We start from the raw sequence: 72089 nt of genomic DNA on the forward strand, positions 1-72089 counted from the left end.
CTAACGTTTGGTAAAAATATCGCAAATATTTTTGTTGTCTATTTTCCGGATGTACGGACTACATCTAAAATTCCATCACAACCGCAAAATTTGAATTTGAAATTTTGACCTTGAAACGTGTGTCCTTAATGTTACATAAAATTATGAACTATTCAAGTACAGTAACTGCTATTCAATAGTCATTGCTTTACCAAAAAGATATTGTATCGCCATGTAAGCATGATTGTCACAGTATGATATAAAATGGGCTTGGACCTCAGTAATAGCAGCAGAAGGCAAATGCACCCACCAATGAAAATCATTGCTTGTCTCACTTTATTTATGGAAATCATGTATATTAACTGAGATGTATATGGGCATTTTGTACTTTCTCTTTAAAGCCGAATTTTTTATGCAGCTGTTAAATATTTCATCGCTTGTATACTAGGTTCACTGTTGCAATTATATAATTCACTCGATGGAAAACAATACTTACAGTAAGTGTATCCGTAACTGACGTAATTTCCGCATGCGATTTCGGTATTGTCCGGGTTTAACGAAAAGAAATATGAACTTTAGCCGCATATCGCTCGAAGAATGCCGACTTTCCTAACCACATGGACATGTCATCACAAATCCATTACATTAAACGTCAGCTTTACAATGACACTCTTATCATAAGCTAGTGTGTGTGTGGGGGGGGGGGGGGGGGGGGGGGGGGGGGGGGTCGTGTTAGCTTGTGGTTCTGAAGCCAAGAAGGTAGATTTCATCGAATTATCCTTTATACATTCATATTTGGAACAGGACATTATCCTTGTTGTCATATTGTTAGTCAAGTTTAATGAATTAGTTGTTATATCTAACACTTAACAATACTGCCTATGCGGGTAATATACCATTAACATATGCTGCTTTTCATTTCTAATCTAGGCATTTTAGAAGGACGCACAAGAGATATATCAATATGAAAATAAAAGCATTTATTCGAAGTTCTTATTCAAGTAATTAAATGTCATTACAATCGCCAGCTAGCTTAACTTTGCAAAAGATAAAGCTGCCAACTCGATCTACGATCTTGAGATGCAATGAAATTTAAAGAGAACACAAACAATTTGGAATTTTAAAATTGTTGTATATAGACAATTTATGCTATGATAAAGTGTCTAGAATGTTAGACATTTCGTATGTTGATATTTGGAGCATCTGTTCAGTCACAGTGTACAACTTATACAATTGTATTTTGCAAATTATTTGTATAGATATTGAAGTGAATATAGAAAATTTATTTATGCTACGATAATGTGTCTAGAACTTTACACAATTATTGTATATCGACATGGCGGGAGCTTATGTTTAGTCTAAATCTACAGCGTACAAATGTATTTGCATCTTATTTGCTTAGATGTTGAAGTTTGATATTCAGTGAAAGTTTCTGTTAATATAAATTAGCCTTACAAAAGATTCTTGTACATCTTTGCAACTGATATTTTCTTCTTGTTTACAATAGTTTGTCGGCGTTTCACTATAATTGCTTTTCTAATACCAAATGAACAATTTAACATACTGTATCAAGGTCGTATAATGATATCCTAATCATAAAGCTGAATTGTTTATGAGTCGTAGTGGTTTGTGGTCCTGGAACTATTTTGGAGCCGAGATAGCAGATTTATCGAGTTTTTATACATGCATTGATATTTGATTTGGAACAGTACATTCTCCTGTGGCCGTATTGTTGGTCAACATTTAAGGGTACAATATCATGCATCTAATGATCATATGACTAGCTTATGCGGGAAATATTTATAGGTTATTATCTTTGTATCGGGAAATATGCACGAGTGCTTCAGCGGAAATACTGCGCGACTTTAGAAGCGCAATATTCTTCCGCTGAAGAACGAGTGCATATTTTCCGATGCAAAGATAATAACCTTTTTATTACATACGCATCTACATGTATAAATATTATGTAAATATCATGAATATGTTCAATAGCCTGAATAGGATTGACAATACTGAAGTTAATAGAAAAATAGTGCAACAACACACACTGAATTACGTCACGCACCCGATATGACTCATGAATTCAGGCGTCAGTGTATGGAAAAATATTGACGTTTCCGGTGCCAGTGTAACTTAACGGGGAATAGAAACGGGTATGTAATAAACAACTTTTGTATGCTGCGTTTTGAGTATAATCAAGACATTTAGACCTGCTTCAGAAATCAGAAAATGAAAATGAAATACCCGTAGTTTACCATGTAAAGAAATGCAAGACAATCTGTATCTAGTGACGCATCTTATATTGCAGATTCAAGAATCAAACCGCTGATCAATTTTGCGTAGTTTTTGTCAATCCAATTTATCATACGTGTATTTCAAAGACACATATATCTTATTAGTTATTTGTTCGTAATATTTGTAAGTAAGTATTTCTCTGGATGAGCACATTTTATTTTGGAGCATTAAAATTGTGAAATATCTTTACCTTATCAACAGAGATGGTCGTGGCTAAAACTTTACCAGAAGACCTGGTACAAGCAATCGATGTAAAGAAAAATACATTCGTCAGCTAAAACTTGCAAATCAATAGAGGTGTAAAGTGGAATTTTTATCTCAAGACACAACGAAACAGCACACAAACAAATAAGAAAGTTACATATTTTGTATAAAAACAAGCTCCTATATGCTTTGATAATGTATTTAGAATGTTACAAATGTCGTAATACATGTATATTGACAGTGGAGCATATGTACAATCACAGTTTACAGCTTACACATGTATTTTGAAGTTACTTGCTTAGATATTGAAGTTAAATACGCAGCAAAACATCTGGTTTTATATTTGAGCCTTACAAAATACAGTTATAGATCTGTCTAACGGATAATTTTTTATCATAATTATGTGGTTGGTGTTTCAATGTCGATTGTCTTAAACTGATTTCATCTTACCTACTGCTTCTTTAAGTCATTGTGGACTTGTATTGAATTAGGAACACTTTAGACATGCCTTTCGAAAGCATCTCAAGGAATAAACATACCTTTGTTTGGTAATTATCCAAATATCAATCGAAAAAGTAATACCGCGTTTATCACATTTCAACAATTGGTTAAAAATCACATCGCTATATCGTGGTGTTGGTGTCTCTTAAATTAATACTGGTGTCAAGGTCTAGCATTAGCTTTACAATGGTACCCTGGTCATAAATCTGATTTGTTTGTATAAGTCGTAGTAGCTTGTGGTCATGACACTGTTGTTGAGCCCAGGTAGCTGAATTTGTCAGGTGAGCCAACCTACATTGATATTTAATTCTCTATTTGACCATATTGTTAATTAACATTGAATGGTTATGAACTAATTACAATACCTAGCAATTTATGATACTATGACTTTCTTATATATGTAATATACCATTTATAATATGGTGCATTTTGTGTATAATCAAGGCATTTTCGAATAACCGGTTGGTTAATTCCCAGAATATAACTCATTTATTGACGTGTATTGCGCAACAGAGCAATTCACCAGCTTCAGAAACCAGAAAAAATGCATTTATTTACCATGCAATGAAATGCAAAACAATTTAGTGCCGGTGTAATGAAGTATTTCGACTCCCATAGAATAATGACCCCCCGGTCATTATTCTATAGAAAAAGTGACCCCCCGGTCATAGTATTATGACCTCCGGATCATAGTACTATGACTCCCCCACGTGAAGTAAACTGAACCTCACGAAGAAAATTGACTCCCATAAAAAGCGACCCCCGGTCATTTGGTCAAATTTAGTGATAACTCATGTATCTAAGGCCTAATTGCTGCATTTTATGCCCCCACTCGGGGGAGGGGGCATATAGATTTGCAATTGTCCGTCCGTCCGTCCGTCCTTCCGTTTGACCATTAGCCCCAGATACCATCACTTGACACAGAAATCAGAGCATTCCGCAACGGGAAAAGGGATTCTATTTCTAGACGCTGTATCTTGGTGTATACATTTTTTTCAGGAAAATAACAATTCACAACACGTTCACAAAACACACCAGTGTCAATAATCCCTGCAAACTTCGGTATGCAGTAATTCTTCAGAAGAAAACTGCACAAGAAACTGCTAGCATAGAACTTAGTATTAATAGAAGTTGCAATACTTAGCCGTGGCAGTAAAGTACGGTAGCGGCAACAATAGAAAGTAGTAGTAGTAGTAGTAGTAGTAGTAGTAGTAGTAGTGGCAGTGGTAGTGGCAGTTGGTTGCAGAAGCAGCAGCAGCAGCAGCAGCAGCAGATGAATAAGTGACAGCAACAACAGCATCAGGAGAAGAAGAGGTAGATGTACAAGACGTATTAGTGGAAGCAGGTATAGTAGTATCAGTAGTAGCAGTTATAGTAGTAGTAGTAGAAGTAGTAGTAGTAGTAGTAGAAGAAGAAGAAGTACATGTAGTAATAGCAATAGAAGTAGCGGCACCAGTAGTGGTAGTACAATCAAAATGTTAACTATTGACAATGGAGGGTATTAGAGTTGTAGATCTAGTAAAATTGTCCGTTAGGTTTGGTGGGGAGCACTTTTTAATAGATACTGTCGTCGAAAGTCTTTTTAGGAGCCGGTGTTTTACACGGAAAGAGTAACTTTTTTAAATAGAATAATGTCCGGGAATCGATATTGTATGAGAGTTCGAATGCCCCGAGTGAGGCTCGAACCCGCATAGATGAGAAGCAAGTGATTTAAAGTTAGCAACCTTAACCACTCGGCCAAGGAAAATAGTGAAATATATTTACTGTGTGCACAAAGATTGCCGCGGCTTAAACGCTTACCTTAAGGCCTGGTAAAAGCAGTAGATGTAAATAGTAATACATTTGTAAGCTTAAACGTACAACAAATAAATCTGCGAAGTCGATTTGCGATCTCAAGACTAAAAGAAACAGAGCACAAATTAGAATATTACACGTGTTAAATGTAGACAAGGTCCTCTATGTTTCAGTAATGTTTAGAATGTTACACATTGCGTAAATTGACATTATGGAGCATATGTTCAGCCGCAGTGTCAGCTTACGCATGTATATTGCAAGCTACTTGCATAGATATCGAAGTGAAATACGCAGCAAAACTGCTGATTTTATATTTGTGCCTTACCAAAGACTTATGTACACCTGTCTAATGGAATTTTATTATAGTTCGTTGGTTGTTCACAGTCGCTAATCTTAAACTAAATGGAAAATATTAATCTGGTATCAAGGACATAACGTTAGCTTTACAATGACACTCTGGCTATAAAGCTGATTGTGTGTATAAGTCGCAGTGACTTGTGGTCATGATACTGTTGATGAGCCCAGATAGCAAATTTTGTTAGTAAACGTTGAAAGGTAATGAATTAGTTACAATATCTTGCAATTTGTGATACCACTTACTATATGCTGCTTTCTGTGTATTATCCAGGAATTTTAGAACCATTTGTTTGTTTACTTTCCAGAATTTCAATCATGTATTGACGTACGCCGCGCTTCAGATGAATTCAACCGCTTCATGAGATACCCGAAAATGAAAATGAATCAGTTTTCCATGCAATGAAATGCAAGACAAACTGTATTTAGTGTCGCATATTTTATTGCTGATTTCAAAATATCAATCCCCATTTAAATGTGCAAGGGCAAGTTTTCATAGTTTTGGTCAATCCAATTTAACCGTGATTTATTTCAAAGACACATATATCTTATCTCTTTCTTATTATTATAAAAATTGTAAATATTGCTTAGAGATGAGCTGATTTTATATTTGAGCATTAAATTGGTGAAATATATTTACTGTATGCACAGAGATGGTCGTGGCTAAAACATTTACTTGGAGGTCTAGTACTTGCAATCAATGTTAAAAGTAATACATTCGTCAGCTACAACTTGCAAAGTTAAATAGTGTTCTCAGGCCACAATAAATTTGAACAAAAACAAATTAGAATGTTAAACATGTATATAGACAAGCTCTTATATACTAGACTATTACAGATTTCGTGCACTGAGATTGTTGAACATATGTTCTGTCATAGTGTAACTCTTACACATGTACTTTGCAAGTTACTTGCTTAGATATGCAGCAAAATTCTGATTTTATATCAGAGCTTGACAGAAGATTAATGTTCATCTGTCTGATGGATTGTTTTAAACCAAAGTTTGTTACTGTTTCACTGTCGCTTGTTTTAAATTAAATGGAAAATATTAATACTTGTAACAAGGTCGTAACGTAACGTTAGCTTTACAATGACAACCTGATCATAAAGCTGATTTGTGTGTATAAGTAATACTGGCTTGTGGTCATGACACTGTTGATGAGCCCAGGTAGATGATTTTATCGGGTTATCTTACCTACATTGATATTTAATTCTCAATTTGACCATATTGTTAGCAAAATTGAGTGTAATGAACTAATAACGATATCTTTTTATTTCTGATACTATGACTTTTTTGTATGGGTAATATACCACATATGACATGCTGCTTTTGGTGTATTATGCAGACATTTCTATAACCATTGTTCTTTTATTTTCCAGAATTTTACTCATTTATTTACGGATATTGTGCAACAGATCAATTCATATACCTGAAAATGAAAATGAGCCAGGTTTCCATGCAATGAAACGCAGGACAGTACATATTAAATTTAATAGACGCATATCGTATAAATTGCTGATTTTGAAGAATCAATCCCTAACTGAAATTGACAAGTGCTAGTTTTCATATTTTTGGTCAATCAATTTATCGGGATGCATTTCAAAGACACATACATTTTATTAGTTATTTATGACTGTAATATTTGTAATTATTCGTTTGGAGAACATGCATTTTATTTTGGAGCATTTACAATACTGAAATATATTTACTGTACACACTGACTGGTTGTAGCAAAGACATTTACCTGAAGGCCACGTACTAGCAGCCGGTATAAATAGTAATATATTCGTCGGCTAAAATATGAAAATTATTAAGCTGCAAAGTCGATTTGTGATCTCAAGGCACAATGAATTAGATCACAAACAAATTAGGATGTTAAACATGTTGTATATAGACAAGCTCCTATATGCTACAATAATGTGTCTGGAATATTACATATTTCAAATATTAACATTGTTAAGCATATTTTGCTTAGATTTTGAAGTGAAATACGCAGGAAAACTTTTGATTTTCTATTTGAGCTTTGCAAAAGGCTCTTGCACATTTGTCTCACGAATTGTATTATATCATAGTTTGTTGGTATTTCACTGCCTCTTGTCTTAGATTAAATGGAAAACATTAACTCTGGTGTCAAGGTCGTAACGTTAGCTTTACAATGACACCCTCATTATAAAGCTGATTTGTGTGTATAATTCAGTTTCTTGCAGTCATGACATGGATGATGAGCCCAGGTAGCAGATTTTGTCAAGTATAAACATATTGTTAGAAAACATTAATGGTTAATAAAATGATAGACACATACATCTTATTAATTATTTATGATTGTGATATTTGTAAGTATTCATTAGGATGAACACATTTACCTGAATGACCGGCACTAGCAGTTGAAGTAAATAATAATACATTTGTTAACTGAAACTAGCAAACCATCATGCTGCAAGTTCGATTAGTGATCTCAAGACAATAAAATTGAACGCAAACAAATTATAATGTTAAACATGTTGTATATAGTCAAGCTCTTATATGCAACAATAATATGTCAAGAATGATATACATTTTGAATATTGATATTGCTGAGCATAGGTTTAGTCACGGCTAATTGCTTACACATGTATTTTGCAAGTCACTTGCTTAGATATTGAAGTGAAACATGCAGCAAGTCTTCTGATTTTATATTGGAGCATTACAAAAGACTTTTGTGCATCTGTGTTTTAAATCATAGTTTGTTAGTGTTTCACCGTCGGAGGTCCTAAACTAAATAATAAATATCAATGCTGGTGTTAAGAGCGTGAAGTAGGCTTAACAATGGCACCCTGATCATAAAGCTGATTTATGTGTATAAGTCGAAATGGCTTGTGGTCATGACATGATTGATGAGTTCGGGTAGCAGATTTTATCGCGTAATCCTACTTACATTGATACTTGAATATGTAGTTGACAATATTGTTAGTAAATATTGAAGGATAATGAACTTATTACAATATCTTGCAATTTGTGATACTATGACTTTCTTGTATAGGTAATATACAATTTGTAATATGCATTTTTTGTGTATAACCCTGGCTTTTAAAAAACCGTTGGTTTCTTCATTTTTTCAGAATTTCACTTATTTTACAAACGTTTATTGTCTAACAGATCAATTAAACCGCTTTAGCTGAAACGTACAAATAATAAAGCTGCAACGTCGATTTGTGATTTTATCGAGTTATCGTACCTACATTGATATGTGATTCTCTGTTTGACCATATTGTTAGTAAATATTGAAGGATAATGAATTTATTATAATATCTTGCAAATAATGGCACCCTGGTCATAAAGCTGATTTGTTTCTATAAGTCGTACTGGCTTTCCCTCGTGACACTAGCAGATGTTATCGAGGTTGATATCTTATTCCGTATTTGACTATTTTGTTAGTAAACATTGAAGGGAAATGAATTATCTACAATATCTGGCATTTTATGATTCTATGACTTTCTTGTACGGACAATATACTGTTACGCACATATAGTCAGTTTATTGATGACTCAATGTTTTCCTGACCTTGTTTTGAGATATCACGTCAAGTAGTTGTTTGTATTCGATGGTGTTCCAGGATGTTCTATCACAATTCTGATTTAGTTTAGAGACATCTCAATCAGTTGTTTATATTCTATGATGTTTCAAAATGTTCTACACAATACTGACAAACGATGTATTACAATCATCTGATTTTTTTTTTCAGAATATAATTTTTATTTTTGGTGATACTTGAAAGTTCTGGAACCTTCAACGATACTTAAAATAACAAACCGTCAGAGGACAGGGAAGAACATACAATTAAAGATATTGTTTAAAACTACTTTTCAGTATTTTCAAATAACAAGATATTACCAGTTTAGATATTTAATATTGATTTAAAAAGTAATAATTGAAAACAGTATTTATATTATCTCCTTCATTTTCTTCTTTTTCCCCTGTATTTATATCCGTATTGTTGAATTAGAATACATTTTGGATATATATATTATTCTTCATAGTTGGTGGTTTGTTTTTCTGTTAGCTTTAATATTTTATGTTTTAAACAATATCTGCTTTTGTTGCTTCTGCTTTTGTGTATTATCAAGGCATTTGAGAACCATTGGTTTGTTTACTTTCCAGAATTTTACTCATGTATTAACGTATATTGCGCAACAGATCACTTCAGCCGCTTAAGTTACCTGAAAATGAAAACGAATCAGTTTACCATGCAAATGGATGACAATTTGTACTGAGTGAGGAATATTTTATTGCTGACTTCGAAGAATCTAGCCCGAACTAAAATTGGCAAGCGCCATATTTCGTAGTTTTGGTGAATCTGATTTCATTTGAAAGGAATTACCGTTATACACGAAAGATTATAAAATATAAATAATCAAATCGTTAAAAGTATTTGAAACAAGACACGGGTGTGCATATATACCACCAAGAATACAAAACATGTCCGCAGGAGAGGAACCGTGTATGTAATTAAAAAAAAAAATTCGTTGCATTTAAAAACAACACATTTGCTTAACCAACACTGTCAAATATATGTCAATTGTAAAATGAAACAAAGATTAGGTAAGATTCAAAATAAAAACATGTTTACATTACAATTTACACTCTTAAAAACAATTATTAAAATAGGGTAAAGGACTATCAACATTTTGTGTTCAAATCGTTAGATTAGTTCAAATTATATTTACATTTATTTGTTTATGTTTACATTTGTTATACGTTAAAACGTGGGACGTAAATACACACCTTTTAAAGATGGAAAATATATCTGTTACATTTTTACAAAAAGGAAGGAAATAGTAAGGGGGCGAATTGGTGTCGGGGGTGGGGGAGGAATCCGGAGGGGAAAGTTGAACAAGGACAAATATACAAGGGAATGCCATGTTCTTTAAAAACAGTCGCACTACAACGTAAACCACAATAACGCAGACACTCATGTACCAAAGACAAACACACAACCACGATCAACTGAATAACAGAGAAAAACGAACAAGCAACACAAAAGAAAACTGTAGGGCACCGTTATAGACTCACAAGCTTACAAACGCACCCACACAAGTAGGAAAAAACAATCAAGTAACGTCTTGAGATTCGGCTGTCAAAATAAAAAGGAGCCACGAAAACTTACTAAAAGTAAAGGGAATGGCATGCAAAAAGTAGCGTAAATGCAAGGGAAAGGAGAGGGCAAAAGGGGGAGTGGGGCGGAGGAAAAACGCTTACAACAAACAAGAAAACATACGTAACACACAATACAAGACAGACAAAACAACCTGTTGAAAATAGGGGCACCGCCTTGGAACAGTCAGTGACCTAAATAAAGGAAACTGGGGATTTAAACGCGTTTAGGGCATGCCAACCTCGCACTTACCCTATCTTCAACAAGTTGAACAACATAATGTAAATGAAATCCCCGCTGAGAAAGGCTCTAACATTAGTGCAAAAGTAATTGATAAATAAAGCAAAACAAAAAAAAAAATCAAAGTAAATTTAAGGTACAATTACACCAATGTACTCAACAACTTGTCTGAAGTTAGAGCAACAAGAGCCTAACTTTTAAGGGCACGACTAAAAAAACTGTAAGACAAAAATCAACTCCCTCCGCCCGTTGTATGTAGGATTTAAGAGAAAAACATCATGGAGTCTTACACTTTATTAGTCATCGCATCATCAAAAAGGAAAGTGTAGCAATTAACTGTAGAGGGGTCAATCACTAAACATGCACTGTGCTTCACGATTTTCGCATCGTATCCTCTTTTGATAAACTTTTTAATCAATTTTACACAAAAAAAATGATTAAAATAAGGGTTATGTTTAATTTTCCGAATTTTATAAACTACATCTCCATAGTACTCCGGGTGTGTCAGTCCAAGTTATAAAAGTGTTTTAAGGGGCGTATTGTATTTTTCTAATAGTTCAGACGATCTGTAGTAAAATTTACTAAAAAATTTCCGTAGCTTATGATAACGTTCCCCTGTTGTAACAATTTCTTGGTGATATGAAGATTTCTGTCATTAAAATCATCTATCTTTGAGCAAGCTCTTGCAAAACGAATAAGCTGTGAAATATAGACACCGTATGATGTTGCTCAAGGGACATCCGCATCAAGATGGGGAAAGTTGACAATTTCAAAATTAAAATTCTTAAATTTAGATCCAGAATTGACGCTTCTAAATCTGAACTATTAGCCCTGTTAAGCTGTAACTATTTAGGGTAAATATATTTCACCATTTCTGAAAAATATTGGTTGTCCATATTTAAAATATCATCAAGATACCTTGAGGTTCCATTGAAAGCTTCAGTAATTTCAAATTGTGTCTCGGTGGATAAACTAAGCATAAAATCACGTGCTAATACAATTAATTTGGCTCTTTTTGATGATTATGCTTCAGGTTAATTATCAAGACAAGCACCAGTATTCTAGACGCCATTCTAAAGTAGCTATGATCCAAATAAAATGTCTATTTTCAGAAATTTATTATCTTACCTAAATTGTACTTTCAAATACTTATCTAGTTAATCGTAAAAGCTATGTTTTTCAATTGCAACATTATCTCTTGTAGCACTCCCCATAGAACTGACGTCAGAATAGTTAAAGGTGTAAACAAGCTGTTTAAAATAAAACTAGATCAGCCTTTTAAAGAAACCCAATGCCCGTCTTTCACAAATATATTTTTCTTCAGATATTTTCTTTATTGTTTTTTTTTCAGGGGGGTGCATAGGTTCAAGCCCTATTGGGACCAAATGTTTTTCTTTTCTTCTAGTACGTTTTAACTTTTTTCAAGACTTTTTATTGATTTATTGAATAAAAGTGATTTTTTATTTGATATTAAGTGATTTCGTGCCGTTTAAAGCGAATTTACCTCTGAAACAGAAGGTGACAGAGTTAGACATCTTTAAAAACACTGAGTTACGTGCGGTAAAAGTTCTCTACTTTGCCTTTACTCTTTAGATTATATATTGTGGGAGAAATGTAGATAGGTTTAAAATCTGCACCAAGCTAAAGAAATGAGCAAAATTCAAAACAGTCCCAAAGGACAGGACCTTAATTTTTCTATTTTGCCTCATTAAATCCTTGAGGCACCCTAGAAAAAGTGACATTCACAGCTTTTTGTTTTTGTTTTGTTTTGTAATTATTTATCAATAGTTTGGCGTTTCTTTTATCAAAGTTAATGGTATAATGAATTCTCTGCAATCGTTTTGGACAGTGACCATTACTTTAAAATTTGTTTCCACTTGAGTTTGAGGAAATATTATGAATTATACAAAGTTTATAAAAACGACACGGTAAAAGTTGTTTAAATTCTGAATACAAGTCTCTCATTGAATACAATATATTGCTGCAACATTGTTTTGAAGATTTGAATATTCATCTTAGGTGGGTCATACCTTAATTAAATTTTTCTAAACTTATGAATTAATTGTATATGTGTAGCTACATACATAATTTTAAATATGTCATGCAGTAACAGTCGATTGTTAAACAAACGTCCATTTTTACTGGTATTACAGATTTATATCGTATACATATATTTAGCACAATGCTGTCAATACACATACACTGTTAACTCTATGCTTATATAAACTGTATGTAGAAATTGTTTATATTGACGAATATACAATGTGCGTTTAGTATACGTTTAAAAACCAGAACGAGGCTTAATCGGATACCAAACATGAAAGGATGCTCTCAGAACTGCTACTTAAAACTTGTAACAATATGAAATGAAGGGTATTTTCTAACTTTGAAATTTTCACATAAAGCCGTGCATTAACTTATAATTCTGGAGAGTCAAGTTTCTGATTCAGCTCCTCTCCACATAGCATGAAAACTGAAAGGTGACAACTTATTTCTTACTTTAAACTTGATAGTTCTAACTTCATACATTTAACTTCTTACTTCTAAGGACAGACGTGTGTTTATATATAAATTGTCAAATAAACTAGTTCACCTTCTTCTGATAAACAATTCGTCATTGATTAATTTGACTTTGTAATCTGCAAGTGACGTGCTACCCAAAATGTATCGTACATGAAGTGTATAAAGATAAAATAAGTGAATGTTATCTAAACAAACAAATAAACTCACATACACACTATTGCACATTCTTGCACATAATAATAATAATTCAGGATAATAAAATAAAAGAAGAAAAATCGGTATGGGTGCCAAAATCCTATTGTGAAACCGGTCAATGTCTCGAGCTCCAACGTCAGTATTACACGTTTGATATGTCATTGACAAAATCGCTCTTATTCCCGTAAGCAGAGTGCTGTTGCGACATGTTGTCAAATTTATCTTTTTTCATAGCAATTGCCACAACATTTTGATACATCAAGGATTTAACATTTATTTTAGCTAAACGTAGCATGTGGTAAAGTACTAATAATTTAGAAATATATGACAGATAAATAAATAGACATAACACATCTATTATCCATAATTGACACCAGTGAACAACACAACTATTGTTCTAGAAATGATTTGTCCGTAAATAAAATGAAAATATTTACTTCAATTTACTCAGGTTTGATAATTAACGCACGTTCTTCTAAATAATTATCACATTGATATCAGTATGGAAAACATCACGCTAAAAAGGCAATACGTCGCAAAATTAAAATTCTATAATTTTATGCTTATCAAACTTAAGCAAATTTAATCATGTACAAATATTTAGATATGTATTTGTTTATTCATAAAATGATTTTGTTGTTCAAAGTTCACAGCTATCAACGCAAGAAGTGGTGACAAATGTTTAAATATTGCGCAAATTTAATTATGCTTTTATTTTGTTTATAATAATTTACAAATTCTTGTATCGCATTACGTATTAAAACTCTGTTAAAACTGATACACTGACGGGAGAATTTTCTCTTTCGTAAACGATACTGTGTCATGAATGATGATAATAATTTTCAGAGTCAGTTTGTACATCCTTTTGTAACAGCTACAATATTATATTGACGAATTTGCTTTGAAAATGTTTTTTATCTACCGTCATCGATACACAAATATCTTGATTTGTGGCAGTTTTGTGCACATGACACATATCATTGACCTACTTAAAGTACTAACGCATTAAATTTATTTTTATACTTAACGTCACTATATAGATAATGATTTTTTTTAAAGAAACACTTCATAGTCGAAAGTAGCCATCCGTTGTATATGATACAAGCATTTTCTGGAAATATATTGAAGAATTTTGTTTTGTTGAAATGTATAAATATGGAATAAATTGAAACGGGAATATTGTGCTTATGTGAGCATCGAAAGCAAACGAGGAAATACCAAGAGTTTACACGTTTCAGGTAAACATGACGCTATATGCAAGTGTGTCAATACCATCAGCAAGTGTATCAGGTATTATCAATATTTTATATTTTTATTATATAACACTGATGATTTTTCAGAATTTTCATTTTGGTTTATTCGCTTTTTCTTTTCTTCATTTTAATCGAGCACGATTTTCAAACCGAAACTAATTTGCATAGGAACACGACGCATACGCCCACTAAATGATACTCAGGTATCTTTCCGTTACTTTGCATGTGATTGGCCAATTCTCCTAAAATGTTCGACCTACTGTGGTTATAAGATTTTAACATTTTTAACTACGTAATATCAATGCAACTATGAAATGTCACTTCTATAAAATACGAAAAATTATACAAAATGTGGGCTGTACTACGGCATGTCAAACGTTGCTAAAATTATATAATCTGTTTTATTATTATTGTATGTCTGTTATTGTTATTCGATGTTGTGTCATTCATATTCTAAATTCTGCTATTATTATTATATATGTCGTTATTCCTATTGTATGTTCGATATTTTTATGGTACACGTCATTATTGTTGTTCCGTATTTCGTTATTGTTATTGTATCTTTGATATTGTTATTCAGTGTCGTGCCATTCACATTCTAAATCTTACCATTCTATATTATTGAATGTTCAACATTTATATGGTAAAAGTCATTATTGTTATTCTATATTTCGTTATTGCTATTGTTACTCAATGATGTGTGTGATTCATATTCCAGGTCTTGCCATTGTTATTGTATAATTTATTTTATGTAGTTATTCTTATTATATGTTCGATATTCTTATCGTAGTCATGATTATTGTTGTTCAATATCTGATTATTCTATTTACAAAACATGTCATTCATATTCTGTGATATGTGATTGTATTTGTATATCGTCGCTGATTTAATTATTTCCCATATTTTGTAACAAGGCTTTACATTGGCTCGTCATAAACGAAAGTAGACCACGTTTCCGTCGAGAAATGGAGAGAACACATTCTCTTACTTTTACCGTTTAGTTTATACTAAATTGTTCTAGCTCGATTGTGATGAAAGTTTCTAGCTTACTGGAACTACTCTCGAGTCCGCTTCCTGAAACAAAAAACAGTATTGGTGTCATATGAGAAGTCATGGTCGTGAACCCTGGATTGTGCGGCCGACACCTTATCCACTTCACCACCGCTCCCGTTTTACGGTTTGGTCAGTACCACAGTACCACATTGTTAAGATAGTCTGTGCCGAATTGTCTGAAAATAACAGATTGGGACATTTTTTTGCTATATTTTATGAAGTTTTTTTTTTGTTGTTGTTGAAAATTTAAACACCCAGCCTCTCAAAATCCATTGGTAATATTTTTATCGTCATTATTTTGGCGGGCGGTCAACTTGATTTCAAAATGGCCACTTCAAATTATTCTATTTTACATTTTCTTACCAATTTAATTCCTTTAAAATGGACTGTATGCACATTTTATGTTACATAAATGCTAGAGTGTGTTAAATGAGTTTAAATGGAACATTTAGTTATATCTTGTGTTTTTAAAATGGAGTTATTTGTGCTAAAGGGAGATAAATCGCTTGTAATTTTATAAATTTAGTATAATTTTCAATATCTTCAGAATACAGATATTACATGAACAAAAGACATTCCTTTATACAAAATATATCTATATCAACCATGCAGTATAACTTTTAAGTTAATCTTTATAATTTAAAGCATATCGATAGCATGATAAAGACAAAGTAAAGGGAGAGAAAAAGCCTAAATGTGCCTTTGCTATCCTATATTATCGAAATTATTCAATTATCAGCGAAGCGATTGCAACTATTACATTAAATAAGCCAAGGTAAACTATGTGGTAAACTGTGTTATTATCAGTACTGATCTTTTTAGTTTAATAAAAAGGGAGATGATTACAAACAGTTAGAGAGATAGCCAGATATTTTAGAATGACCAATTACGCTGTACCTATTTTTCTCCATTTTGGAGCTATATAAATCAGCTGCAGTTATGATATACAATGCTTTATTCTTAAACTTTTAACTTGAACAAAAATAAAGGAAATACAGGGACATAATTTTAAGATACATTGTTGTTATAATTCTCGAATGTTTATTTTGTGGTGTTATACTATTATGAAAAAGCGGCAATTTCAGCGCAATGCATGACTACACGACTAAAATGCTTTTCTTTACCATTTAAAGCAGGACGTTGACTTTCAAATCATTTTGCTTTCACCTATGCGGGGTTGAAACGCTTCAAGTGACGTGGAATTCTTTCAGGCAAGTTAGCAAAAGTGCTGGTTTACCGAAAATTATTGTCTCTACCCAGGCATTTGCCTATAATGGCGGGCGCCTGGGCCTTCCGTTACCATTCAAAGCTGAAAAATTGCCATATTAATAAATTGTCTGGGTGAGACATAAACCCTAGAACAAAACAAAACTTCATAGCCCAGTTGTTGAAGTCAATCTTATGTTGTACATATATGTTACAAGTTTTACATCACATTGACCATGTTGACCCAGTGCAGGATATTTGGCAACTTTCTATATGTAATTGTTGAGGTAGACACATATACCATTCTGGGCAGTATCTATGACATAGGTGGTTACATGATAGAACAGCTGACCTTCCGCAGGCAGGCTGGATGTATGGATGATGACCAAAACAGGTATTGAAACCTCAGAGAAAAACCACTTGGATACGGAGATACTTTGTTAACTGTTATTTGTCAAAAATAAAACATTATTGAATTGAATTTTTACATTTCAATGAGTGTATTACGAAATCTTTTAAAGATAAGGTTCTACATAAGAAGACAGATATTTTCCTTGCTATTCTTGCTTTATTAACGATTTCCAGTTTGTTATACAAGTTAATTACATATAACTGGATATTCAATTGGTATGTCAGTCGCATTCTTTTAAAATGTAGGAAAAGTTCAATATATCTAGACCAAAATGAATAAGACATGATTACAAAAGAGGACTAATGAAGTTGAATTTGGGAGAATAAAGTGAAATTCCAATGTAAAACTCGGTAATGCTCAGCCAGAGTCATTTTATTAGAAATAACAATATTTATTCATATCAGCATGTGTAGTAAAACTTTTCCTAATCTTATGAATTTCACACAATACTGAAGCCGTCTTTTAGATGTGGCTGGCATTTCTTGATACCACAAGAGGTCAAGGCGGTAAAGCCATCTTAGTTTTGTTCTGTGGCATTTTCTTTTGTATATGCAACTCTGGTCTCATCAGAAATTTCAAGAAATAGTAAAACCAAACTGGTAAATACAATATAGAAATTTAAGCAAGTAGATTTAAAGATTAATTCTCCTATAAGCTTACTAAGGTCTAACAATGTCATTGCCATATCTAGGGTTGGCAAGCAAAACTGATAATTCATGTTGCCTTCTACAACTGTATCACAATTTATGACTCTATTATATTCTGTTTGTAGTAGGCTTCTGGTAGTAGTTATTGAAAACAGCTGTTCTCTGACATGCACAGAGTGTATAATGTATGAAAATCAATACTTGATTAAAATGTTACAAAAACCTTATAAAACAAGCCTTTACCATTTAGAAATATAAATTTCCATCTTAGTCAGACCAAACAGGTTTATTTGAAGAATAGACTGAATATATAAAGGCGCACTTTCTGAAATACAACAGCCATTTTGAAATTCAAGATGGCTGCCACATTGATGGCCGTAAAAATGTTACCAATGGAATTCTTTAAAGGTATCACACTAGCCTTCTTAAAAACATAACTTTGCAAAATATAGGGAAAAATCTACAGGGTTACAATTTAGCACAGACTAAGAATGTTGATTTTGTTTTCTTGAAGGTTTGATTGATGTCGGGTCTTAAGAGAAGCCAATCTTTTAATTAATTCTATTTTTAGTAACAATGACCTAGGTGACCTTGACCTGACCCCAGCCAAAAGAATTCTTCCAAAGGGGTTGATATGAACACAATACCCGTAACAGTTCAAAAAGATAGGAATCGTAGATTATTCTTATTATTAGAAATAATAACCTTGACCTTTGAGGTAGGGTTCCAGAGTTCATGCATGACACGTCATCTGTGCTAAATAATGATAAAGTACCTTGATGAATGACAGAGTTATGGACCGGACACAAAATTGCATTAAAGAAAACCCATTTTACCTATATCCCCTAAATGTGACCTTGTGACAGTTATGGACAGGACACGAAATTTCGGACAGACGGACTGACGGAGAGAATGACAGATGCAATAACAATAACGGAATATAGAATGACAATAATGACTTTTACCAGAAGAATGTCGAACATATAATAAAAATAACGATATGAAGAATAACAATGGTAAGACTTAGAATATGAATGACGTACACGACATTGAATAACAATAACAAACATACAGGTACAATAAAAATTAAGCTTACACATATGTTCGTTTGACATGCTACCAAATAAAAAAATAAGGGGAAAAAAAGGAAACAAAAAAACCCCGAATAACACTGATTTTTGTATACATCATTAAGCATTACATAATTATACCTTTTTATTTAAAGGAGACTGCCCTCTGGCCACAAGGGTCAGTCCGCTCGAGTTTGAACCGTCATTATTACGTCCGTTTGTACTGATATGTTGTTACTCTGGGTATGCCTGTTGTATGTCCCTTTGTTATGACATCGTCTTGGATAGTGTCCATGTTCAAGACAGTTGAAACAATCAATTTCACGTTTGTCTGGCCGACTAGTTAGCTCCCTTGATTTCTGTGGGGCCTCGTTATTCTATAAATTCTCCAGTCTCTGGAGAACCCGTTTAAGCAGCTTTGTTGTGCCATCCGGATCTTCCACAGGGTCATCTGTAGCAGGGGCCTTTCTCTCGACCTTTTTCCCGACTGAATTCTATTTAAAAAAGATTGACTGTCCTCATCATCATCGGCCTCATCTGAACTCTTCTTGTAAAAGTCTTTCGTGAGTTTTTAATTTGAATTAGGTTCACAACATCAATATCTTGCGGTTCCTTGTGGAACTCAATCTGAAAACGTATATCATCATCAGACAGTCCGTCTAAAATCGTCGCACAAGGTCTTCGTCACGTGTACGTCTGTCTCTATACCCATGTGTTTTGCTGTAAAGCCATTTTAGTTCTGCTGCATACTCTTCAGCAGTCTCCTCTTGTCGCTCTTGTCGTTGGGTCCTACTATTGACCTTGGGAGAAAAAGAACGCGTTGTTTCAATCGTTCTATATCTGATATTTAGCTCACTGATCAGTTCATCGTAGATCTGCAAAACTGAAGGAGGAAACTGCGTGAAAACGAACTCACTTGCTTGACCCTCTTGGTAGCAACTGGTCGAGTCTCTCTTCTCGTCCCCATCTGTACCTATAACCGACAGCTTCAAAGCGGGCTATTTAAGTAGCCCGGTCTTCTTTACCTGTAAAAGAAGGTATTTTTATTTTAAAAGACTTAAAAGTCATGTATGCACTTCCAAAGTTACTTTGACCGTACCGGTGAATTTCAGTTACGCTTTGTGGCCTCATAGATGCACCTTCAAAGTTGTTTTGGTTTGCGTAAGTAATCTCATCACGTATGCCATATCCCTGGTTTTCAGTTGCCCTTTGTGGGCGCATCGATGCACGGTATACTCCTGTTTCATCTTCATCGTAGTTCCTTGCATTGTCTTCACCATTCATGGGTGGCGAATAATTAAAAGCGAGCTAGATTGTCTGGCTGGAGTCTGCTTTAACTCCTTCAACTCTTTGACAACGTCTTTCCATACATCAGTTACACCGCTAATCATTGCAAATATCTGGACGACTGCATTTTCATTTGTGTTGCCATTACTCGCGTCGTGTGTTTGTACAGCAGAAAGGTCACTCATAACAGATGCCAACTCAGACTTCTTGACCTTTAACTTCCTACTTATAAATTCCGCATTTCTGATTTCTAACTTCCGCTCTTCTGACTTCCAACTTCCTGACTTTCGACTTCTAATTTTCAACTTCCACACTTCTCACTTTCGCTTTCTGAAGAAGGAAAATAAAATTGAAAGTCAAAAGTTTTGAGGTTGGAAGTGAGAAGTCAGGAAGTTAGAAGTCATAAATGCAGAAGTTGTAAGTCAGAAGGGTGGAAGGTGAAAGTCAGATGTTGGAAGACAGAAATAAGAAGTTTGAAAGTAACTTAGAAGTTTGAAGTTAAAAGAGTGGAAATTAGAGCTCAGAAGTAGGGAAGCTGGAAGTAAGAAATGTGGAAGTTGGAAACCAGAAATCGAAAGTCAATGAGTTAGACGTAAGAAGTGTGAAAACTGTAAGTAAGAAATGAGAAGTTTGCAAGTTATAAGCTGGAAGTTAAGAAATTGGAAGTCAGTAGTCGGAAGCGAGGTAGTTAGAACTTAGAAGTGTGCGGAAGTTTGAAGTAAGGAGTTGGAAAGGTGGAAGTTCGAAGTCAGAAGTTAGGAAGTTAGAAGTCTGAAGTGCGAATGTTAGAATTTGGAAGTAAGATGTCGAGAACTTACAAGTGAGAAATTCAGAAGTCAGGAAGTTGGAAGTCAGAAACGCGGAAGTTAGAAGTCAAAAGTGCAAAAGTTAGAAAGGGAAGTAAAAAGTCAAGAAGTTTGAAGTGAGAAGTTTTGAAGTTGAAAGTCGGAAGTCTGGAAGTTAGAAGTCAGAAGTGCGGAGGTTAGAAGTCAGGAGTGCGGGAGTTAGGAAAGTAAAAAGTCAAGAAGTAGAAAGTAAGAAATGTGGAAGTTGGAAATCAGAATTCGAAAGTCAAGGAGTTGGGAGCCAGAAGTGCGGAAGTTAGAAGTCAGAAGTGCGGAAGTTAGAAGAAGGAAGTATGAAGTCAAGAACTCTGAAGTAAGCAGTGAGGAAGATGGAAATAAGAAGTCGAAAGTTAGAAGTTTTAAAGTTGAAAGTCGGAAGTCAGGAAGTTAGAAGTCAGAAGTGTTGAAGTTAAAAGTCAGAAGTGCGGAAGTTAGAAGAGGGAAGTAAGAAAGTCAAGAAGTTTGAAGTAAGAAGTGTGGAAGATAGAAGTCAGAAGTGCCGAAGTTATAGATAATTATCTTATACCTACACCATAGAAACAAAGTGTGCTATAAACACAGATAAGTACATCAAGTACTACGCATACTGCTCAATTAAATTACACAAAAAAGTTTAGACGTTAAACACATTGCCATGGCCTTATATATGACAGTGTATAATTGTGACTAGATATATACGGTGGTATGTTTAGGACATGCAGTTATTTTTTTAGGATTAAATTATCTTGAGCGATCAACATTTTATCTCGTGCGCACGACATCTTATCTTGAGTAATCAACATCTTATTTTGAGCAATCAACATATTATCTTGAGCGATCAACATATTATCTAAAGCGATCAAGATAATATCTTGAGCGATCAGCAACTTATTTCGTGCACACGACATCTTATCTTGAGCGATCAACATCTTATCTCGTGCGCACGACATCTTTTCTCGAGCGATCAATATATTATCATGAGCGATCAACATCTTATTTCGTGCGCACGACATATTATCTTGAGCGATCAACATCTTATCTCGAGCGATCAACATATTATCTTTAGCGATCAACATCTTATCTTGAGTGATCAACATATTATCTTGAGCGATCAACATCTAATCTCGTGCGTACGACATCTTATCTTGAGCGATCAACATATTATCTTGAACGATCAACATCTTATTTCGTGCGCAAGACATCTTATCTTGAGCGATCAACATCCTATCTCGAGCGATCAACATATTATCTTGAGCGATCAACATCTTATCTCAAGCGATCAACATATTATCTTGAGCGATCAACATCTTATCTCGAGCGATCAACATATTATCTTGAGCGATCAACATATTATCTCGAGCGATCAACATCTTTTCTCGGTCATCTTATCAATATCTATTAAGGACCTTTTTGTGAATTCAGATCATTAACAAGGAAATTCATTGATGCAAGCATCAAAGACGCCGCCAAGTGTTGTGTCTGAAGTACATTTATTGCGATATGAGAAATCACCTAATCATTACTTTATTAGTCTGACTGGCTACAAGTTATCAACATTAGCACATAAAACAATATATGTTATAAACTGTTTAAAACATGAAGAATAAACATGATAGAAAAGCATTACCATGCAATATAAATCCTCTACTTGCAATTGCAAGTAGGGGGTCCCTTTACATACAAAATTAAAGTAATTATTTCACTAACTAAGGTCAGCACCTGTGAAAAGTTCTTATATGCAGGAGCGTGTGTATGAAGTTTCACAGAAATGCAGTTTGTTGGGAAATGTTGAAAGATAATTATTTCAAAGTTGTGGTTCACAGAAACCATTACTTAAATTATCATGTAATGTAATGAGTGTTTTCTATATACTGATGAAGTTTCATGGACCTTAGTCACCTACATTATAGATTTCAGACTGCAGATTATACACAGCATTTTACTGTTTCCCTTGCCAAAAACAACCAAATATTTTGTCCAAGAAAAGAATGATATAACATGAATAATCTCTATATTGCCCCTATTCACAAAGCATGAATCTTTCTTATATACTTTTGGAATATCATAGAATTCATTTTTTTCCGTACGAACGATAAACTTTAAGTCCTCGTTGAACCGCAAGGTTACTAGGAATATGTCAGTGTCTAGATTCAAATCTAATATTACAAGAAATTTAGCAATCATAATAACCCACTGCCAAAGGGTAGAAAATCATGTCAATGAAAATGTGTTTTTTTTAAGTCAGGAAAGGACAGATACAAGAACTATCTATTAAAGTTAAAAAAAGAAGAAAAAGAAGCAAGAGTAACAAGATATAATACAACCAGAGCAAATTGCTAGTCATATAAAATCAATGAAAATATAAATTCAACAAGGAATTCTATTTTAAAGTCACTGATGCTTTGATAAGTTATGGTCCCATGGCTTTTGATATTTCGACCTAACCACATTTAAAGAAGTTTTAACTTGTTACTGACAAATTCAGCCAAATGCTCTTTAGCCTATTGCACACCTTAGTTGACAGTGTATATCTGTAAACAATGAGTAGATGAGACATAAGCAAAAAAAAACAACAACAAATATAGATAGGAATCTGCAAAAATGTGCGCATTCTGAAATTACATCACTGTACCTATCATCAAAGAAAATAAGACAAAAGGTTAAAAATAAGTTAACAGCGGCACTTCCTTCGTTCATTTCAACATATATAGGCTTATTGATTCCTTTGTTTAGTTTGTTAATACGTTTTTTCAAGGAATTTTATGCAGAGAAATTGTAATTTTCCGTATTTTTATATTTTAATATTCTCTTCGAAGTTTACTGAAAGGTTATTGTAAAATACATGAACGCTCCCTTGTCCGCAAATCACGCGTTGCAGTATGTTATATCTGCGTTGTGTTCTATTTATAGAAAATGAGATAGGTAAGTAGGTCATGCTAAGATCAGAAATAGAAAACTTGACTTACAGAGTAACCTCCCTTATCAATAAATCGGATCAACATTTTGACGAAATTGTAAAAAAAAAAAAAAAATATTTTCTGGTCTACAAATAAGGAGAGGACAGACAGATAGCATTGTTTTAAATCACATAATAAGTTGCATTACATACATTTTTTATGGTTTCTTTTTGCCATTTTTTGTTTATTCACTAAAATCTATTGTGCAATATCGTTTATCCTTTTACAAACTATTCACTGTGTTCATTTTATCTTTCCGAAACTTTTCATTACCATCTTTACAGGGTCCAAAATAAAAGCGTATCCCATATACTCGACACCGCCTTCTGGGCGGCGTCGAATAAGAACATGCTGCTGTCACCCTTTTTGCTTTTATTTAGATTATACTTATAACCGTTGTACATGTTTGCAGGGTTAGAAATTTAAATACGGAAACTGATAAAATAGTTAGAAGAGGGAAACAAGAAGTCAAGAAGTCGGAAGTTGGAAGTGTGGAAGTTGGAAATCAGAAGTCGAAAGACAGGAAGTTAGAAGTCAGAGGTGCGGAAGTTAGAAGTCAGAAGTGCAGAAGTTAGAAGAGGGAAGTTAGAAGTCAAAAAGTCGGAAGTAAGAAGTGTGGAAGTTGGAAATCAGAAGTCAAAAGTCAGGAAGTTGGAAGTTAGAAATGAGGAAGTTAGAAGTCAGAAGTGCGGAAGTTAGAAGAAGGAAGTAAGAAGTCAGGAAGTAAGAAGTGTGGAAGTTCGAAATCAGAAGTCGAAAGTCTGGAAGTTGGAATTCAGAAGTGTGGAAGTTAGATGTCAGAAGTGCGGAAGTTAGAAGTAGGAAGTAGGAAGTCAATACGTTGGAAGTGAGAAGTGCAAAAGTTAGAAGTCAGAAGTGGGAAGTATGGAAACCAATTGTCCCTCCAGGGCTTCCATACTTTGCCCATATATTAAACGATTTTCCTTGTTTTCTCTTAATTCATACATGCAACTTTTTTGCGCCAATTTACCAGTCGAACTGAAATTTGCTGCTGTTCTAACATACAGTATGCATCATTGGTTATGTTCATTTGATTTTGAAGATAGGATGACCAATTATATGCATTGCTCTCCCAAATGAACTTGTACATGTACTTGTGGGAGGTTTAAATAACAGCGAAATAGGCGGAACCCTAATTAACAACTTGTCCGTATGTTTTACTGATGACCTAAATGCACACACAAAGGGCCTTAATATATATAAATAAGATGTTGTGCGCTCGAGGTAAGATGTTGATCGCACAAGATAAGAAGTTGATCGCTCAAGATAATATGTTGATCGCTCAAGATAAGATGTTGATCGCTCGAGATAATATGTTAATCGCTCAAGATAATATGGTGATCGCTCGAAATAAGATGTTGATCGCTCGAGGTAAGATGTTGATCGCACAAGATAAGATGTTGATCGCTCAAGATAATATGTTGATCGCTCAAGATAAGATGTTGATCGCTCGAGATAATATGTTGATCGCTCAAGATTATATGGTGATCGCTCGAAATAAGATGTTGATCGCTCAAGAAAAGATGTTGATCGCTCAAAATAAGATGTTGATCGCTCGAGGTAAGATGTTGATCGCTCAAGATAATATGTTGATCGCTCAAGATAAGATGTCGTGTGCACAAGATAAGATGTTAATCGCTCGATAAAAGATGTTGACCGCTCAAGATAATATGTTGATCACTCGAGATAAGATGTTGATCGCTCAAGATTAGATGTTGTGCGAACGAGATAATATGTTGATCACTCAAGATAAGATGTCCTGCGCACGAGATAAGATGTTGATCGCTCAAGATAAGATGTCATGCGCACGAGATAAGATGTCGTGCGCACGAGATACTTTAATCTTTAAAAAATAACATATGTCCTAAACATACCACCGTAGATATACTTGTATTTCTCTTTTTTTATGCAAATCAAATCATGTTTAATTACCATCATGGAAGTACAAAAGAATACAGTTATTCTGTGATGCATCTTAAATTGTATGCATTTTCTTTCTGTCATATAATGTGTTAATGATGCAAGATTTGTTTGAAGTAATTAGGTTGTACAACGCTCTATAAGTGCTACATAAAGCTACAGTCACACATACGGATATGTCCGTGCGTTGAGGTACGGTGCGGGTAAGATTAGTCCGTGGGTGTATAACTAAGGAGCAGTACGTCTTAGTACGGGAAAAATGGTGAGAAACAGGAAACAAACAAATCAATACAGGACGCGAATAAGTACCGATAGGTACGAGGTACTACGTTGAATTACGTTTTACTTCTCCTTGCAACTTGCCCAGCGCACGGACGGGTCTGCGGTAAACTACGTTGAACTATGCTTAAGTACGAGCAGCCTCGGATAACTACGTTCGGCTACGGCGAGGTACGTAACAGCACGGATAACTGCGTTTAAGTACGTTTAACTACGTATGAATAATTTTCAGCCAAGTTGGACTAAAGTCAAGCTTAAATGGCTACGGTTCGCTCAAACTTTTGTGCATGTTCAAAAGTTGGAGAAACTTGCAAGTTTGGAATAAGTTTTGAATACGTTTTGACCACGTTTTGGTACGGATTAGTACGAATGACTACTCTGAGGTACGGCTCAGGTACGGATCGATACGGATTACTACGTTTCTGTCCGTAGCTAGACGTAACTATCCGCGCCGTATGTGTGACTGGGGTATTAAGAAGAGTAAATGTTTCAATATTTTTGGGTAAAACTTGTTATAATTATACTGTGGTCACCGGCAGTAAGTAGTTTTCGTTCTATTTTTATATTTCAATTACATTTGAGCCGCGCCATGAGAAAACCAACATAGTGGGTTTGCGACCAGCATGGATCCAGACCAGCCTGCGCATCCGCGCAGTCTGGTCAGGTTCCATGCTGTTCGCTAACAGTTTCTCTAATTGCAATAGGCTTTGAAAGCGAACAGCATGGATCCTGACCAGACTGCGCGGATGCGCAGGCTGGTCTGGATCCATGCTGGTCGCAAACCCACTATGTTGGTTTTCTCATGGCGCGGCTCATTTGTTACTTGGTTTAAACAATTTTTATTCATATATATTTACAACATGAAACGTTACATAGTTACAGCATAAAGGATTGAGTAGAAAGCCAAGCTTATTTGAAACTCTGTCCTACATTTTATATTTATGTAGCCTAATCTTTTTTTTCTAAATATACCACTCAATCTTTTATCATCGTATTCATGGAAAACATTGGTAAGAGTGTTACTTGGAAAACCGAAATATATTTAAGTAAACAAATAGTGATAACATTTACACGTAGATATGTATGCGAAGGTCTGGCGTATATCAGGGTATATCTAGTTAAAATACATACCAGGTAAGATATTTTCTAGTACTATACAAATGGTAGATTTCTTTTATAAGCTTTCTTAAAAAAGAGGCGACATTTAGATCTATGGCTATATTGCATTTAGTATCAGACATTAAAACATACAGAGTTACGGTTGTTTAAGAAATAATACATCTCATCCAGTGATTTGTCGTTGAATAAATCGTTGAAATCATTGTTTGGAGTTAAGATGCGAAGGAATTATATCACGAGGGCGCAGCCCGAGTGATATAATAATAGGCATGCATCTGAACGACAAACATTGATTTATTCAAGAGCAAATCACTAAATGAGATATATCATTTATATCATTCTAACATGTTACTACGGATTTTAAGTACATCCTTGACGACATTCACTAAAAATTTGCCCGTTTTCAATTGGTTTCTTTTCCAGCACGCCGCTATGCCGTTTGACGCCATGACGTAATAATTGTGACGTCAGAACAGTGATTTGTTGTATGATAATTTACTGTTTTCTGCCTTCTTTGTTTGATAGGAAAATGAATCGGATCGTGTTAGAATTAATATTCACAAATGCGCAAGTCTTCTTAAGCAATGTATACTAAAAGTTAGATTATCTTACGCATATTTCAGGTATTTTTCTATACAGGTTTTATACACAATAATGCATTGCACTTCTTTTCATTTATATATCATGGAAAGATTATTCTAGTGAAAGTTTTTGCATATTTTAAAAGTAAATTAGCACTGCTGAAAAAAGCAACAAAAAAAAACAAAAAAAAAACAACTGTACAACATCAGTGAGTAAGTAATCTTTTGAAATAAGTTTTGATTCGGTGAGTTGTGACTGGATGTACGGTTACGATTATATAAATATTGTCCGTATGATATATAAATTACCTAATACAACCTGCTTTTCAAAACAATTAGATAACAGAGATATGTGAATATGTGCAAAGATCATGTTTAAATAAATTAGACATCATTAATAATAAAACGTGACAAGCAACATACAACATATTATTCGAAAATACTGGTTCATAGTTTATAAAGTAATTCCATTGCAAATGTCTGAGACAACTGATCAGGAACGAAATGACTTACATTTCTCCAAGAAACATGACTGAACGCACAGTTTAAGCTCTAATAGAAAATTAGGTGCATGGTATGCAAAGGTACATTTTAATATAAGTAGGAGACTTCATGAAACATAACCATAAAAGTTGGTTATATATGGTTATATATGAATTGTCTTACCATCAGGAACACTGGTCAACTGCGGGACCACGCCTCGAAAATAATTTGCGTTTGCAGTCAATGGCTCAGTATCTGACAATTATTAAACTGGCAGTTGGTTGTAACCAATTTTAAGATAGCTTTATAGTTTTATGTATTATTAGGTGATAACTGATATATAGGAGATTCTAGTTGGAAAAAATCACAAGTGTAATAAATATGGTTAATTAATTTTAGGTCTCATCAACAATCATCGGAGGAGAAAACGGAAAATGTACAATCAATACTTCCTGTTTCATGACAGCCTTTATCTAACCAGCTTTATCTGAACTATATTTAACATTCGTCATATTAATTTATGACACACAAACATGGGGAACATTGAATCTGTTGATGAATTAGAATATACAGACTGGAAATTTGTTGGACGTCGTGCAGACCTGGAAAATTTTAAGAAAACGCTTTCCAAAAGTAGATCAGTTCTTGTTTATGGGATGAAGAAAATTGGAAAATCAAGATTTATGAAAGAAGCGTGTAGACAACCGTTAGATATTAGAAATACAACATACTTGTGGAAAGATTTTGAATTAGATGATATCGAGTCAGGATATTCTCAATACGACTGGTTTCTTGAGTTTCTGGATAGCGTAGGTGCAAATCAGGAAAGCTTTAAAAGAAAGTTTCCATTGCAAAAGATTGCATGCGATTCCTGCGAGCTTTGTCTGAAACCTGGAAGTAACAGATGTGTAAAACAGAATGATCTCATTAAGTCAGCAGTCGATATTGTAATAATTCAACTAAAGAAATGCAAACATAAAATTCTACTTTTTATAGATCACATTGACAAACTAATGGTTAGTAATTTTAAAGACGCGTTCCTATATTTTCACGATAAGTCACTAAACTGTTTTAAGTTGAAAACAATTCTCTCTTCTTCCAACAAACCGAAAAACTTAAAGAAAGGCTTTAATTCCTTTGAACTCCGACCGTTAGACCTCACAGCAATCATTGAATTACTCTTTGACACTACTGAGAATAGAATTGTCTCAGATAATCAAAGCAATTGTAATAAAGCTGTGAAATATTCTCAAAAACAGAAGGTTTTCAAACCGGAAAACAAGCCATATATTGACGCCATTGGGAACTTGTGTGAAGGTCTTCCGTTAGCGGCTGTTATGTCAGGTAAGTTTTCCAAATTTTCTCATTTTATCTTATAATAATTATTATATGAAAAAATTATTTCAAAATGAATATATTATGAAATAGATATTATACCTGGCTGCATTTTTGTTGGGTTTAACGTCACCCCGACAGAGTTACTGTAAGGCGTAATAAATATTCGTTTCCGGTATCCCGACCTACCCTAGATTTTTGGCCCGACCCTAGTGTTTTTATGGCCTTGGAGATTTTTTTTTTCAACTGCACTTTTTATGCTAAAAACATGGTCAGTGATGTTAGAAATCAACTTACTGGTGCTCTAAGGTATAACCCCCTTATCTATATTCATTTTTTTGAAACACAAATAATTTCCGAAAAGTCTCACTTAATAAAAAAATGTCAAAAAACCTGACTACACTACCCTATGTTTTTAACATGTTACCGGAAACAAAGAATTTTTTAGGCCTAAGTGTATATGAATTGGCGGAAACACATTTTCGCGGAACGGTCCTTTACGGCATCTTAGGTATTTTTGCGCATTTCTGAATTCGCGGAGACAAAGGCTTTAAATTCGCGCACGGCAAAACATCCACCTTGGGGGGGGGGGTGGGGGGGGGGGGCTACTACAAATCAGGACAACGTCACGAATTAGTCATAGGTACATACGTTGTGCATTCGGGCGTAAATGTACTTTTAATATTGAACTCATCCAAGTAAAGGGGTGCTATAGTTTACTGAATACATATTTTATACATAAAAGACACCAACCAATCGGACACACTAAACTTGTTTCGTTGGCGCAGTAGGTTTGAGTGAATGTCGCATACAATGTATGAGGTGTAGGTGTGGGTTCGGATCCCGGAATGGTAAGACTTTTTTCTTTTTTGATAACTACATTGTATTATGTCCAGCTTTTTTTACAAAATAAATGTGCAATTTTGTGAAAGCAAGTTTGTGAATATACTTTATGTAAAATATGTCACAGCAACAATGTCGAAACCGGTGTATAGATATAGCGATGATGTTAGAGAATTTATTAGAAGCGTGTACAAATTTTGTATGGAAGAGAAGGACTCTGGTTTGAAACTTTCACTTGCTCGTGCTCGGGAGAGAATCTCTGCACTCACCGGCGTCAGCAGATCTACGGCACAAAAGATTGTTACTGAGAAAGATGCCAGACAACAGAATGAGAAGACAAAGAATAACATCATCTTCGATGACTTCAACCAGGGTGTGGCGCGAAGACCTATTGCAGGGATGTACGCACAGAAGAAAGTTCTTCCAACGTTGGCGAACGTTCAAGTTGCGCGTGATGAGATTCCTGAACACGTCATTATCAACGTTGATGATTCAACGGACGATTCACTCTGAAACTGACACTGCCAGCGAATCTGAGGATTAACCTTGTTTGTGAATTGAAATGAGCCGCGCCATGAGAAAACAAACATAGTGGGTTTGCGACCAGCATGGATCCAGACCAGCTTGCGCATCTGCGTAGTCTGGTCAGGATCCATGCTGTTCGCTAACAGTTTCTCCAATTTCAGTAGGCTTTGAAAGCGAACAGCATGGATCATGTCCAGACTGCGCGGATGCGCAGGCTGGTCTGGATTCATGCTGGTCGCAAATCCACTATGTTGGTTTTCCCATGGCACGGCTCAAATATATTTTTTTTTTCTGATATGAAATCAATTTTAAGACAAAAAATATAAAAGAAAACGAATGGGAAAAAATGGAGAAAAAATAATTCAAAACAGTAATTAATAAAGTCCAGGCAATAAAATATGATACGTTCTTTTTGAATGATAATTAATAATACAATAAAAACAAATTCTGCTTGGTTTCGAACCCACAGGTTGCGTGCAAGCCATGTATCAGCGGCAATCACACTTACCAATACACTATGCAGTGTTTGATCGCAACTCAGTTAATTTCTAACATTACATACCTATTTCTTACGTAAATCATCAGCCGAGATGATCCGAATCCCAGATCCACCTTAGTTAATGAACTCGCTTAAAGATCATTTTTGAAGGTCAAAGCATATTTATACCGCCCGTGAACAGGCTCAATCAAACCGAGCCTGCAACATTTTCGTTTTTGTCGTGTTGAGCGGCCTGTGTAGTTTCCACTTTTTCTATTTGATTATAGTCAACATCTGTGTAGCATCATGTCAATACGGACAAAGTCCCCCCCCCCCACACCCCTGGACAACCCCCCCCCCCTCTCCTGCTATTTCTGATCTACTTGGACAAAATTCCCAAATCCCACACCCCTGGTGGGATTAACAAGGTGGACAAAATCGCCCTTGTAAAAATAACAAGTTGGACAAAATCCCCACTGTGATTTATTTTTGGAGAGAACAAACTCCCCTTTAACCAAATATATCCCCCTCATCAGTAGTTCAGCAGTAAAGTACCTTTGACTCTATATCCAGACTACTAGGGTTCAAGATTTGAAAGATTTGAGGTGCCCGTAATTCAAAGATATTTATACCGCCCGTGAACAGGCTCAATCAAACTGAGCCTGCAACATTTTCGTTTTTGTCGTGTTGAGCGACCTGTGTAGTTTCCACTTTTTCTATTTGATTATAGTCAGCATCTGTGTAGCACCATGTCAATATGGACAGAGTCCCCCCTGGACAAAATCCCCCTCCCCTGCTATTTCTGATCTACATGGACAAAAATCCCAAATCCCACACCCCTGATGGGATTAACAAGGTGGACAAAATCGCCCTTGTAAAAAATAACAAGTTGGACAAAACCCCCCCCCCCCCCCCCCCCCCTGTGATTTATTTTTGGAGAGAACAAAATCCCCTTTAACCAAATATATCCCCCTCATCAGTAGTTCAGCAGTAAAGTACCTTTGACTCTATATCCAGACGACTAGGGTTCAAGATTTGAAAGATTTGAGGTGCCCCTAATTCAAGGATAAAGTAGTGTTTTTTGTTTGTTTCTTTTTTTGTTTGTTTGTTTGATGTTGTTTTTTTTTTTAAATATTTATATACGATAATTCTTATCATGTAAGATTATTCATTATTATCTTAGTTTTACTATTTAGTTATTAGGCACTTATTTAGTTTCTAGGCACTTTTCGCACTTTTGGCTCCCTGGCTATATGCCTTTACCACTTCTGAATTAATTGTACTTGAATAATAATTCCTAGTAATTGAGGATTCACAGTGAAATATTTTATTTACTTATCTTTGTCATAATGTTTAAACCACGGAATATTTTAGGAGTGGTGAACCAACAACCAAATGCGGAAATAAAGCATTGAGCAGTTCTTGACTGCAATTGGGAATTGCATTAGAATTGCTTAATTGAAAGTGATACAAGAAAGACATTCCATATCTGAAGATTACAAGTAGATTGCCAAACTTACTGTCATTAATGGTGATAATTATCTGATCCATGATTTTTAAAATACTTATTTTGTATTTATTTATGTAATTATGCTGTTACACAATATGATGCATTTCTATTTGATATTGTAATGATAGAAGAAAGTGCTATAAACATAAGTGTATTGCATGAGTCTTTATCGTGATATGAACTTGTGCACCTCCTATTGTTCGCCTGGCTCCGCCCCCTACATTTAGAGTTATGGCACCTGAAATAGTCAAAAATGCACATTTTCACCTTCTGACATGCCTAGCTCAAAAAGTATTTGATATAGATTCATGTAACCTTGCATGAGTCTTTATCATGATATGAACTTGTGCACCTCCTATTTTTCGTCTGGTTCCGCCCCTATTTTTAGAGTTATAGCCCCTGAAATATAGTCAAAAATGCACATTTTCACATTGTGACACACCTAGCTCAAAAAGTATTTGATATAAATTTAATGAAACCTTGCATGAGTCTTTATCGTGATATGAACGTGTGCATCTCCTATTGTTCGCCTGGCTCCGCCCCCTACTTTTAGAGTTATGGCCCCTGAAATAGTCAAAAATGCATATTTTCACCTTCTGACATGCCTAGCTCAAAAAGTATTTGATATAGATTCATGAAACCTTGCATGAGTCTTTATCATGATATGAACTTATGCACCTCCTATTTTTCGTCTGGCTCCGCCCCTACTTTTAGATTTATGGCCCCTGAAATAGTCAAAAATGCACATTTTCACATTGTGACACACCTAGCTCAAAAAGTATATGATATAAATGGATGAAAACCTTGCTTGAGTCTTTATCATAATGTAACCTTGCACACTTTGCATTCTTCTTGAATATCTTAGCGTTTACTACAGAGTTATGGCCCTTGAAATAGCCAAAGTAGTGGATTTTTGTTTTTGATGCTCTTAGCTCAAAAAGTATATGGTATAGAATAATGAATCCTTTTCATATTTTTTTGAAACTATACCCCATTAAGACTGTAAACATTTGTTTTATTTCCCCTTATTTGTGACAAATGTATCAGTGGGTGTGTGTGTTTGTCCTACAGACACATTCTAGTTCTCTCTTTTTTTCCAAGATTTTATTTAAAATAAATGCAATACAGTCCCACAATAGCGAGAATCATCAGCAGTATGATAACTTATCTAATATACAAAATGCATAAAGGAAAACGGATGAATCTATTAAAGTGTTGCATAATCTGAGTAAAAATACTCAGTTTTTCATTTTTTTTTTCATACTATTAGATGTTAACAAATTGATAAATTTAAACATACTGCAGTAATTATTTGTATATTTCTTTTCACTAGATGCTTATATATGTTTCCATTCTGAAATAAAAAGGTAAATAAATAAATAAAACATCACAGGGTGGGGGGATTTTGTCCAACTTGATATTTTCACAAGTGGGACTTTGTCCATCTTGATAATTTCACAAGTGGGATTTTGTCCAGGTAGATCAGAAACAGCAGAGGGGGATTTTTTCCTACATTCAAAAAAATATGCATACAATAATCCCTGGGCAGTTTATAAAAGGTATGAATTGAAAACCTATTAAATCAACAATAGAAATTATATCTGAATATAGAATGTGTTCACAGCTGATAGAAGGTGATGATAGAAAGAGATCTAATAAATACCGTGTTTGATACTTTTTTGTGCATGTTTGCAAGTGTTTTGGTACAACATAACGCTTTGTTTTTTTTGTTTTGTTTTGTTTTTTTCAATCACTTGATAAATGAGCCTACAATTATAGCTAACAAGTATATATTCATTATAAACATGAATTTAAGGTACACGAAGGTAAAATGGTTCAAATTTGCGCGAAAATATAATTTATAAGTATAAATTTGTGTAGAAATTATTGCGGTTATCATGAACTCGCTGACTGCCGATCACCACGAATATCGCGAAAATTTGAAGCCCTCGAATATTTCTACACTTACAGTTTAAGTCATATGGTGACTTTTCAGCTTTGTTGGTGGAGGAAGACCTAAGCTGGCCCTCCGTGCATTATTTCAATACGAGCAGGCACCTTGGTGGAACCACTGACCTTCCGTAAGCCAGCTGGATGGCTGCCTCACATGAGAAATTCAACGCTCCGAGTGAGGTTCGAAGCCACATCGGTAGGCGCAAGTGATTTGAAGTCAGCGAATTTAACTGCTCGGCCGCGGAGGCCCCTGGCAGTATTCTTTCCGTGATTATTTGTTACAAACTGTTGAAAATATATTTATCATAATTATACTTAAAAACAGCAGCATGATGTTTGAAGGTCCATAATGCTTTAAATTTTTATCTTAACTTTCCGAATATATTTTATGTATACGTACATGTGGTTGTAAAACATTACTTTTAATATTGCACAGGAACTGTTATAGTTAAAGTTAGAGCCATAAAGGGAGACACAAAGTAGATTCAACTAGAATGTGTCCGTAGGACACAGAGTGTGCCCCCCACTGGTACTTTTGGAACAAATAAGGGGCAATAATTCAAATGTTTTCAGTTTCAGTTTGAGGGTATAGCCTCAACAAACATTTTATGAAAAGGATTCATTATTCTAGGCCATATACTTTCTGAGCTATGAGCATCACAAACAAAAAATCCACTATTTTGGCTATTTCAAGGGCCATAACTCTGTAATAAGAGCTACGATTCTCAAGAAGAATGCCAAGTTTGCAAGGTCACATCACGATAAAGACTCCAGCAAGGTTTCCTGAATTACATCTAATACTTTTTGAACTAGGCACATAATTAGGTGAAAAAGTGCATGTTTTTACTATTTCAGGGGCAATAACTTTAAAAATAGGGGTGGAGCCAGCCAAACAATTAGAGGTGTGCAAGTTTATATCATGATTAAGACTTATGCAAGTTTTCAACTATTTATATTAAATACTTTCTGAGCTAGGTGCGTCACAAGATGAAAATGTACATTTTTGACTATTTCAGGGGCCATAACTCTAAAAATAGGGAGCGGACCCAAATAAAAAGTAAGAGGTGTGCAAGTTCATATCATGATTAAGACTCATGCAAGGTTTCATCAATTTATATCAAATACTTTTTGAGCTAGGCATGTCACAAGGTGAAAATGTGCATTTTTGACTATTTTAGGGGCCATAACTCTAAAAATAGGGGACGGACCCAAATGAAAAATAGAAGGTGCGCAAGTTCATATCACGATTAAGACTCATGCAAGGTTTCATCAATTTATATCAAATACGTTTTGAGCTAGACATGTCACAAGGTGAAAATGTGCATTTTTGACTATTTCAGGGGCCATAACTCAAAAAATAGAGAGGACCCAAATGACAAATAGGAGGTGCACAAGTTCATATCATGATAAAGACTCATGCAAGGTTTCATGAATCTATATCAAATACTTTTTGAGCTAGGCGTGTCACAAGGTAAAAATGTGCATTTTTTTACTATTTCAGGGGCCATAACTCTGAAAATAGGGGCGGGGCCAGAGGAAAAATAGGAGGTGCGCAAGTTCATATCATGATTAAGACTCACGCAAGGTTTCATGAATCTATATCAAATACTTTTTGAGCTAGGCATGTCACATGGTGAAAATGTGCATTCTGACTATTTCAGGGGCCATAACTCTGAAAATAGGGGGCGGAGACAGAGGAAACATAAGAAGGTGCACAAGTTCATATCATGATAAAGACTCATGCAAGGTTTCATGAACTATATCAAATACTTTTTGAGCTAGGCGTGTCACAAGGTAAATATGTGCATTTTTTACTATTTCAGGGGCCATAACTCTGAAAATAGGGGCGGAGCCAGAGGAAAAATAGGAGGTGCGCAAGTTCATATCATGATTAAGACTCACGCAAGGTTTCATGAATCTATATCAAATACTTTTGAGCTAGGCATGTCAGAAGGTGAAAATGTGCATTTTTGACTATTTCAGGGGCCATAACTCTGAAAATAGGGGACGGAGACAGAGGAAAAATAGGAGGTGCGCAAGTTCATATCATGATTAAGACTCACGCAAGGTTTCATAAACCTATATCAAATACTGTTTGAGCTAGACATGTCACAAGGTGAAAATGTGCATTTTTGACTATTTTAGGGGCCATAACTCTGAAAATAGGGGGCGGAGCCAGATGAAAAATAGGAGGTGCGCAAGTTCATATCATGATTAAGACCCATGCAAGGTTTCATGAATCTTTATTACATGACTGTATTCTATTGTTTCTCTGATTGTCTGAAAACGGTTCGAAAAGTAATGAGTACATATCATATCAACTTCTCTTGGGTTATAAATAGAACGAAAATAAAAACAGATCGAAGTAGGTGCTTGGAAAACCAATATCAACCTGATTTGGTCTAAATTTATTCCTTATTTCTTTATTAAAGTTACAATTGTAATAACAAGACTGACTTTACATATATTCATGTAATAAAACAATTATTGACTTTTTCATAGGTTGATATCAAGATTTATCAACCTTCAAAAAGTTATATTCACCGAGCCGAAGGCGAGGTGAATATAACACTTTTCGGGTTGATAAATCCTGATATCAACCTATGAAAAAGTCAATAATTGTTTTATTACATGAATATATGTAAAGTCAGTCTTGTTATTACAATTGTAACTTTAATAAAGAAATAAGGAATAAATTTAGACCAAATCAGGTTGATATTGGTTTTCCAAGCACCTACTTCGATCTGTTTTTATTTTCGTTCTATTTATAACCCAAGAGAAGTTGATAGACCCATTTCAGAGAACAAATCCTTTCCTCATTTTAAAGAGTTATGATAAAACTGATATAAAATGAAGAGAAAAGTAGGGGTCATGTATCTTCTAAGAGAGATTTCTCTGGTCACATTACTGTAAACTGACATCAAAGTCACACTTCTGTGACCCGGAAGTACTACTCATACTAAAATTGAGCTTGACTTCACCGAATACAACCTGCTCTCCCATGTTTCCTACCAAAATGTCAACAATACATCCACAGTGAAATTTAAACAAAAACTAGCCTCAATTTAGACCTCTATTAAGCGAAAAATTAGTATTCAAATACTTGACAGCCATTACGCGACTAGACCAGATGGCTCACACGCTGGTTCCTTTTAGTTTAGTTAGGCCGGGAGATAACACGAAAACAAAGCTATACGCATGCGTTATAAAGAACCTCTAGTATAAAAATCATTCGAAAGAAAATGTATAATATAATTACGTACTGCTGACCAGTCATTAAAACTATACGTGAATACCTATTTATAAAATGAAATTAAAAGACAAACTATTACGCACTCAACGGATGTAAACTCGTCGATATCCCACGCTAAAATGAACCAACACTCTTTATCCGTTTAGAATACAGATTAATACCGTCGTTTCTAAACATAAAATAGCCAATCAGAAGGCAGGGAAACGAACCAATAAAACATCTCCAATAAAGTCGTTTTGACCAATGAAAACGTCGAAATTTTAACCAATCAACGCTCAATATTATTAACGAATGACATCGCGAAGAACGCGCTCGAGTCAGATAAATCATTCTTACTTTAGAATTCATACCACAATGAAATCACTCCATTTTTACATAAGCCTTGCTTTGAAAACGGGGCCCTTCGAAACGTGTATATTAGAACACGCTTTAGTTAGTCAAAGCTTACAGTATGGAAAACTCTCGCCAGTCAAATGTCATCATCAATCATCATATGCACGATTATACTTATCGTTATATTCTCCTTGCCTTTCGCTTTAGCCTTTGCGACTACGAATTCAGCTACATACGTAGATTATGAAATTAAAGTGAATTAAAACCAGACTGCCTGTCACTATATGAAACAGTTCGAGATACAGCAAAACGTTTAAATTAATGTCTGCAACAGAGATAGTGAAATCCTGGCGCATATTGAGACGTTTCATAGATCACACCGCAAGTATCATCGGAATACAACTTTACCTTATGATTCATGTGGGGAAGTTGGCAGTTACTTGCGGAGAACAGGTTTGTACTGGTACAGAATCCAGGAACACTGGTTAGGTTAACTGCCCGCCGTTACATGACTGAAATACTGTTGAAAAACGGCGTTAAACCCAAAACAAACAAACAAACAAACAAAACAACTTTACCTTAAGCAGTGGAAATCGATCATACAACGTCTTCCTAAAATCGACGCAGTCATAACTGAAGCACAAAACATTCAGAATATTGACACAAACACTAGAAATACTATAAAAATAACAACAATCATTGCACCACCACCACCTCCACCACCACCACACCACCACTTCCTCCACCACCACCACCACCTCCACCACCACCACCTCCACCACACCACCACCACCACCACCACTTCAACCTCCACCACCACCACCACCAGTACCACACCACAACCTCCTCCACCACCACTACCACTTCCACCACCACTACCACTTCCATCACTTCTACCACCACCACACCACCACCACCTCCATCTCCACCACCACCACCACTACCACCACCACCACCACCACTTCCACCACCACCACCACACAACCACCACCACACCACCACCACCACCTCCACCACACCACCACCACCTCCACCACCACCACCTCCACCACCACCACACCACCACCACCATTACCACCACCACCTCAACCTCCACCACCACCACCACCACACCTGCACCTCCAAAACCACCACCTTCACCGCCACCACCAGTACCACACCACCACCACTACCACTTCCACTACCACTTCCAGCACTTCTACCACCTCCACCACCACACCACCATCACCACCACCACGCCACCACAACCAACTCCACCACCACCACCACCACCACAACCTCCACCACCACCACCACACCTCCACCACCACCTTCACCACCACCACCACCTCCACCACCATTACTGACAATAATTCTGACAGCAAAATATGTCTTAAAAGCGTAAGAATGACATTTAAAATTTGTAAGAACACAACAACAAGACACTGCTTTGTGTTCTTACAAATTTTAATAATACAATAAAACATTCTAGTATATTCAGCAATATTCAAAATTTTCGCAAATGTTAAAGAAAGTAATTATCAGAAATTAATGTACTCTATTTCATGTTCTTAGCGGAAATGTGTTAGCCGCATTTTAAACAGAGACATTAAGAGCCTCGACTGAACTCCACTTCTAAACAGGATATTCTTATGTGAAATAAGGCAGTGCGTCACTTGAAAATAGATTAGTATTTATGAGCTTTGTATGTTTAAGTCATTTTCTTCTAACAAGTGTTAAACATTTTGACCTTCCCCTGTTTTATCGTTACAGCGTGATTTTTCTGTCCTTGATAGGCCACGGAACTAAAAGACACACTGAGTACTCGTTATATACTGTATTAACTATTGCACCACGAGAAATATTTTTCATTTACATCACACGGATATGACACTCTCCAGATGGGGAACACATCGGATATGACACTCTCCAGATGGGGAACACATCGTGTTTACCATTTCGCTCATTTGTTTTTATTCAGTTGATGTGATGCGGTTCACCTTCCAACACCATTCAGCTATACATATAGTAGTCGCAACTTGACCGCGATGGTTGACCTTAGGCCAATTATTCATATCCATTATTTCATTGTAGAAATCAAGGGTGCGTAGGGTAGCCTTGTATATTTTTATGGAATTAGTTTGTATACAGTGCAGTATCAAAGTATAATTACTTATATTTTATCAGTTAAAACTTTCCAATACACTAATTTACATTTACGCAAAGTTTTATTTCCTTTTTCTCGTGCAACACTCCTTTTCAATAATAGGTTGTGCCTTATCATATATTATCATGCAAAGTCAACCATCGGGGTCAAGTTGCGTCCACTATAACAGTTGCTATTTTAAATGGCATGTCATTATTTTGTTTACAATGTGCGAAACGTTGCGGATCGACAAGTTGCGGAGACGCTTCTTGACACAAGGAAAATGCTTCTTCTTCGAAAATATCCGAAGCTTAACGCTCAGTGCAAGTGCCGAAATGATACAAGTCTTTATTTGATGATAAAATTTCATTTAGTATCTGGCATGTTACCGTGGAGATATCGATCCCGATTTTCGTCGATTGGACAGGGTCCCTTATTCAGACATGCATAAAAACAAAAATGACAAAACAGAAACGTTAGTATCAAAAGCAAATTGAACTTGATAATTTTTCCCATGCGTATCTTTAAGGGTAAAAATAAAACTTTGATATAACAACGGGACCAAGAGAAGTCTTCCAGCTCATTTAAGTATTTAAGGTCACATCAGGCAAAAACTTGAGCTGCAGTTACAATGATAAATAAAGAATAGCTAGCATACAATCTGCTATCAATATTTGAAAGAAGTTTGCAAATTTTCGAAAATCTGCGCCATTCGATATCTTTTTTCACTTGCTTAACTGTTTCCAACAATAATATTTAGTTTAGAAATAGTGACTGCATATCTGGTTCAGATAGACTATGTCGCAGATATGTGAATCGTCGTAAGTGTTCATTTTCAAAATACGATACGAGCTGCGGAGCGCATAATCTGTTCTTAGATACAGAGTGTCTAGAGTTTTTTTTTTTATTTTTAAAGACACGCATGCCATGAATATACTACCACTTTAGATTCCCTACAGTTTGCCGGGTTGTAGTTATGAATATAGCCAGTCTAACCCTCTGATCTGTGACATTCCGTGCAAAGCATGGTTGTAAATTATCTAAATACATGTACACTGCTGACTACACCAACTAGAACTAATGCGGTCTCAATCAAATCGAGTCTGCAATATTCGCTATTTGCCTGGTCCTCGGTGCTTCCGCGGATTCTACTTTTCATGTTTTGTAATATATTATGTTATTATTAAATTATTAAGTATATATCTATTTCAAGAATTTAACAAAAGCAGTTGATAATTTTAGGATTTTATTATAAATAACATTCTTACATCATTTAACGATGTTTCAGCAAATAAGTTTTTATTTATACGACAGTATGTTCTTTGATTTTTATGCCCACGAAAGGGGCATATTAAAATCGCATTGTCCGTCCGTCCGTAACTTTGTAAATTCTTGTCCGGGCTGTAACTATGCCATCCATGAATATATAAATATTAACCTTAATGAGAAGAAGTATTCAAGTGTAATACTTAGACCCCTAGCTACAAGGTCAAGGTCAAACTTAGAAGTCAAATGTTAATTGGGTCTGTTTTCACACTGGCCATAGCTTTCGCAGAAGCGGACTGGTTCCAACGCCGCGGCGCTGAAGGACTCGTCGCAGAAGCGGTGGATAAATATGGCCGGCTGACTACATTACGGTAAGTTTTATAATGAGTTTTCCCATATTCATTCACGTTTGAATGTAAACAACTAGTGAAACAGGAGCCCACATGTGTACTCTTCCAGCGACAAACATTTGTTTAGTGATTTTTTTGTCGTTAATGTAAACACTTCTTTACAGTTTGACGAGTGACTGCCGTTTTTGTAGAATTGCCATTAAAATGGTAAAATATTGCACAAAGCGACCCCTGAGCACGTTTGCATCGAATCGTAAGTATGACACTGTCAAGCAAAAGCTATTTCTGAATAATCGTAGAATCTTTATTGCAGAAAGTGTTTCCATTAACGACAAAAGAATTGCACTGAACAAGTGTTTGCGGGAGGAAAAGTGCACAAGTAGGCTCCTATCTCACTGGTTGTTTTCATTCAACCGTGATTAATATGAGAAAACTCATTAGAAAACTTACCGTAATGTAATCAGCGGGCCATATTTATCCACCGCTTCTGCGAAGAATTATCCACCGCCGCGGCGTTGGAACCACCGCTTCTGTGAAAGCTATGGCCAGTGTTGTTTCGTGTCCGGTTCGTAACTTTGCCATTCTTCAAGAAGTTTTGTAATTACTTAGCATAAATGTTTATCATAATGAGACGGTCCATATTTCTGCCATCCATGAAGGGATTTTGAAATATCTTGGCATAAATGGCAACCATAATCAGACAATTTTGTCATGCGCAAGACCCAAATCCCTTGTTCTAAGGTCAATGTCATACTTAGAAGTCATAGGTTAATAGAATCTTTTTCGTGTCCGGTATATAAGTCTAAGTCTGTTATCCATGAAGGATTTTGAAACAACTTGGCATAAATGTTCACCATAATGAGACAATGTGTTAGGCACAAGACCAAGACCCCTAGCTCCAAGATCAAGTTTACACTTAGAAGTCAAGTCAAAGGTTAATAGGGTCTGTTTCATGTCCGGTTCGTAACTCTGTCATTCATCAATGAATTTCGAAATTACTTGGCATAAATATTCCCCATAACGAGAAAACGTGCCATGCATAATAATTAGACCACTAGCTCTAAGGTCAATGTTACATTTAGAGGATAACGGTGTGTTTCTTGTCCGTTCCATAACTCTTCCATCGATGAAGAGATTTTAAAATTACATGACATAATCGTTCCCTATATTGAGATGACGTGTCAGACACAAGCCCAAGACCCCTAACTTCAAGGTCAAAGTCACACTTAGAAGTCAAAAGTTAACATTGTATGTTTCTTATCCGGTCCGTAATTCTGCCATTCATCAAAAATTACGTGTCACAATCCTTCCCTATGATGAGCTGGTGTGCCATGCTCAAGACCCAGACCCTAGCTCCAAGGTCAATGTTACTTTCGGAGAACTTTTTTATCTGGTCGCAAAATGAGTTATACCTAAACTATTCTGGCATTTTTTGCGCAGAAAACTGTAGCATTCTTGGGCACACTTCGTGTGTGTGTGTGTGTGTGTGTTGGGGGGGGGGGGGGGGGGGGGGTCACTAACATTGCCAGCTCTTGTTTGTGCTTCAATTCTAAATACTTAGTATATTTTGAGAGATATATATACTTGTATTTTTCCCTACAAGGTCAGTAGTGGCTATTGTCAAGTTACCTTAAAGACACACCACAAAATAATTGTAATCTTTGTATTTCCATTGTGGTGATTATATATGTTTTGTATGGAGAAATGAGAAATAACAAGTATCTAGTTACAATTTGACAGTATATAAATATTGCATTCCTGAGAGGGTGATATGAAAAATGTTCAGCGCGAGATATATGAATACCGACCGAGGCGCCAGCCGAGGTCTGTATTCATATTTCGAGAGGTGAACGTTTTTCATATCACCCTCTCTGGAATGCAATATTTATTTTATTATACCGAAAGATTATAAGGGTCAAAACATTTACTAGAAAATCAATATAATAATTTATTTAACATTAAAATGTAATTACTAACCAAATAATGAAGACAGCATTAAAGAGTCTTTACTTGTTAGCACTCATAATTTGTGGCGACTTTGCTGTGTTATAAGCCTTTTTTGACAGATCTAGTCGAGACATATCGCTGACCCCTATAGATATCTATTCTAATATTTCAACATTGCGTCAATCAGTAACATTCGAAAAACGGCGATAACTTTCATTTTTCTTAAGGTTTAGCTGTATATCACAAAACAACAGTTTTTAGCGAATGAACAGCATCTTGACACACAACTTATCTGTCCAGTACATGTTCTGTCCGTTGGAGTTGGATACATAAAATATTCTAAATGAGTTGTTCCCCTTCAAATAAGAATGCCATTTGTAAAGAAATAGATGTAAACAATTGTCAAAACGAAGTTTTACCTAGTTATGTTAAGTTTAAACACTCGCACGATGTTGCAAATGCATCAAAACGAAGACATGTAACAGCTTTTTAAAAATGGTGAGTTTTTAAAGGCGCTGAACTGTCCAGAAGTGTGGCCCCTTCATGTAGTCCCTTTCCGAAATTCAATATATATATGAATAAATTGACAATGGTTTTGTACAATAATACAAATGTTTTATATGCTGTTATATTTTCATGTAAAACAATGCTTTCTTTCTATGATTTGATGACGTTCGAACTTTTTTCTCCGAAACATGGACCTATACCTTAACGAAATTTACATATAAGTGTGAGCACTCATTTTCTTAGTTAGATCATTTCCAATTTCATGGTGGTTGTTTCGATCCAATATTGGATGAAAAGTTGTTTTCGAAATACTTTGCACGTAGCATAAAAAAAGAAAATGTGGCCGGGTTCGCATATGCAAGAGCACCAGAAAAGGGTTATATAATCCTAAAGTATAATTATATAAGCGCCTTGTCTGAAAATTTATCGACTCAGTCTTTTGATCAATGCGAAAGTATCAATCTCTCAACGGGTGATATGAAAAAATAATACCACATGCGCAGAAAAACAAAATAACGCTGTTGCGCAAGTGATATGAAATTATGGATCATATCACCTGCGCAGAATAAAAAATAACGATTTTGCGCATGAGTTATAAAATTACTGGGGAATATGATATATTATTCAAGTAAAACCAATGGGAAATTAGCATTGGATATTTATGTGAGGTATAATAATAACAGATATAAGGCTAAGGCCGTGTCAATGCATTTAATGTCTGATATATTATTCAATTAATGCAGTAGTATGCACGGTACTTCATGTATTAAGGTGAGTTTAGACCACACTTTGTTTCTACAGTGTAAGATAGTTATTATTCTATGTATATAAAACTATACTGAGAAGAGAATGGCTGAATAAGTTTGCAGATGAAGTTGTGAAAACAAGGCCTAGATTGTCCACCTGTCATCTTGTAGAAAAGTTGTATTATATACCAGTATTACCAGAATTATTTGCACCAAATGGGAGGAAAAAGTAGACCACTAGGTATTGGTGGGTCTTTAACACTGCTAATTTCCTGAATACCGATGGATAAAAATAAATGCTATAGCCTATAATTAACGGTTTATGCGAATACGATAATGTTACACACCGATAGCCACACGAGAACTACATTCAGATATAGACTTGCCAAACTTCGCTACTGCGAAAATATAAAGTGGTAATATTGGACTGGGAATTAATGGCATGAAAACTGATATCACAAAATTAATATGTTTGCATGTAATTTGGTAATACAAAGCTGGTAAAAGTGTTCAATGATTTACAATAAGCTTGCAGTACCGATCATTCTAAATTAAAATGTGGTAATATGTAGACATGTTACGGAACTTTTCAGGAAACAGATGAGTTGCTGGTAAACCGAAAGAACTGCCAAAAAGTTCTCTTTATCTCTTTATTTCTCCTGTTAGTTGTAGCATGATACCCTTTTCAATTTCAGGCCTGCGTTTGACAGAAGACTACTGCTTTTTCAAGCCTGCAGATCTTGTAGAAATCCTGATATGTATGCGACTAACGAGTCTCAGTCCGGACAACTGCCCACCAGACGACAGATTAGGTCAGAAGTTCTAAATGATTGCGTGTTTCATACTGTATTAAAACAATCATGGTGTGGGAATGTTTGTTTAAAATCTAGGACACGTTTGTAGCTGGATAACTTGATACAAACTGGATCAGAAAGTCGAATAAGTGAAAATAAATACTAATGTACTAGGTTATCTTGGTAATAACTAAGTTAGGTGAGCGATACAGGGTTTTCAGTCCCTCTTATTTAAAAAATCCCTTTGTCAAATTAACTTTGTCAGCGGCATAACTCTTACTGAAAATTGATAGGACTGATATTCAGCAAATGGAGCTGTACATCTGACACAGAAGTCCAGTGTTATGGCCCTTGCATTAGCCAAAATAAGCATAAAGGGTGTACAATTTTGTTTCCATATATTGCACCTAAACTCTTGAAAAATGAACAGGAATTCTTTTAGTTTTTGTACTTGTGCATCTGATGTTTTGTTTTGGATTTTACTAAAAAAGAACAAAGACACCATTTTTTTCTTTTGATTTCTTCTTCTTCAACAAAATTGAGTTTCAGACACTTAGTATGGATCCTGTTGTGTGCTGCAGCCATTTAGCTCTTTTAGTGTTATACAGAATAAAAAGGATATAGTTATCTATAAAACGATGTGAGAGCGCGCGTTTGCGCCGTGTTCTCGTGCCATCTCCCTTCGAAATACTGACCATAATTGAAAATGTTTGCAAGATGCGAAAATGAATTATCAAAATCGCACTTTCTCTCTCTCTCTCTCTCTCTCTCTCTCTGTGTGTGTGTCTGCGTGTGTGTGTTTGTGTGTGTGTTCGGGTTTAACGTCTTTCTCAACAATTTTCAGTCATATGAACGGCGTCCTTGTATCGTATGTACTAGTCATAGCCTCTATGCCGTCTAAACAGCTGATCGCATGTATTGACATGCTGCCGTTTGACTGAGGCCCGATATGGGTAGCCGAATTCAGAGCTCTATGTATAGATCTACGTATGTACGTACTATTACTTTGAGATGTCTCAGATTCTATCGCGATCCCATGCGCAATGGAGAATACAAATTGTAGGACGTGTTATCGTTATCCAGTATTTTTCCAGTCAAAAAAGTGATTATTTTCAAATAAGATTAAAGACAAATGCCTCTTCCTGTAGGAGTTTGGCAATTAGTGAAACCTACAAAATCTGATACGAAGGCAGAAATCAAATAAACTATGTAACTAAAAGGCTAATTGGATTCTTGTTGATTACCTAAATATTTAAAATCCGGCGTTAAACCTAATGATATCAAATTTGCTTTTTCTCGAACTCTGGTTGTTAGCGCCACCTCCATGACGTTGGCTTCACCTCTTATGCCAAAATGCAAGACAAGTGAAGACTGCCGACAAACCACATAATCTGTTTTGTATGTTTCCAAAATAAAATGGTACTAACTCTCTGAAATCCTTAAATTGTAAAAATTGATACAGAAATATGGTTTCTTTTTGATCGACCCTATCTCTAAAGTGTAAAGAAAAACGTCTTTTCTGCAAATCAGTCTTTATATATGTATGGTTGAGTCATTTCTCAGTGGAACAGCATTGCCCTTTTATTGAAATTTTGTTCTAGATTGCTACAGAATAAAGGTAAATCAATGCATTCATAGCAACTTTCTTCAACTCGCCCCACAAAATTTAGTGTTCTTTTTGTACGGCTGTGGAGGCCATTTTTAAAGCAAATCTCGCACAGAATCTGTTACATTTTCTGGACCATTGAGACCATTGAATCAGTTGAATGTATGTATGTTTTTTTTTTGTTGTTGTTGTTATAAAGCCAATTATATGACTTCCTAATATGAATATAAGATTTCAAACCAACATCGGTAAGGGACAAGTGATTTGAAGTCTGCGACCTTAAACGCTCGGTTCTGGAGGACCCACTAATGCATATATGTAATAGAATACCGCTCAAGTCGTTCATACGTGGCCTTAGGGATGTTTCACTTTCCATTACTTAGTATACATTTATGTTTCAAGATCAGTAAAACAGTTTATCCATTTTCAAAGGGAGTTTTATGCCTCAGTGGTTGTATTTTTTAGTAGTACGCAATAGGCACAGAATCGTTGATAAGCTGGCGAGGGACATAACCAGAATTTAAGATCAATTTTCATTTGTCACAGAAATCTATAAAGAACCATTAGATGATGTGAAGGATATTTCTTCGTTCTTCCATTGTTTGAATCAACAGCTGACTGGTACCCGGTTTAGTATAGAACAGGCCTTAGCTGCTGCAGAAGCTTCAGGAGATACTTCATGTAAGTTTGAATTATTTCTGGAATTACACAATATGATTTTATAGCAAACACATTATGAAACAAAAATTAAACAAAAAAATATCTTAGATCAGGATAGCGCAACCTACAAATGTCTCATACGTTCTAATTGAAAAAAAAATCTAATATACATTTTATGTAACTAAAAGGCTAAACCCAAGAAATGTTTCAAATATTTAAAGGGTAAATGATTTTAAATAAGTTTCAATACATGTACGTGTAAAGGAGCAGACCAGTTCACCAAGGACGACATTATTTCTATTATGAATTCTCAAATCGTACTGTAAGTATTATTTGAAACTTAATTTCTTAATGTCTTGAAATGATAGAAAGGTTAGAAAAAGCACACGAGTACACGTACATTTAAACATCAAAACAAAATTTGTTGATAACACTTATACAGCGTTAGTTTTGACATTTCTATTCATATGTTTCTACAAATAGCTCATCTAATTTCAGCAACGGAAGCTCGCGTAAAAGATATCAGGATAAAAAAGGCTTTGGATAGGTGTATACTGTCTGTACAATCACTGCAAGAGGAAGAAATGTTCAAATGGCATGGCATATTCCGGGAGTGTCAAGCTTCACTGCAAACTTTAGACGAATTACCAGCTGGTAGGTTTTCAACTCGGTATAATTATTTTACACAATAGAGGATAACGTTTTATTATGGATGAGTGAATGTATTATGCAGTACAGTAATAAAAGCATTGTTAGAATGGTTCCAGCTGGAACATCAGTTATATCAAAAGTATTTAAGCGAGACAGTGTTATTGTGAAGTTTTGTTTGATTGAATTTTTCTGATTGTAACAGTTACAATGTAATCCCTTAAAAAAATCACAAACAAGTCAAATGTACACAGACCCGAATACTAATGTTATTTTGAAAATGGTATTTTCTTTAATGTAAGTAATACGTTTCTCCGAGTTACGACAGAACAGATATGTTCGCTGATAATCTACATATTTCATTTGACAAGACATTGCTCGAATACTACCAAACTTAACTTAGAAATAAGCTTTGAAAACAGCTTCAGAAATAGCCAAGAGATGATATCTCTCACTTTTACGTGATAATAAATTATGAAAGTTTTATACTTATTAAAATCTTAATCTAACCAGCCACAAAACTTATACGTTTCTGTTCTCCATTTTCTTTCTATGACGTTTCCCAAACTCTCAAAATTTATGAGGTGGTTCCGCTTGACTGAATTAAACGTACTGCTCATGATCACTTGATTGATCTTTACAAAAGTTGATATGTAGTACTTGCATGCACGGATGAACTTTTTTCAAGACTATTCAAAGGGTCCGTTTGACTGCAATAAAGAATCGCTAGAGCTAAAAATGGAAAATGCCCAATGTTCGTCAAATTTTGCACGAAACATTCTTGTGTGATGAGACACTTATCATCTTTTAACTGTATATACGCATTAGTCGAAGTTTACTTAATATGGTTCGTCAATTTTTTGTCATGTTAGGCGACCTATGGAGGGTCCACTTTTCTTTTCTGTTTCATCTTAAACCAGTTGTGTTAGCATGGCTTTTTAGGCCCTTTGGCGAATAAAATATCTAAGCTGCTGAATCGTAGAAACATATCGTAAATCTATCATAATGTCGTAAAAGGGAAAGTTCTATCCATTTTTACAATCATTCGGAGACATTTTGATTCTTTAATTTCAGAAGGCAAACAAGATAAGAACAGATTAGGAATTTCATTTGAAAACCTAAAATATGTATTAGAACAATATTACAAGTACTATTTGGTTTTCCCCTCTATCATAGTCTGAAATTTTACTCAAAATACCTCGTTTTGCTTTTAGACCAAAACAGTCAGACACTTGATATCTCATTGTATTTTGGTAGTTTATACAGTGGAGTTTCCACCTCAAAATTGTGTTGTTACAAGAAACTACACAACAGATTCAAATTATAAAACATATTTTTTTTTTTTTGTAAATTTAAACTATACCGCGCATGATACACTTTTATATACGGTGTTCCGTTCGGACAATCGTGACTTTTTATTTAATACTTTACCGCGATGCCCGATGGTACGATGACGAAAACGCGATGGCGCGATGGCACGATGATGAAACAACGATGGTATGATGGTGAAAACGCGATGTCACGATGATGAAATCGCGATGGTGCGATGGTACGATGGTGAAATGTCGATGTAATATCGCGTTTTCATCATCGTACCATCGCGTTTTCACCATCGCACCATCGTGACATAGCGTTTTCATCATCGTACCATCGCGTTTTCACCATCGTACCATCGCGTTTTCACCATCGTACCATCGCGTTATCATCATCGTACCATCGTGGTTTCACCATCGTACCATCGCGTTTTCACCATCTTACAATCGCGTTTTCACCATCGTGCCATCGCGTTATCGTCATCGTACCATCGTGGTTTCACCATAGTGCCATCGCGTTTTCACCATCGTACCATCGCGTTTTCACCATCGTACTATCGCCTTCCGGTTAGAAATGCGTAGTCCCGTACACTTGTATTTTGTCAACAATAGATGAATGTATCTCAATGTATACTGTGAGAAGAAATTTACCATTTAGATTATGCTGTTTTGCAAAATGTTTTACAAAATGTTCAGTGCTCAGTTCATTAAACTGTAAAATCTTCAAGGCCACATCCTTTGTATTTTATGTATGCATGAAAGTAAATAAAAAGCTGGGTGTAATAGTCACATGGTATTATTCAAACTCAGCTTATTCTTGTTAGGATGTAGAAGGTAAAAATGAGATTGTATCAAGCCTGTATTTTACTGACACATATACTGTACCAATGCGCATGACCACCGGAAGGCGATGGTACGATGGTGAAAACGCGATGGTACGATGGTGATAACGCGATGGTACGATGATGAAAACGCGATGACACGATGGTGAAAACGCGATGGCACGATGATGAAAACGCGATGGTACGATGATACGATGATGAAAACGCGATGGTACGATGATGAAAACGCGATATTACATCGACATTTCACCATCGTACCATCGCGATTTCATCATCGTGCCATCGCGTTTTCACCATCGTACCATCGTTGTTTCAACATCGTGCCATCGCGCCATCGCGTTTTCGTCATCGTACCATCGTGCATCGCCGTTCAGTATTAAATAAAAAGTCACGATTGTCCAAACGTAACACCGTATTTATAGAATAAACTTTCATTGACGTTTCTACAATGTTTTCAGACGGCTCTTCTTGAAAGCAACTTAAGCAACATAAAACAATAAGAATTGATGGACAATAGTCAAACGGTTCAAACCATCAATGAATAGACCTTACATTTATGCCAGAAGCATGTTACTTTCTTACTAGAAATTTCGAGAAACTAACTTGAAATGACAACTTATATACTTGAAATTTCGAGATACGTAATAAGTGCTCGAACATAAGTTGAAATGTCAAGATACGTTACACGAAATTTCGACTTTTGATTTATGTTTTCCGTAATTTGAGATTCAGTACTCAATTTCGATTTTGTACCTTAAATATTCGACTTATGTTGGAACACTATATATCTGGTCGCTAGTTTTATGACCTTCCCTGACTTAGGTACCCGATCTTGGTCTCACACGGTAGCCAGGGCCTACAACTACACATACCTTAAAGATGTAGCTAAATTATATCTCCAAAGAGACCAAAGTCGTGTCGAAATTATGGTTGAAAATGTGATATTTTTAAGTAAGAACACTACCATGTTGTATTCTATGACCGTCCGATCTGATCTTGGTCAGCATTTGTACATCTACGTTAGTAAGCCGAAATTTCGAGTAACTTTATTCAAACTTTCGGGATACTAAGTCGCAATTCGACGTAATGTATCTCGAAATTTTGAGTTTGCAAATAAAATGCAGCTGGTACTAATTCTCTGCTAGGGTTTGTGCAGTAGTAAGGGTCAATAAAACCACAATTATAATCTCATAAACTGTTAGATGGATGTGAACAGTTCAGGTAAGCGGTGTTTATTATGTGATACAAAATCATGATCTTGCATTTTCTTTAACAGGCCATGAGACTGCAAAGAATATGGTAATGAAATTTATGAAAGAAAATGTTATGAAAGCTGAACTAGATTTTGATGAGGAAATACTTAGAGATCCAAAATCTCTAGAGTTTGCCATCAGAAGTCTCTCCTGTAAGGAGAAAACCTCAACGCCAGGTAACATAGATTTTATGTCTGTTTTACTAACGGAGTCAGGGATGTTAGACTTAAGGCTTAGAATTACGCTTTGAGAAAAAAATCAAGCAACACCAAATCATAGAGAGAAAGAGTTGTTTAATATGAAAATTGAGCAGCATGTAAAACATGTATATTACTTTACGAAACAAGTGTCAGTATACCGATATGAACATTAAATTCCGGAAAAGGACTGCGTAAATGGGCCCCCACTTCTTTGCAAATGGCATTTATTTTCAAAGGGAGATAACTTTTTTCTCGACAGATACTTTAAATATTCGCAAAAAGTTGTCTCTCTTCGGAAATGAATGTCATTTATAAAGAAATAAAGATAAACAATTGCTGAAAACTGTGTTCCACCTTGTTGTGCGAAATTTCAACACTCGCACGTTATTGCAAATGCATCAAAACGAACATGTGTAACAGTTCTTTGAAAAGGGTGAGTTTTTAAAGGCGTTTGACTGTCCAGAAGTGGGGCCCCTCTAGGCAGTCTTTTTCCGGAATTAAATGTTTGTATCAGTATACTGACATTTCGTAAATATGCTTTACATGCTGTTCAATTTTCATGTCAAACAACTCTTTCTTTTCATGATTTGATGCTGTTTGATTTTTGTTTCTCAATTTATTTATTTATTTTGTTGGAGTTAACGTCGCACCGATACAATTATAGGTCATATGGCGACAGCTTTTAATGGTGGAGGAAGACCCCAGGAGCACTTCTGTGTATTACTTCATCACGAGCGGGCACCTGGTTAGAACCACCGACCTTCCCTAAGCCAGCTGGATGGCTTCCTCACATGAAGAATTCAACGCCCCGAGTGAGGCTCGAACCCACATCGATGAGGGGCAAGTGAATTGAAGTCAGCGATCTTAACCACTCGGCCGCGGAGGCCCCTTTTTGTTTCTCAAGGCTTAATTCTAAGACTTAAAATGAGAAGAATAGAAAGAATTGAGCAGAAATGCATATAATGATGGCGAATCAAGCAATTGCAATTTAATTACTATTTGATTACTAATGATTTCACATTACAATCTGACATCAAAAGTTTGCTGCACAAGTTTAATTCAAGCCACTTTGATTACAAATTTAAAGGAATATCTGTTCATCAGAAAGAAAATGCTGTACATGATATTCAATACACCTAGGTATACACTATACTATAAAAAGAACCAGGGCCATGAACGGGGAAATGTACCTAACCCATTTTAATTACACATTTCTCACTCCGTAAATGGGTACTATGCTTATTTATCAAGTCCATCGAACATGGGTCACAGTGGCTCAGTATTTCATATCACAGATACAATATGCATACTTTTTGCTTTCGTCAGCTTTACAGAAAAAAAAAAACATGAATGATCTCCTCTAGTGATCGACACGGCCGTGTCCACATGGCAGGTGAAATGTAAACAATCAAAATGAAATGTGAAATATTCACTGTTATACGTTAAAACTCGAAATAAGGAATGAAAGTTATCTAAGAAATGATTTGAAATTTGAAATCACACAGTGGTAAACATTTGTATCTTTTATTCAATTTACGTTGTAAATCTATGTTGCATATACATATTCTCACGTACACGAGTATTTAAGGCTTATCTATAGTAAAGGAACTAGCGTGGGAGCCATCTAGCCTAGGAAATGGCGGACAGGTTTTTTAACACTAATCATGTCTCCCCTCCCCGACTGAGGGAAATGTTTTGTTTTGGCCCTGTCCGTCCGTACGAACGTCCGTCCTTCCGTCACACTTCATTTCCGATACAAAACTGAAGAATCATTTGGCCTAGAACTTCAAACCTCATAGGATGACAGGGCTTATAGAGTATATGACTCGTATTGTTTTTGGAGTCACGCCATCAAAGGTCAAGGTCACAGGGGCCTGAACATGGAAAACCATTTCCGATCAATAACTTTAGAAGCACCTGACCTAGAATAATGAAACTTCATATGGATGATTGGTCATGCGTAGTAAATGACCCTTATTGATTCTAGGGTCACTCTATTAAAGGTCAAAGTCACAGGGGTCTGAACATGGAAAACTATTTCCGATCAATAACTTGAGAACCACTTGACCCAGAATGTTGAAACTTTATAGGGTGATTGGACATGCAGAGAAGATGACCCCTATCATTCTGGGGCCGCTGTATTAAAGGTCAAGGTCATAGGGGTCTGAACATGGAAAACCTTTTTTTTTCAGTAACTTGTGAACCACTTGACGAAAACTGTTGAAACTTCTAAGGATGATTGGCCATGCAGAAAAGATTACCTCTGTTGATTGTGGGGTCACTGTTGAAGTTCAAGGTCACTTGGACCTGAACATGGAAACCCATTTCTGATCAATAACTTGAGAACCACTTGACCCAGAATGCTGAAACGTCATAGGATGATTGGGCATGCAGAGAAAATGATCCGTATTGATTCTGGGTTACTGAATCAAAGGTAAAGATCACAGTGGGCTGAACATAGAATAGACTTTCTGATCAATAACTGGGAACCACTTAACCTAGTCTTGTGAACCTTAATAGGATCATTGGACATACATAGTAGATGAACCCTACTGATTTTGGGGTCATTTGATCAAAGGTCAAGGTCACAGGGGCCAAAACATAGAAGACCGTTTCCAGTTTCCAGTTCATAACTTGAGAACCACTAGGCCCAGAATGTTGAAATTTAGTGTGATGATTGGACATACCAAGTAGATGTTCCCTATTGCAGCCAACCATCAGTGTCCATCAGACTTTTGCTCCTGACCCCTACTGACCTTTTATACGCCTGTTTGAAAAATTGGAACGCCCCTGGCGGGCAGGCGGGCAGGCGGCCTCCACAGCCTTTGTTCGGAGCATACCTTCTTCATGCATGGAGGGATTTTAATGAAACTTGGCACAATTATTTATCATCATGAGACGGAGTGTCATGCGCAAGAACCAGGTCCCTAGGTTTTAAGGTCAAGGTCACACTTAGAGGTCAAAAGTCAAATTGAAGAATGACTTTGTCCGGAGCATATCTCCTTCATGCATGAAAGGAATTTAATGTAGCTTGGCACAATTGTTCACCACCCTGAGCAGAGTGTCATGTACAAGAACCAGGTCCCTATATCTAAGGTCAAGGTCACACCCAAACTTTGTCCAGAGCATCTTTTCTTTATGCATGGAGGAATTTTGATATAACTTGGCAAAATAGTACACCATCATGAGATCATGACTGTCATGCGCAGACCCTTCTTCAGAATTACTGATATAACTTGGCACAAATGTTCACCACCACAAGTCGGAGTGTCATGCGTAAGACCCAAGTCCCTAAGTCTAAGGTCACACTTAGAAGTCAAAGGATACAAGAATGAAATATTTGTCCGGAGCATTTCTTCTTCATGCATGGAGGAATTTGATATAACTTGGCACAAATGTTCACCAACACGAGACGAAGTGTCATGCGCAAAAACCAAGACCCTAAGTCTAAGGTCAAGACCACACTTAGCCCAAAGGTCAGATACATGAATGACTTTGTCCGGAGCATTCTTCAAGCAGGGAGGGATTTTGATATAACTTGGCAAAATAGTACACCATCATGAGATAGAGTGTCATGCGCAGACCCTTCTTCAGAATTACTTCCCTTCGTTGTAACTATAAATAGCTTTTATTTTAACTTTTTCATTACTAGTCGTAGGGAAAAATCGAGACCACTTTTCTGTAGTACAACATACATGGTACATCCATTTCTGAGATGTTTTTTGACATATTCTTACCTGATAAGGATTTTTTGTGGACTTACATTTTTTTTTATTATTTCATTTGTAGCTCACCTGTCACATAGTGACAAGGTGAGCTTTTGTGATCACCCTTCGTCCGTCGTCAGTCCGTCCGTGCGTCAACAATTTCTTGTCTGCACGATAGTGGTTTCATTTATGATTTTATTTTAACCAAACTTGCACACAACTTGTATCACCATAAGATCACGGTTCCTTTCTTGAACTGGCCAGATCCCGTTACGGGTTCCAGAGTTATGGCCCCTGAAAGGGCCAAAATTAGCTATTTTGACCTTGTCTGCACAATAGCAGCTTTATTTATGATTTGATTTTTACCAAACTAGCACACAACTTGTATCATCATAAGATCTTGGTTCCTTTCTTGAACTGGCGAGATTCCATCATGGGTTCCAGAGTTATGGACCCTGAAAGGGCCAGAATTAGCTGTTTTGACCTTGTCTGCACAATAGCAGCTTCATTTATGATTTTATTTTAACCAAACTTGCACACAACTTGTATCACCATAAGATCTTGGTTCCTTTCTTGAACTGGCAAGATTCCTTCATGGGTACCAGAGTTATGGCCCTTGAAAGGGCCAGAATTAGCTATTTTGACCTTGTCTGCACAATAGCAGCTTCGTTTATGATTTAAATTTAATCAGACTTGCACAAAACTTGTGTCACCATAAGATCTCGGTTCTTTCTTGAACCGGCCAGATCCCATAATGGGTTCCAGAGTTATGGCCCCTGAAAGGGCCAAAATTAGCTATTTTGACCTTGTCTGCCCAATAGCAGCTTCATTTATGATTTGATTTAAACCAAACTTGCACACAACTTGTATCACCACAAGATCTTGCTTCCTTTCTTGGACTGGCCAGATTCCATCATGGATTCTGGAGTTATGGCCCCTTAAAGGTCCAAAATTGGCTGTTTTGGCTTTTGCAGCCATAATGAGACTTCATTTATGGTTTTATTTGATACAAACGTCCAAAATGTCTTCAACAACAATAAATATTTCATGACAAATCAGATCCAATCGTAGGTTCCAGAGTTATTTTATATCTGATTACCTCCCCTGATTGTAATCAAAATGGATTTATATCAGTAAGTACTTATAGGACGTATTTGAAATTTCATTATTGTTATTGGTTGGAGTGAGACAATCAGGGTAGATAACTATGGACTGATTTTATGTCAAATTACCTCCCTTTATTTCAAATTAAAATGGGTATATCTCCGTAACTAATGAAGATACTGATCTGAAATTTCATTTATGTCAACAGATTTATTTGGCAGATCTTTCATCTGTTCACTTACAATATTTTTTTTTATTTACTTCCCTTTTTCGTTACTATAAATAGCTTATTTTTAGTAACTTTTTTATTATTGGCCGTAGGGAAAAACCGAGACCACTTTTCTGTGGTACAACATGGATGGTACCTCCAATATTTAGGTGTATTTTGACATATCTATACCTTGTAAGAATTTTTTTTCTTTTTGTTTAAATTCTTCCCTTTGTTGTTCCTGTCCTTTGGATTTAGATATTTTTTTCTAGGACCTTCTTGTCCTCAAGTGCAATGATAACAGGTGAGCGATATAGGACCATCATGGCCCTCTTGTTTTAAGATTAACTTCCCTTAGTTGTTACTTTAAAAATAACTTACATTGTAACTTTTTAAAATTGACCGTAGGGAAAAACCAAGACCTCTTTTCTTTGGTACAAAATAAATGTAACTTTCAAATATTAGGTGTATTTTAAGGTATCTCTGTCCGGAATTTTAAAACAAATCATGTAAAACAGTATTTTTAGAGTTTTTGTGGTCGCTCGATGTCCGGCGTCTGTCTGTCGTCTGTCTGCCTGTCTACATTTAGCTTGTGATCGCCTCAAATCTAGCTCAAATTTGAATATGAAGTCAGAATGATAGCCTTGATGAAATCTAGGTCAAGGTCAAATACGGGTCATCTGGGGTCAAAAAATAAGTCACAAAAACATTGTGTGTGAGATAGAGGCTGTATTTTTCAACCGATCTTCATGAAAATTTGTCAGAATGATAGCCTTGATCGAATATTGGTTAATTGGGATAAAAAAAAATACTAGTTCACTAGGTCAAATCAAAGAAAATACTTGTTTACACTTTTTTCTGCTCCAATTTTAATGAAAACTTGTCAAATTATTTGTTTCCATTAAATCATTAGGTCAAACATGTTTACATCTGTTTCTTATGTGAGCGACCTAGGACCATCTTGATCCTCTTGTTTAAATTGTTATCAGTATAGTAATATTCATTTTCAGTGCAAGCTGAGAACGACGAAAAATATAAGATAATGTCCTCATACGAACAACATCACCAGGCTAGTAAGGTAACACAGACACTTTCTTGCTTTAGACATTTTAATATTATATAGTATCTGGTCAAGTATAAGTCCATAATGTAACTTTATTTTTCGAGCTATTAACCAGTTAAAGTATTAGAATACTACAAAACAAAAGCATTCTAAATTTTTTTTGTATGAACATGAGTTTTCAAACCAAGCTACAATTACAAAATTGTTCTTAAAAATGGCAGAATTATTGTAGTAGTAGTTAATTTGTAATATAATTTTACAGAAGGTTGAAGCGACTCTGTATGACACGGAACATTCTGCAGTGATGGAAGTCCATAAAGAAGTAGAAATTCATAAAGATGTGGAAAATAGCCCATCTACTGACACAGGAAAACCCAACAAAACAGCAATTCGGTACTCCGTTTCAGAGAGTAGTGATAGCAGTGATTCTGATAGTATGGGTCTACAATTTATAGTAAAAGATGATAACGGGACATTACAAACCAAAAGTGAACAGATCACAAACGGACTCCACTCTGTAAGTCCACCTCCATATACAAGTCGTCAAGGGTGTTCAGAAGAACCAGAACTGTATCATATCCAGAATAGTGGAGAAAGGAATGTTTTCCGGCCGATTAACAGACAATCTACATCAAACTCTGCTGGAGAGCCTCCACCTTACACTTCAACTGACCCGATTCACCACCTTTCAAACAATGTTATTGAACCTAATAGACAGTACATTAATAACACCTCGCCACACCATATCTCTGATTCGACTGCCATGAATAATGTTCGACCTCGTTCATTGCCATCAGACAACAGCTTATTGTATAATTCCCAAACTCTACAAGAAAGTACATCAGTAGATAGTCGGCAAAGGAATTATGGTGATCAGAGTTTACGTAGAGCTAGATCAGATCCAACTTGTAATCATTTCGAGAACATTTCTTCTAGACAGATAGTAAAAGATCAGCCGAGAAGAGAAATAGACACATCAATTGGTTACGACTCTTTGACAGGCCCTCCAGCAATGAGATATATTCCACCAGTCCTAGAAAGTTTCACACATGGCTCACATGAACATCCAAATACAGACACGAAAATGAAAAACTCAGTTCTGCGTATAGATGAATTGAAGGAGCCATTTTCTCACACTTCTGTAGGATCTGCATTTGACCGATCAGGTGTTTCTTCGCAGGGACCAGAGGACATTTCTTATAAGAAGTCTCTTGAAAATGTTCTACATGTCGATCAGGAGTATTTCAACCAGATCTCACATATTTCATCGGTTCAGTCCAATGGTCAGTTTTACCAAATCATACAAAACCGAGATACGCCACCATTTCAAGGACAATCATATGGAAGAATGTTATTAGTTAATCAAAGTAAGCATGAAGCAAATGCAAAAGAACGGTCTCGTACGGCTGTAGTCAGCCCTATGCAGCAACGCCGATCTCCTCCTGTTGCCCACAAGCAGTTACAGAACGAACAAAGTTTTACAAAAGCGAGGCCTTACGAATGATCGAATGTATTTTATACAATTATTAAATGAAAACAAGATGCATGTGACTGTATAAAAAAGAGACAATGAGAAAGATGCTAAACATTACATCAATATGCTGCTCAATATCGGTGAATTTATAAGTAGTCCTTCATGAATAATAAGTACATGCATATTTGTGCAAAAAAATATAGGAGTTACTGGTAATTCTCCCGTTGCCATAATATTTTGTTATGAGTGGTGGGGGCATATAGATTTGGACTTGTCCATCCGTTCGTCCGGCTGAAGTTCGTGACCCGCCTAGCTCAAAAAGTATTTGAAATAGAATAATGAAACATTGCATGAGTCTTTATCATGAAATGAACTTGCGCACCTCTTATTCTTATTTTTTGTCTTGCTCCACCCCCTATTTCCAGAGTTATGGTCCCTGAAAATCAAAAATGCACATTTTCACCTTGTGACATATCTAACTCAAAATGTATTTGATAGAGCTTCTTGAATTATTGCATGAGTGTTAATCATGATATGAACTTGCGCACGTCCTATCCCTTATCTGGGTCCACCCCTATTTTCAGAGTTATGGCCCCTGAAATATTCAAAACTACACATTTTCACCTTTGACGCGTCTAGCTCAAAAAGTATTTAATATACATTGATTAAACCTTGCATGAGTCTTTATCATAATATGAACTTGCGCACCTTCAATTTTTGATCTGGGTCCGCCACATATTTCCAATGTTATGACCCCTAAATTAGTCAAAAATACAAATTTTTACCTTGTGACGCGCCTTACTCAAAAAATTTCATATAAATTTATTTAACCTTGCATGAGTCTTTCTCATGATATGAACTTGCGAACCTCCTATTTTTGTCTGCTCCCCGCCCTTTATTTCCAGAGTTATTGCCCATAATATAGTCAAAAATGCACATTTTACCTTGTGATGCATCTAGCTCAAAAAGTATATGTTATAAATGGATTAAAACTTGCATGAATATTTATCATGATATAAACTTACATACCTTTTATTTTTTTGCTGGCTCCATCCCTATTTTTAAAGTTATGGCCCCTGAAATAGTCAATAATGCATATTTTCATCAAATAATGTGCTTAGCTCATAAAGTATTTATTGTGAATTCATGAAACCTTGCTTGAGTCTTTATCATGATGTGACCAAACATAGTGGATTCTTTGTTTGCGATGCTCATAGCTCAAAACGTATATGGCCTAGAATAATGAATCCTTTTCATAAAACACTTGTTGAGGCTATACCCCCTTAAGACTGCAAACATTTGAATTATTGCCACTTATTTGTGACAAATGTACAAGCGGGACCACACCCTGTGTCCTACAGACACATTCAAGTTATTTAATATATTTTTGTAGGGAGTACGTATGGAGTATGTGATATTAAAAGTACATGTATTTTAATTAATAAAAACATGCTTCCGTTGTACAAAAACGGTTTATTTCTACTACTATGAATTTCCACTACCGTCCATGAACAGGCCCAGTCAAACCGAGCCTGCAACATTTTCGTTTTGTCGTGTTGAGCGGCCTGTGAAAATTCCACTTTTTCTATTCTATTATCACAGCAGCGTTGTTTGTGCTGTGTGGCGGCTGTAAAAGGTCTCCCCGTACATTCAATCAGGGCTGTTATATTTCGAGCTTCTCTGATCGTTCAGCACGACTTTTATGTCGTGTTATTGGTACTGTTTATTTTCTCAGCATGACCATTTCTGCCTGGGTGGTTCCAATACTCCCGCTTTCATAGCCTTGGGTATTGTATAATCACCCCTTGAATATGCTGGCTGCTATTTTAATTTTTCTTTTGACAGTTCCTATGATATGCACGCTCCATAACCTCAGATCCCCTTTCTAAATTCCAGTTTGTTTAGTTCTGCCCATCGTTTTCTCGTTTGGGGCAAACCAGTTACTTTATGTGGGGACCAAACGCCGCTTTTCATGGAATTACAAGCTACAACACGTGTATCATTGAAAGTTCCATGTGCACCGCCGTTTGAATACATCTGCGAATGTCTCTAAATTGCTTTTTGTACTTTTAGCATGTGTAAATGTTGAGTTCTGCTCAACCCGGGGGCTAGAGGGCGTGGACGGTAGCATGCATTTCCACAACCGGCCATGAACAGGCTAAATCAAACCGAGCCTGCAACATTTTCGTTTTTGTCATGTTGAGCGACCTGTGAAGTTTTCACTTTTTCTATTTTATTATTCGTTAGGTCGACGTGTAGTTTTAAAAGTAAACATACGATAATATGTTACACATTTTGATTGAATATTTTTAACAATCTACATTTTCAGCACACTTGCCTTACACACTTGATAGCTTTACAAGAGATAAGATAGTTATACCTTTAGTATTTTCATATTTCTCAAGAAGATATCCATGATTTTAATGTTATTTTATTATCATTCATTAATTTTATTATGTAAAAGTAAATTTCATTTAAATACAAAATACCATTTATAATACTTTATGTTACGACCGTGTTATGTTCATAAGTTAAATTACCTTTTTGAATTAGTAAAAATGCTGCATGCAAAATACCTTCTGTTCGGCGGTCGTTTGCGGCTATCATTGGAAAAACAAGGATGGTTGTGACTATTATAGGAAGAAATATATATTATAGAACTCTTTATTATGTAAACGTCTTTATTTTTGTTCATTTTCTAACGGGTTTTCTTTCTATGACTATAATTAAATATATTTTGTTAAATAATCCCATAACAAAAAGGACGTGGCATAGCACAGAAATTAAAGGTTTCCTCCTTGTCATTTTTTCTTGCCATTTATAGCTCGACTATACGAAGTATGGAGAGCTGTCCTACCCGACCCGGCGTCGGCGTCGGCTTCCTTCCACGTCCACACTTTGGTTAAAGGGTTGATGCACTTTCTCTTTATCTCTGTAATTACTTGAATGGAATTGTTTCGAACTTTTAAAAAAGTCATTCCTCATCATCATCTACATCAAATGGTACAAAGGCCTCTTGCACCAATATTTCATGAATTATTTCCCCTTTTGACTCAGAATTTCAGTTTTAAGTTTTGGTGCACTTTACTCTATCACAGTTATTACTAAATTAATTTGATTCAAATTTAAAATAGTTGTTTCACATCATCATCCACATCAATTGACACAAGGTCTATAACTATGGAACCAATGTTCAATGAATTATGCCCACTTTTTACTAAGAATTTCAGGTTTACTAAGTTTTGGTGCACTTGCACTCTTTCTCTGTTAATACTAAATGGATTTTAAGTTAAAATAGTTGTTTCACAACATCACTCACATCATATGTCACAAGGCCATAACTCTTGCACCAATATTTCATGAATTATCCCCCTTCTTACTTAGGACTCCACGTTCAAGTTTTGGTGTAGTTTGACCTTATCTCAGTAATTACTAAATGGATTTGATTCAAACCTAAAATATTACATTCCATCTTATCACCCACATCATATGGCACAATGTCAATAACTCTGGCACCAATCTTTCACTCTATCTCAGTAAATAATAAATGGATTTGATTCAAACTGAAAGTGTTTGTTACACATCATCACCCACATCATATGACACAGGGTGTATCACTTTTTCACCAATATTTCATATATTATGCCCCCTTTTGGCTTAGAATTATACTTATTTAATGTTTTGATAATTTTATCTTTATCTCTCTTTTAACATAATTCTCTTGACACAAAAATAACAATTGTCCAATACCTTCATTCACATTGGAGTTATTAAACACTCCAGTGATGGCTGCAGCTTCCTCAGATGTGCCATTTTCACTATCCAGCATCAAAATAGTCTGGCGCGCTGCCTCCTGTGACAGCTCTTGTTTAAATTTGATACTGTATTTTAGTGTTCATTTTGTGCTATAGAAATACTTTACTTTTTTGAGCTTAGCTATATGCTATTTTTTGTATGAACATTATAATGTAAAGATTTTGTATAAAGATACTTTTACATATTTGTATTAGAATTCATTATTTTTATGGATTATCAACATTTTTGGTATATTTCATTTTATTATATACCAATATAAATTATTTCAACAATACGGCTTGTATATATCATAAGTAAATACGAACAGGCAGAAAAATCCGCTACCTTATGTATTGTTTGTTGCCGGACTACTTTTCATTTAATATGCAAGAACTGTAAATGCACACTCAGATTCTATTTAAAAATCGATCAACATTGACTATTTCTATTTCGTTGGATAATCAACAAAAAAAAAACGGTGCGAGTAAATAATAAAAGAGTCTTTATAACAAAAGCTAGATCAGGGATTTCATATTGCAAGGTCGGGTCATGTGATCAGACCTGGCAATATCAACTCGAGTCAAATACAGGATCCTAGATCACGCTTCTAAAATTAATAGGTTATTAGCTTTGTATCGGAAAATATGCACGAGTTTTGCAGCGGAAATATTGTGCGATTTTAGGAGCGCAGTATTCTTCCGCTAAAGAAGGGGTGCATGTTAATCGATGCAAAGATAATAACCTTTTTATTAAATACGCATCTACACGCATAAAGTAATTTAAATATCATAAATTGGTTAAATAGCCTGAATAAGATTGACAAAACTGAACTAAATAATAATTAATGCAAGACACACATTAAATAACGTCACGCACACGATATTAAAGTCCGGCGTCAGTATATGGAAAAATATTGACGTTTCCGGAGTAACAGTCCAGTTCCCCCCAGTCTGTTCTTTCCCGGGTATAATCTGACTAGTCAATTATTTCTCTCGGGGAAAAAACTGAGTAGTCAGTTTCTTCCCCACCCCTAGTCAGTTTTCACCCATTGGAATTAGTTTTTCTGATAGGGGAAGAAACTGACTAGTTAGTCAGAATTTTCTCGTAGAAAAAACTGACTAATCAGTTCTTTCCCCCTTAGTCAAGGTTTCCCTTTATGCACTGTTTTCTTTCGGTATTCTTATTAAGGATACAAATATGTATTTAATTTCCATTTAAATTTCAGATTAAATAGGTATTGGTTTTCATTTGAATAAACCTATATGTTTCTATTTTGTAACTTAAATCAAAGTTTTTTTGTCAAATGAATTTTTTTAACTTCTGTTTTTAGTTTTTAAATTGATTGCTATTACTATTTAATATCTGTCAGGTACGAGGAAGAAATTGACTGGTCTGTTCTTTCCCAAACCTAGCATGTACTTGACATTTTTTCTGACATGTTAAGTGGGGAAGAAATTAACCAGTCAGTTCTTTTTCCCTAGGTAGCACTTAACCTATCAGGTGGGGGATGAAATTGACTTGTCATTTCTTTTTGCCAAAGCCAGTACCTGCTCTGTTAGGCGGGGAAGAAATTGTCCAGTCAGTTCTTTTCCCCCTAGCCAGTATTTGGCCTATCTGGTTGGGGAAAAATTGACCAGCCTATTCTCTTCCCCTAGTCAGTACTTGAAGTATCAAGTGGAGAAACAAATTGACCATTCAGTTCTTTCCACTCTAGCATATACTTGACCTATCAGATGGGGAAAGAAATTGACCAGTGCGTTCTTTCCAGGTGGGGAAAGAAATTGACCAGTCAGTTCTTCGTCCTGTCCAGTTCTTGGTATGTCAGGTGGGGAGAAGACATTGGCTAGTCAGTTCTTCCCCCCCCCCCCCCCACCTCCCCGTATACTTGACCTATCAGGTTGGGAAAGAAATTGAACTGTCAGTTCTTTCCCCCCTAGCCAGTACTTGACCTTTCGGGTTGGGAGAAGAAATTGACCATTCAGTTCTTTCCCCTCTAGCATGTACTTGACATGTCAGGTGGGGGAAAAATGGCCACACAGTTCTTTCCAATTAGCCAGAGCTTGACCTATCAGATCCGTCAGTTCTTTCTCCCTAGCTACACGTAGTACTTGACCTGTCAGGGTGGGGAAGAAATTGACCAGTCTGTTCTTCCCCCTAGCCAGATCTTGACATGTCAGGTGGGGAGAAGTAATTGACCGGTCAGTTCCTTCCCCCCTGGCATATACTTGACCTGTCAGGTGGTGGATGAAATTGACCCGTCTGTACTCTACCGCTCCCTCCCTCCGCCGAGCCAGTACTTGGCCTGTCAGGTAGGGGAAGATATTGACCAGTCAGTTCTTTCCCACCTAGTCAGTACTCGACCTATCAGGTGGGGGAAGAAATTGGCCAGTCAGTTCTCCCCCCTCCCCCAGCCAGTATTGACCTATCTTGTTGGGGTTGGGGAGAAATTGACCAGTCATTTATTTCCCACTAGCCAGTACTTCACCTGCCAGGTGGGGGGTGGGGAAGAAATTAACCAGTCAATTCTTCCCACTAGCCAGTTCTTGACATGTAGACGAAACTGACCGGTCAGATCCTTCCCCCCTGGCGTATATTTGACCAGTTTGTCTTCTACTTATCCAGTTAGTTTTCCCCCATAAGAATGAACAAAAGTAACCAGTTGCAGCTGAGGGAGGGGATTGACTAGAGTTGGGGAGCGGGGGGAGAACTGACTAGGAAAAAACTGACCGTTACACCAGTACAATTGTAACTCAAGCGAAAAAAGAAAAGAATATGTAATAAAATAACCCTATTGTATTCAATGATAAAAGGTGCAGAAAGATTATATGTGATTTTGTGTAATCTTGTGTTCGAATATATGATTTGAATACATTTAGATACATAAGATATATAATGTGTATGTATCTTAACTAGGAATTGGCAATAGTATATGTTATATTAAAATAACCTATGTCAACATTAATTAACATCTAATCTTACTTTAAGGATGATGTAGTTCATGGTCATGTTTACCACTCTCTTCTCTGTTGCGTTTATAATAAATGTGCATCAATTTCTTTTATTTAAGGTAGCTCTTCATGTTTTGGTAATCGGAAGTAATTTTCGTTTTTTTTGGGTTTTTTTGTTTGTATACAGGTAATGTGGAATAAAGCATGGAAACTAAAATCATTTATGAATTAAAGGCAAACCGTGATTAGATTTATCAAACTGCAGCGAAACTGTCGTTCTTAAAATAAATCATGTTATCCTAAATTTTGACAAATTAAATAGTTCCAAATGATATCCTAAAATCAGCTGGAACTCTACACATTTCATTTCACTGTATTAAAGACGAGATGCTTATTTACGAGTATGAGAAGTTTCATTTAAGTTTACGTTATAGAAAAAAAATCTCTCCACGAAAATGCAATCAAATCCGTGAAATTTCCACAGATTAATATTATAAGGTCCACATTTATTAAATCAGTCTTGCAAAAAGTCACGTACATCTTTTTGTTTTGAAGAATTTTCTAAGCATATTATGAAAAACAAGGCAGTCTGAAAGACAGCTAAATCCCCCGCCACTGCTATAGATAGTGAAAGGGAAAACCTTTGATTTTAGCTGTGACCTTGACCTTGAACTGACATGGCTGACTCATGAATTCTGCACAACATCTTGATGAGGTGATCATTTGACCAAAGTTTCATGAAAATCCTTCAAGGGGTTTAGGAGATACAGAGCTGAAACCTTTGACCTTCAGTTGTGACCTTGACCTTGAGTTGACATGGCTGACTCATGAGTTCTGGATGAGGTGATCATTTGACCCAAGTTTGATGAAAATCCTTCAAGGGGTTAAGGAGATACAGTGGACACCATATGGAAGGCTCAAACCTTCGACCCTTAGTTGTGACCTTTACCTTGAGCTGGCATGGTTGAGTCATAATTTCTGCACATCGTTCTGATGAGGTAATCATTTGACCCAAGTTTTATAAAATTCCTTCAAGGGGTTTAGGAGATATAGAGCGGGCACGAAATGGAAGGCTTAAACCTTTGACCTTCAGTTGAGACCTTAACCTTGAGCCGACATGGCTGACTCATAAGTTCTGCACATCGCCTTGATGAGGTGATTGTTTGACCCAAGTTTGATGAAAATCCTTCAAAGGGTTTAGGAGATATAGAGCGGACACAAAATGGAAGGCTCAAACCTTTGACCTTGAGTTGTGACCTTGACCTTGAGCTGGCATGGCTGACTCATGGGTTCTGCACATCGTCTTGATGAGGTGATCATTTGACCCAAGTTTTATAAAATTCCTTCAAGGGGTTTAGGAGATATAGAGCGGACACAAAATGGCAGGCTCAAACCTTTGACCTTGAGTTGTGACCTTGACCTTGAACCGACAAGGCTGACTCATGGGTTCTGCACATCGTCTTGATGAAGTAATCATTTGACCCAAGTTTCATGAAAATCCTTCAAGGGGTTTAGGAGATATGGACCGGACACGATTTTGTTACGGACGGAAGGACGGACGCAGACCATTCCTATAATTCCTCCTCCACGGCGGGAGATTAAATATGCAGAATATATTTTGATCCGAACGTGCTGAAATACATTAACGCTACATGCATGGTTGTAAATCATTTAACAGTTTAGTAAAGGTTAAAGTTAAGATATGGGAGGTTTTGTGTTTGAATGATAAAATGAAGAAAAAAACTTACTTTGACATAGAATGTGTTTGCGTTATCTTAACATCGACTTACACTTTGTTGTAATTTAGCGAAGAGTTGTATATATAAAGCAACGATTTTTGTTGTTTTGTTGTTGTTATTGTTTATTGCTATTTTATCCATAGTTCAAGACATATTGATTGTTTATTATATAATTTGATTCATAAATCCGCACAGTAGTGATATCGTACCGAAACAAGTTCCATCTTGTGTTCATTATTTCATTTTCGATTCTACTGTTTTATCTGACTTTTGTGATTCACCATGCAATCGTATCACATATCGTTAAAGTATATTATAACTCAATGATTACTCATAGAACATAGTGATGCTTTTATAAGCATCTGCTGGTGCGAATGGAGACATGACAAGACATTCAGTCTTGTAAAAAGTTTTGTCACTAATGTTCGTCCATAGTTTTATCCCAGATATTTTTAACATGATTCATTGCACTTGAATGGTGTATCCAATAGCTATCGATATCCGTTTTTTTGTGCAAATTGCTTTTCAAATGACCAAGTTATTTCAAATTGAAATTCATTTAGTCATATACACTGACTAATTTACTTGTCACATGGTAAAATGGACAAAAAGAATGAAATTAGTAGCTATATTAAATGCCGAATTAGGCTTGATATAGATTCAAAGCAGATATGGTATAAATAGACCTTAGGCCATTTCAACGCGCACAGTATTTGGGCTGGTTAAAGCTTGGAAATTAACTGTCTAAGATGATACCCGTTCTTGTAGGCCTAAACTCTCTGTTACAAAGGCAAACATCGCTGCTGTAAAAACTGTGGTCGAACAGGATTCGCGATTGTCAGTGAAAGATATAGCATATATGAATAACGTTAGAGTTATACTGCATTTCAATCTGTTCGATCAATAATTAGTTTGTTTCATAGTTAATATCCACGGCAAGACAAAGGGAAGTTTATGTAGTCTTTGCAAACCCACAGCTGAGATACTTTAACCTTGGCCTTTGGATTCATAATGAAAAGGCAATAAACCATTTTTCAGCAATTTTGATCTCGACAAATTTAAGTTATTATAACAAAGATGATGAAAATATTAATTTGATATTTTCCATGAATGAAAAGTTTTTGTTTGATTTCCTAATATGATCGCACAGAACTTACCACCTGCAACAATTAGCTTATAATTATGATACTTGTAATATGATTAAAAGTCGAAATTGAAAATAAAATTTTTCCATTTACAAAGTCCAGCCTTTGATCTTGTATCCAATTACACCCAAATAGGTAAGAATCCATTTCCTATTCAAAACATAATAATCATCTTAAAATTTGTATTATTAATTTCAACTGATTCTTTGAATTGAGTTTTTGAAATTATCAAAGTGGTTCGGATGGTGAATGCTGCGGTCAGATTTAGTAGAGAGGTAGCGGGGAGCGGTGTTGGGTGTTCTACTATTCCATTCTTTACTTGTTGCTAGTCAAAGTTCTGTTTTCTTTGCGAAATTCAAGTTTATAATAATTATTCCATTAATTAACGGTTAATGACATCTGCGCACGATACATTTTCGATATGAAAATGATCCGGCATGTAAATATGAGAGATAGAAAATAGAGATGTACATTAGATATTTTCCTTCAATATGTATGTGGCTTCGAAGTACACTCTAGGATAAATCGGATTGACCAAAACTATAAATTTCGAAACAGGCGCTTGCCAGTTTTGCTTTTGGATTGATTCTTCAACATCTGAAATATAATATTCATCATTAAATGCGGGTTGTCTTGCATTTCATTGCATTATCTGAAGCGGATGAATTAATTTGAATTTGCTGCGCAATATACATCAATAAATGAATGTAATTCTGAGTATAATGAGCATAAACAAACCCGTGGTTCTTAAATGCCAAGATTATATGCAAAAAGCAGCATATTATATATTACCCATATAAGACAGTTTTTCTATCAAAAATTGGAAGATATTGTAATTACCTCATTACCCTTCAATGTTTACTAACAATATGGTCAAATATAGAATCAGTTATCAATGAAGTTAGGATAACTCCGTAAAATCTGCTACCTGGGTTCATCAACAGTGTCATGACCATAAGCCACTATCACTTAAACAAACAAATTAGCTTTATGATAAGGTTGTCATAGTAGAGCTAATGATACTACCTTGACACGAGTATAAATATTTTCCATATAATTTAGGATAATAAAAAACTGTTAGAAATATGTATTTGAGTCTTTTGTAAAGCTCAAATAAAGAATCAAACATTTTGCTGGTTATTTTACTTCAGTATCTAAGCAAGTAACATGAAAATACACGTGTAAGCTGTACACTGTGACTGAACATATGCTTCACAATGTCAGTCATGTACGAAATGTGTAACATTCTAATCACATTATCGTAGCATATAGGAGCTTGTCTGTATACAACATGTGTAACGTTCTAATTTATTGTGTTCTACATGTATTTCATTATATGTTGAGATCACAAATCTACGGTGGCATAGAGGTGACATAGGAAATATTTTATTTATCACGTGCGCACGTGTTAGCTAACACGTGCGAACGTGTTAATTAACACGTGCACACGTGATAACTATCACGTTCGCACGTGTTAGCTATCACGTTTGCATAGGAAATATTTTATTTATCACGTTCGCACGTAATAGCTATCACGTTCACATAGTGCGCACGTGTTAAATAAAATATTTCCTATGTCCCCTCTATGCCACCGTAACCTTTAGACAGGTATTAATATTTTCTGTATAATTTAAAAAAAAGCGACAGTGAAAATTACGATAAAGAAAACAATTAGAAAAATGTACAGTAGTCTTTTGTAAAGCTCACATATAAAATCAGATGATTTGTATGTGTAAATTCTAATTTGTGTGTGTTCTTTTTCATTGTGTCTTGTGATCATAAATCAGCTTTGCAGCTTAAGTTTAACATGTTTTAAACAATGGATATATTATACATTACAGTTTTGTGATCAAGGTGGCATTGTAAAGCTTATGGAATGCCCTAGACACCAGTTTTAATAATTCTTTTTAAGGCCAACGACAGCGAAACACTAGCAAACTATGATTTAAGACAATCCGTGTGACAGATGTACAAGAGTCTTCCGTAAAGCTCAAATATAAAATCAGAAGTTTTGCTTATGTGTTCTGAGATCAAAAATCGACTTTGCAGGTTTACTTTTTGCAAGATTCAGCAGACAACTGTTCACATCGA

The 72089-nt window shown here is 35.6% G+C and overlaps 1 protein-coding gene across 1 annotated transcript; it reads left to right on the forward strand.

Moving 5' to 3' along the window:
- Positions 1-27224: 27224 nt before the first annotated feature.
- On the forward strand, positions 27225-60401 carry LOC123551679 (uncharacterized). Its single transcript, XM_045340771.2, has 8 exons — positions 27225-27279; positions 28728-29672; positions 46195-46311; positions 48446-48580; positions 49058-49213; positions 52639-52791; positions 58845-58912; positions 59160-60401. The coding sequence occupies exons 2-8, from the start codon at positions 28862-28864 to the stop codon at positions 60399-60401; spliced, it is 2682 nt and encodes an 893-aa protein (XP_045196706.2). The 5' UTR covers positions 27225-27279; positions 28728-28861.
- Positions 60402-72089: the final 11688 nt, after the last annotated feature.

Source organism: Mercenaria mercenaria, unplaced genomic scaffold (assembly GCF_021730395.1).
Source record: "Mercenaria mercenaria strain notata unplaced genomic scaffold, MADL_Memer_1 contig_4610, whole genome shotgun sequence".
Taxonomy (NCBI): domain Eukaryota; kingdom Metazoa; phylum Mollusca; class Bivalvia; order Venerida; family Veneridae; genus Mercenaria; species Mercenaria mercenaria.

What these genes read in the sequence shown, in the direction of transcription:
- LOC123551679 (XM_045340771.2), top strand. Translation starts at nt 28,862, where the DNA reads ATGGGGAACATTGAATCTGTTGATGAATTAGAATATACAGACTGGAAA. An exon ending in CCCACCAGACGACAGATTAG is followed by an intron (nt 46,312 to 48,445) that starts GTCAGAAGTTCT and finishes CATTTGTCACAG; the next exon opens with AAATCTATAAAGAACCATTA. An exon ending in TTTAGACGAATTACCAGCTG is followed by an intron (nt 49,214 to 52,638) that starts GTAGGTTTTCAA and finishes TTTCTTTAACAG; the next exon opens with GCCATGAGACTGCAAAGAAT.